Source organism: Beta vulgaris, chromosome 7 (genome assembly GCF_026745355.1).
Source record: "Beta vulgaris subsp. vulgaris cultivar EL10 chromosome 7, EL10.2, whole genome shotgun sequence".
NCBI lineage: Eukaryota > Viridiplantae > Streptophyta > Magnoliopsida > Caryophyllales > Amaranthaceae > Beta > Beta vulgaris.
The window spans coordinates 25,971,432-26,035,122 of NC_079208.1; the positions used below are offsets into that span (position 1 = coordinate 25,971,432).

General features: G+C 37.7%; 4 protein-coding genes, 1 long non-coding RNA gene and 1 other non-coding gene across 11 annotated transcripts; 3 read left to right on the plus strand and 3 right to left on the minus strand.

Moving 5' to 3' along the window:
* The first annotated feature begins 1,121 nt into the window (after positions 1 to 1,121).
* On the plus strand, positions 1,122 to 3,626 carry LOC125499465 (uncharacterized). The gene is made up of 2 exons (XR_007276330.2): positions 1,122 to 1,630; positions 3,355 to 3,626. It is a non-coding gene; the product is annotated as an uncharacterized LOC125499465 (long non-coding RNA).
* Positions 3,627 to 6,292: 2,666 nt separating this feature from the next.
* Positions 6,293 to 7,189, minus strand: LOC104899111 (uncharacterized). Its single transcript, XM_010686245.1, has 2 exons — positions 6,998 to 7,189; positions 6,293 to 6,946 (listed from the first exon to the last, which is right to left on the minus strand). The coding sequence occupies exons 1-2, from the start codon at positions 7,187 to 7,189 to the stop codon at positions 6,293 to 6,295; spliced, it is 846 nt and encodes a 281-aa protein (XP_010684547.1).
* A 656-nt stretch (positions 7,190 to 7,845) lies between these two features.
* On the plus strand, positions 7,846 to 7,951 carry LOC125492088 (small nucleolar RNA R71). Its single transcript, XR_007268535.1, has one exon. It is a non-coding gene; the product is annotated as a small nucleolar RNA R71 (small nucleolar RNA).
* A 5,301-nt stretch (positions 7,952 to 13,252) lies between these two features.
* LOC104899113 (uncharacterized) lies at positions 13,253 to 16,245 on the plus strand. Its single transcript, XM_010686246.2, has 5 exons — positions 13,253 to 13,344; positions 14,812 to 15,466; positions 15,512 to 15,575; positions 15,618 to 15,841; positions 15,940 to 16,245. The coding sequence occupies exons 1-5, from the start codon at positions 13,253 to 13,255 to the stop codon at positions 16,243 to 16,245; spliced, it is 1,341 nt and encodes a 446-aa protein (XP_010684548.2).
* Positions 16,246 to 29,489: 13,244 nt separating this feature from the next.
* Positions 29,490 to 46,623, minus strand: LOC104899064 (UDP-N-acetylglucosamine transferase subunit ALG14). 6 transcript variants are annotated; one of them, XM_048648039.2, is made up of 9 exons: positions 46,396 to 46,622; positions 45,745 to 45,802; positions 41,325 to 41,398; positions 40,756 to 40,814; positions 40,457 to 40,645; positions 39,761 to 39,900; positions 30,429 to 30,566; positions 30,283 to 30,342; positions 29,490 to 29,811 (listed from the first exon to the last, which is right to left on the minus strand). In XM_048648039.2, the coding sequence occupies exons 5-9, from the start codon at positions 40,611 to 40,613 to the stop codon at positions 29,635 to 29,637; spliced, it is 672 nt and encodes a 223-aa protein (XP_048503996.1). In that variant the 5' UTR covers positions 40,614 to 40,645; positions 40,756 to 40,814; positions 41,325 to 41,398; positions 45,745 to 45,802; positions 46,396 to 46,622; the 3' UTR covers positions 29,490 to 29,634. The 6 variants fall into 6 exon arrangements, with proteins under 6 accessions (XP_048503996.1, XP_048503995.1, XP_010684499.1 ...); XM_048648038.2 differs by having other exon boundaries at positions 41,325 to 41,408; XM_010686197.4 differs by lacking the exon at positions 40,756 to 40,814 and having other exon boundaries at positions 30,429 to 30,563; positions 41,325 to 41,408; positions 46,396 to 46,623.
* An 11,514-nt stretch (positions 46,624 to 58,137) lies between these two features.
* Positions 58,138 to 59,155, minus strand: LOC104899114 (uncharacterized). Its single transcript, XM_010686247.1, has 4 exons — positions 59,109 to 59,155; positions 58,693 to 58,997; positions 58,423 to 58,610; positions 58,138 to 58,362 (listed from the first exon to the last, which is right to left on the minus strand). The coding sequence occupies exons 1-4, from the start codon at positions 59,153 to 59,155 to the stop codon at positions 58,138 to 58,140; spliced, it is 765 nt and encodes a 254-aa protein (XP_010684549.1).
* Positions 59,156 to 63,691: the final 4,536 nt, after the last annotated feature.

Sequence of the window (63,691 nt, forward strand, 5' to 3'; positions counted from 1 at the left end):
AAAGCCTACTTTCCAATGCCTTTGGAATCAGCCCAATATCAACATCTAGTAAGAAGTTATGGATGAAAGAGTGAACATGACTTGATTTCCATAATTCTATCAATGAGTTCCAACTGCAATTTAGCTGCAATTTGCACTCAAATACATCCAAAATGATCCATATCAAGGTAGCTTGCTTCCAATTGTTCCCAAGTAGTCAAGCTTTTTCCAATGATACTCCAATTAGGTTCTCGACACCTAAAATTCATCAAAGAATACAAAAAACGCACAAGAGGAGTAATATTTTGCTAATTAAGTAATATCATGCAATTATGAACTGCAATGCATCTGAATGCCCCTAGAATGCAACATAAATGGAACTAAAAACCTATATAAAAATATGACACATCAAACTCTCCCAAGCTAAACCATTGCTTGTCCTTAAGCAATTAGACATAGACATCGGAAAAGGAATACAAGCTACAATATAGGACTACGATAGGGCCAAGCACACAACCAAGAACACAAGAGATACAATTACTACAAGGACCAAGCATCGAAACATTCTCAAGCAAAACCGCATAGCACGTCATGCAATGTAATCAACTCTCCTAGCATACCACATACCATCTCCCCCAAGCTAAACTTAACCAAACGTGAGTGACCTCACTTTAGTCATGTGCACTTGTACTCTCATGTGTTTATGGCATAATCAATATCACTCAACCTAAACCATGTTGACTCAAATGAAGCATTTTGTACACCACGTAATCTTCACTCATTATTTTTGGTGTTGTTTACATTAAAATGATATTTTCTATTAAAATAAAATAATTTATTACTAAAAACTATTTTTTTAAAGTGTATAATTATTTATATTGTGTTATGTTGTTGTGATTATTAATTTAAAGTGTATATAATGTGCGTATTTATTTTATCATATAGTTAGTAATTCGATAAATTTAAGTAGCGTGTGATTTAGTTTTTAAGTGTTGTATATAATATGGGTCGACCAACATAAAGAATTGTTTTGCAAACCATATCCTTCTTATGTTGTCCAAAATTTAGAGGAGAAGTATTAAGCATAGTATTAGCATCTTCTATCTATCCTCTTTGTAACCAACAAAAGGTGAAGAGCCATCCCCCATTAACCCATCTTAATGCAATTAAACCTTTGCTTTATGATATGAACCATCACATTATTTTTGCTGCACACTCCCTTCACGCCAGCCTTACAAAGAAAAAATAAAAAGTCCTTCTCCCTTCTCGCATTTTCGACCATTTCTGCACACTCATCTTGTTTGCCCCATATCTCCTTCGTCTCTTATCGGAATTGGACGTGTGAGTAGTCGAAATTCATCTACTCGGAGAGATCTTGCTCGTTGTGCCATTCGTTTTTGAAGATACTGGAAGAATTGGGCGCAGTTTTCTGTTTCAATCAGACGGGTCACCCAGTTTTGTTTTCCTGTCGCACCTTCACTCGCTGAAGATCTAACCGTTGGATCGCCCTGAAATTGGGACAGCATATTTAGGACATCTGGGCCTTCATTATGACCGGAGCGATTTTAAATCAGAGCTACATATTGACGGGAATCCAGATCAGAACAGAACAGTACATAATGAAAATGCAAGCAATTGGAGGTCTTCAAAGGTAACTAACGGCGAACCTAGTGCGATTAGAATTCGTTTAGGAATTATTTAGCTCTTAATATCTAAGTTGTGTTGATTTTTATGTTAAGATTTGTGGGTTGCTAAAGTTTCATATTATTGATGTTATACTTGTTATACTTAAATGTTTATTAGTGATAGTTATGTGGAAGGAAACTAATTCTACTATTTTGTTATCCTTGCTAGAGTTTAATGGTTAGAATTTTTGTTTTATTATATCTTTATGGTTTACATATTGGTTAGTAGACATTGTAAATCATGTTGTTATACGCCTATTATGTTGGTTTGCTTAAGTATGATCAAAATGATTATAATATGAGAGTATGAATATCTGTTGCCTGCCGGTGTAAGTCACTTGAGGAAGATTCATGTCCATGGCTTGTTATCTGTTGTTATTATCTGCCACAAACTTAAGAGTGATGCTTCTTCCGTATTAGCATGGTAGTGTGGCAAGCTTATGGTTTTTATTTACATCTTAGTAGTTATGGTGTTGTAAGATGTTGGGTTGTTTGAATGATTAGATATGATTCAAGTATACTGGTGTATCAGATGTATAAGATTTTGGTGTTATAGTTATGTATACTTATGTGTCAATGTATGCAGGTATGATGATTTACTCTTATTGCTATATGCATGCTTACATGAGCTTATTATTTTTTTATTATTATTATTGACATATATTTATATTATGAGTGTTTTAATTATTTTATGATGGTTTGGTTGTTTGTATGATTTTGGGATTATAATAATATTGTAGTTTTATAAATCAATATCTAAGTTGTCGACATTACAGTACTCGAGGGAGAATAATACTGTCTTTAGTACCGTTTCGCCAAGAGTTATGTATTAGGGGTATTATGACTAACATTGTAAATAACCTTGTACCCAAACTCATACAACGAGAGTGTAGTAGTTGGAGTATCTGTTTATACTGTGTTTTTGGTGTATATTTATGTTTGAAGAAAGATTTATTCTTTTCAGTTGGGTGAAATGATTTTTATTATTATTATATTACTATTACTTTGAGAAGAATAAATATTATTGAATTGAGACTCTTGGATTGCGATCCTAGTTTCTGCTGATTTTAGGTGTAAGGCCTGAAGGGCATCCTTATTATTTATATTTGATAAATAAATTATTGTATTTATTAAATGTGGAAATATTTTATTGAGATTAAGATATCCGGTGGGATAGATGTAGTCCCCGGTGAAGAACATGCCAACCACCTAGGTTGCGATTTAGGGGTATTACCTGGGTTAATTGTTATCGTCCGAGAGGTTGGGAAGTACTGAGCTGGGTACTATCCTGCATCGGGAGTTTGGCCATTCTTAGACACAGGCAGTAGGGAACGTAAGCCCATAGGCTGTCTGGAGATTTCGATCTGACAAACCTTAGGAAGTGGGTTGCGATCCACTGACGTTCTGCTCTTTCTCAAAAGTTATTTATATTATTTTATTATATTATTATGGAGGCTCATATTATTGATCTTGTATGCTTATATTACGTTTACTATTCATGATTTACCTTATTATAGCATGTTAAACTGTCAGCTGTCATTTTGTTGTTATTTGTTTCAGTTGATATTATTTTATGTTGATTGAAACTTATTTATTAATGCTTGATAATTCCTATATGGATCCTAATTGAGCTGGGAGAGCTGTTAGTTACTCCCCATTGATTGTGGATGTTTGTTGTATATTTTTGCAGGATTTGCTAATGAGAATCTTATTTGGTTTTGGGCTCGGGTTGAGTTGTGAGCATTAAAATATTAGATGTTTTAGGCCTAGACTTTTATATTAATTTAAGAGTTAGTTTTTCTTTTGGTTATCAATTTAATTTTTTTGTACTATTTATTTATGTTGGTTTTATCACTTAGATAATTAAACACATTCTTGTAGTACTGACATTCCCAGAAGACGGTGTTTCCGTCATCGTCCTATACTACTATTATTATAATTTCTTTCTTTTTCGCTTTGAAATTCTGGGGTGTTACACATTTACTCTTTACTTTGACTATCAACTCACTTTTCACTCGAAATTACAACGCAAAAATATCATGACTTTCAAGGGTTGTAATGGGGCTGAGGTTATGGGTAGGAAATATATTTGGAAACGTGGTGTTAAAAGCCAACTAGTGGAGAAAACAACATTTTAACATCTATGGCCATTAGATGCAAACGTCACAAAAACTTCTACTAGATGTTCAACATCACATTCCATTAAATAAACATAGTACCCATCTTTATCAACCCCAACCAATTTCATTGACCTCTTATTCGATCCTTTCATTTTTTCATATTTTCAGAATCATTTTTCACAACTTCTTCATCATTCTTTTCATTTTGCACTTTCATAATATTTCAAGCAACTTTCTTTCAACATATTTCCTTCCAATAATTACCAAAAAACACACAAACTCAAGCTCAAAACATAATCTTTGATGCTACTCCACTTAGCAAGGCTTAGGTAGATAAATCATAAAAGGCTTAAGGCTTGTAATGTAGGTATTAGTTCCTAACAAAGTCAGGAAAGGCTCAGCAGGGCTAGAGAAAGGATAATATATATGAAAGGAAAATATCTCTGGAAGTTCAGAACACTGAAAAGAACACCTCAATCATATCCTAATACTTATAAAGTCAAGTGTCAAAGAGTATCAAGTCAAAGTCAAGATTCATGCAACAAATGAGGAACTAATCACACATGAAAGAACATAACTGACACAGATACGTCAGTTTATAAGCACAAAATCTCACATCGGTTAAGGTGTCTAAACAATAAGGTTAAATCAAGCCAGAGAGAGATCAACCAATCTTACCACAAGCAATCAATTGCGATACAATCATGCTATGAAGAATCATGAATGAGATAGATTACGCTTAAGACTGTAGTAAGGATATCATCAAGGTTCTCAAATAGTGCTAGCGATAGTCCTATAAATGCAACTAAGATGAGATGAAATCTAATATGTTGATGCAACTAAGAAAGCAGTACAATTTGTTTTGGTTACACGTAAAGTCCCACTCCTAATGAGCAGTACAAACCGTGTAACAATCCTAAGAAAGCAATCAAACCTACACTAAAAAGCAGTAGATGATAGAATATTCCTCCCCCAAGCTAAAATTTGCAGTGTCCTCACTGCAAGAAATAGATTAGAAAAGGAACATAATTAAACCACATCGATCACCGAATCAACGAACAATCCCACAGACACACCAAACCACTGCTATTGCCGCACACAAATCAAACAACCAAAAAAAAAATTAAATCAATGGTGTCATGAAAACGTAACAAGTATAACGATACAAATAGGATCCAAGCAGAAACTGAACGAAAAATTCAGAATATCAACAAGATAGAATAAAGAAGCTTATTACCCAGTTTAATGGGAAAAGGGTCGTATAAGCTCAAAAGTGATGTCGCAATGCTTCTTGAAAACTAACTTGAACCAAGTTGTAGCCGACTTGCACGAATCCTCAAACAACCATCAATTTTTTTTAAAAAAAGGAAAAATAAATTAGGTGGAAGAAAAAAGTTAAGAATAAAAAAAACTAACTACAAATTAAGGAAAAGAAAAAGAAAAAGAAAGAAGAGAAAAAATCAGAAAATAGAAGGAAAACGGAGAGGGAAGAACAAGGGAGGGGGTGGCGTTGCTATTGTGTGCGGAGTGGTGGACTCGGAGCGAATCAATGCAGGGGAGGCGGAATTCGGTGGTGGTCCGCCGGTGTTGGATGTTTTGGTGACCAGCGGGGTTGAAACACGTCGTGCAGGTGGGGTGAAAAGGTAGGAAGAGGCGGCTAGGTTGCTGTGGGCAACGGCGGTCGGCAAGACAGGGGGTGGACGAAAGGGATGCGGTGGCGGAGGTACGAAACTGATGGTGGAGAGAAAAAATGTGGAAACAGGGGAGGGAGACAGATGGTGGCAGAGGTGCTGTGGTGCGCTGGCGCGGTCGTCCTCGTCGTGGTGAGGACGGAATCCGGCGCTGGTGTAGCAGGCAGTAGAAGTTGATGGTGTAGATTAGCACGCGACGAAGGTCGTTTGCAGGTGGGGCTTTAATGGCGATAGGCGTGGTGGTGGCGCTGGGTTGGTCGAATAATGAATGGACGGAGCAGGTGGCGGTAATTGGCAAGAGTGGAGCTGCGTCGCAAAATATGAGGATGATGATGCACAGATTTAGCAGTGACGACTAACGATGAAAAGTGTACTTCTTTGAATCTGCAAAAACGCGGGTCGTGTTCCATGCTGCGATTCGCGGTATATACCGTGTGTCACGTTTTTGCCGGGAGTCGCGGTAAGCTCTCGGCGTTTCTAACGCGAGATGAGCCATTTTACCGCGACTCGTGTTTTTGGAGATCTTCTTCCAACTTCATTTTCTACGAACATTTTTTTTTCTTTTTGTAAACCTATAAACACACACAAAAACACACAAAAATATCAATATCACCCAAAAAGGAAAAATCAAATAAAATGAAAAGAAAAATATGTGTAAACTCGAGTTGCTTCTCGCAAAGCGCTCTTTTAAAGTCAATGAGCTTGACTCCCTTAAGATCATGTGGCATTTGGTTGAAGAGATACCGCATCACCTCTGAAAATCCAGTGGGGTGAGTCAACATCTCTACCCTTCATAGGTGACGCATTTGCCCACCTGTCAACAACATGGATGCGGCGAACAAGTATCTCCCAAAGAAGGAACATGCATAGCTTTATGGAGTTCAAATTCCGCCTTGTTTTTACCCACGTTGAGAGATAACTTACCATGCTTCACATCAATCAAAGCTCCATCAGTAGAAAGACATGGTCTACCTAGTATAATTGGGGTGTGCACATCTTCTGGCATCTCCATAACAAAGAAATCGCATGGAATAGTTAACTTGCCAACTTGGAGGGGTACATCCTCTAAAACACCCAAAGGATATCGTATAGATCGGTCTGCTAATTTCAGGGAGACACGAGTAGGGCGAAGATCACCAAAATTGAGCTTTTTGAAGATAGCATTAGGCATGAGACTTACGCTGGCTCCAAGATCACAAAGTGCCCTTTGAATAGTTACATCTCCAATGGAACATGGAATGGTGAAGCTTCCAGGATCATTAAGCTTTTGAGGGAGTGTATTAAGAAGGATGGCACTACACTCGGAGAGCTTCACTGTAGTAGCTTCACAAATCTTCTTCTTCTTATCCAAAAGTTGCTTCAAGGACTTAGCGTAGGTAGGGATTTCCCAAATGGCCTCAAGGAACGGGATTTTAAGATGAACATCTTTCAATAACTCAAGAAACTTCCTGTACTTCTTCGCTATTCTAGCCTTTGCCAATCAATGGGGGAAAGGAGGAGGCTTTGATGGAGCTTTCTCAACCTCTTTAGTAATGTTGTCTTTATCAACCTTGGGTGATGTCACAATAGGCTTCATTGGTTCCTCTAACGTCTTTCCACACCGCAAAGTGATTGCACTTACATTGTGATGATTCTTAGGATTAGGTTCCCGCTGCCCTGGAAATTGGGGAGGTGCCTTCTGAAGTTGGGCTACCTGTTGAGTCACATGTGACATTTGTTGGGCTAGCTGTGCAATCTGGGTGTCAACTATCTTGTTGTGAGCATCAATACTATCAAACTTCTTATTCGTTTCCTTAGAGATTTCTAAGAGTTTCTAACAAGGAATCGGTATATGACTTTTAAGGAGGTTGTTGAGAGGGTGGACCTTGTTGTCTCTGCTGAAACCCAGAGGGATTGGAATTATGTGGTGCTTGAGGTTGATTGTTGCTCCAAGAGAAGTTCTCATGATTCCTCCAACCAGGATTGGAAGTATTCGAGTAAGGATCATTTCTAGGTCTAACATCACCCTACACAGCTTTGGCTTGCTCTTGTTCCACAATACTCATATCGAGAGATATGGAATTTACATTGTTCGCTTGTAAAGCATTCATCTCGGCATTAGCACCAACTGATATATTCTTGATTTGTTGAGACAAAGCATCAACCTTACTAGAGAGTGAAGTTATTGCATCGACCTCATACTTGTCGCCCTTCTTAGATGTAGATCGTTCACTAGACCAATGGTAGCTATTGGCGGCCATTTCCTCGAGCAATGCCTTGGCTTGAGCAGCTGTCTTACCCATGAGAGCACCCCCTGCTGCAGCATCAATAGAAATTCGAACCTCATGAGCCAACCCATTATAGAATGTCTGGATAAGGAGCCATATTGGAATCTCATGATGAGGACACTGTCTTTGTAAATCCTTGTACCTTTCTCAAGCTTCATAGAGTGATTCACCATCCAATTGAGTAAAGGATGTGATGGCATTACGCAGCTTGGTAGTCTTTCCTGGAGGAAAGTACTTCTGACAGAAAGCAGTGGCTAATTCATTCCAATTTGTGAACTTGTTCGCTTCATGACTCTTCAACCATTCTTTTGCTCCGTCCCGCAAGGAGTAGGGGAATAGGCGGATGCGAAGAGCTTCATCGGAAGCCCCATTTTTTTTCACAGTGTCACATTTCTCAAGAAAAGAATTGATATGTTCATTGGGATTCTCCATAAGGCTGCCACTAAACTGATCTTGGTGAATGAAGTGGATCGGTTGGATTTTGATCTCAAAGTTGTTGGCCTCTACAGCATGCCTGGCAATGCTAGATGTGGATGTGAGATCTGGCATATTATACTCTCGAAGAGAACGAGCCATTGGTTCTCTCTGAATATTTTCCTGGTCCCTTCTTCTTCTCTCAGCGTTAAGTCTCCTAGCTGTGGCTTCTATCTCTGGATCAAAGACCACGTGATCTACAGATCGCGATCCCCTGCGCATTTGGATACAAAAACTAGTGAAGAAATGAACAAGAACAAAGTAACAGGTGTAATATATTAAAACTAATCAAAATAATTCTAATCCGTAGCCTCCCCGGAACGGCGCCAAAAACTTGTTAGTGCTTTATTTTAATACCACAAGTGTACGGTATCGTAGCACATAAGGTTCGAACTCAGGGAGGTGCAAGATTAACTACTACTTGATTTTAGATTATAAAATAGTTGCACAATCCATAAATGATCACGAATAATCTATAAACTAAAGGCTAAACTAATGACAAAATATGACAAACTATGTGAATATGATAATTAAAGCATTAAGATTAAGCATCACCACTAATATGAATTGTTTAAACCATAACTCACATCCTAGTTATTCGACTATAGCTTAGGCGAGATTGACATTCCCTTATGACTCAGTAATAAAGCACAGTTGCGAACCAAAACTAAATACTCGGTCATTCCTCAATACCTAGAGCTCACTTTCGTGATAGCAAAAGGCCTAACTAACATACATGTCTCCTATTTTCATGGATTACACACATAATTAGAAGCATTAAGAACCAATATCAAATAATTCCCAATTCTAGTTCTCACCTATTTTTATGGGAGAATTCAAATCAATAACAAGATTATCTAAATTAAGACCCAACTTTCCTTGATGAACTCAATTAATAAAATAGCAATTTAGCATCGAACAAATATTCCTAATTTTAACTTCAACTTTCGTTGATAATATAAAACTAGGGCTAAATCAAGATGCACAATTGACAATAACAACAATCTTGTCAAACCCTAAACATATAATCTAACATGGGAATTAGAGAAGAATTTACATAATCAATCCATACTAGGGCCCAACTCAATCTTAGATAAAAAAAACTACTCAATAATCATGGCAAAAAGAACAATAAACATAATAGAAAACATAATTAAAATAGTAATAATAAAGAGAAGATGAGAGAATAAAACTTGATTGAATTGAAGATGAATATGAAAGCTTGAATTTTGAATCTCCAAAGTAGCAGTAGAAAATAAACTAGGGCATAAAACTAGAGAGAAAACTAGACAGGAAAAATAACGTGATATTGAAAAGTGAGTAATAGATGTCCTATTCTAATTAGAAAACCTCTAATATAGAGTTCTAACTCCTAAAACTAGTAGGGAACCAAATTACAAGATAAAGAAGCCAAATAAATCATTAAATGGTCGAAATCATTAAAATCGCGTGCCCGTAAGAAGTTTCTGGCGGACTGGGCCAACTTCTGAAGCCCATATCTCTCAAAATACAACTCGCCTTGGGCCATATGACCTATCATTGGAAAGCTCTTCAAGCCTACTTTCCAATTCCATTAGAATCAGCCCAATATCAGAATCTAGTCAGAAGTTATGAATGAAAGAGTGAACATGACTCGATTTGCATAATTCTATCAATGAATTCCAACTCCAATTTAGCTCCATTTTGCACTCAAATACATCCAAAATGATCCTTATAAAGGTAGCTTGCTTCCAATTGTTCCTAAGTACTCAAGTTTTTCCAATGATACTCCAATTATGTTCTCGATACCTAAAATTCATCAAAGAATACCAAAAACGTACAAGAGGAGTAATATTTCGCTAATTAAGTAATATCATGCAATTATGAACTATAATGCACCTAAATGCTCCTATAATGCAACCTAAATTCAACTAAAACCTATATAAAAATATGACACATCAATGGGAGGATATACTTGGCTGGATTTGTAAATGTTCAATTTGGCTGGATTTGTGCCTCTAGCCTCTAGAGAGTACACAAAAAAGTACTTTATACAAAGCACAGTTCTGTGCTTTTATAAGTGCTCTTTTTTTACCCTCACAATTACCTATCTGATGCGGTCATTGTACAGAAACGCATAGTTTTTGGACTTACTGATGCGGTTCTTACGGAAAACTGCACCAGTTAACATAAGTAACTGATGCGGTTTTTCTTAAGAACCGCATCAGTAAATCATTTACTGATCTGGTTTTGGATTTACTGATCCGATTAAAAACCGGATAAGTAAATAATTTGGATCTGCTGCGATCCCATCTGATGCGAACCAAAACGGCATCAGTAAGCTCGGTTTTGACTGCATCAGATGGGCTTTTTTCCACTAGTGATCATTACTTACAATCTGAAAGTCACAACAATTAAATCATACTATCATGTCCCCCTGTGGCAACTTTAGGACAAAGCAGAGGTTTTCACATCGATCGTAGTTTTGGACTTAAGCTAGCCACAAAATTAGATAACGCTTGTGACTTTAAGATAAGCCTTTGGTAATAACTGGTAGTTAGAAGTTAGATGATATAATTTGTTCTTCGTTCGTCTGGACAAATTTTCGTTAACTCAAGACGCACTAATTATAGCAGGTAGTCATAATCGAATCCATATCAAAGCTAATATAAGTAGTCTTAAGAGAAATATCTGGTCATCGCGCCAAGTAGAAAACTTACTTATGCATCACATGGCTGACGACCATTACTAAGAAGATGTCTTTGGTGCAAGATTGGCATTAAGATGACGTCATGAAATGATGAACGACAGTAAGGCGACATTGATGTTCGCATACGCCATGATCATGTTAGTTAATCGTGGCACCAATTAACCTGCTGTCATCACTCTAAACAATAATTTTGTACTTAGGCATGACATCTTTAGTAAATCAAAAATACTAATGACCTGTAAAAAGATTTGAATAACGCAAGCAATGTTAGTCCATAATAAAGATGCAAATTAAAGTGTTTCGACTAGTGTGTGCACAAGCATCACGGTTAGTCGATAAATGATAGTAAACAAGATAAGTGATGCGAATCATAAGCTTTTACGTTAAAAAAATGGCGATGAAAAGATAAGACTATCGAGGTGACAAAGATAATGAATTAATAATGAAACTAAAAGGTAAAACTTTAAGGCAACAAGATATTGATGGAAATAAAATGTAAAGCGTTAAGGTAAGATACATATCGATAAGGATCATATTAATAACAACGAATAGAGACTAGCTAGAAGAGACAATAAATTAAAACTTTAATCTAAATAACAAGGATCATCATCATACTAATATAAATTAAAAATAAGAGTAATATGGCATACCTCAATGGTTTTGATGACTGTTGTTGTTTATGACATGCTTAATATAAACGTCATTTACAATAAAAAAAATTACCTTGGGAAGACGTCGAAATTTAAACTAATCCCTTAATGTCGTATTGCTTAATATTAGAAAAAGCATTAGTAATCAAAGTATTAACTATCGAAAACTGATATGATTATCAAAACATTAAATATCAAAGCATGCATTGAAGATTAATAATAATAATGATGAACAAAGTATTAAATTTATAACAAGCAAATTATAATTTATTGTCCCCCTGTGGCAACTTCACGAAAAAAATATGAATATTATGAAATGAAGTTAGCCACAAAATATAATGTTACCTTTAATTTGTTGTTTTTCATAACATCACAATCACTTAACATTACGATCTTCGCCTATAACTTTACTTTCTCTAAAAATGCACTTGGTACATAATAGGTTAGTCATCACAATATATAGATTTCAATATATCTAAGTACTTCATATGCATATGATAACACACGTAAAATCAGCTTTTTTTACTCCTAGAAAAGAATGAACTGTAACTAAATTACAAGAATACTTAGTGGAAACCAATTTGTCAAAATTAAAGTCAAAGGTTCTTATCCTTCATTTGTTATAGCTTGAATCAATAATTATGGAAAGTTTCATCCACGTTGAAAAATGAATATAATAAGTAATACTTACTTTCACTTAAAAAGATTTTGAATATTATGTTGCAACAGGGGCGGACCCACGTGGGGTCCTGGGTGGCACGTGCCCCACCATTAATTTTAAAAAAAAAGTAAAAAAAAAAAGATTCAGTCAGTCTTCAGGACTACCGTACCCGTGTACTACAACTACTCGGTTTCACAAATCCCGCTCCTCCTCAAAATAATATTTTAACCTGCCATCCTGCAAAATATTAGACTGAAAAAGTAAACCTAAAAAAAATATGACGCATAGGCATAGTCTGTTAGTCCATTTATATTCTTTCTATCAGAACCTGTGTAAGATCAATATCACAACCAATGAAGTCTGCGAGTTTCATGAAGTCAGTGTTGCTACCACTTTCTTTCCAATATGTTCGGGAGCCCTCGAAAGGCGCCCGAACGTTTCTGAATCAGCTAGTAAGAATGAACTTCCTTTTAAGGGTAAAAGTGAGTAGTTCGTATGTGATTATGAATTTAGCGTATGAATCTTTTCCCAAGCGAGCCCTCAAAAGGGAAAGCTGCGGAGACGACAGACTCACCAGTCAAGCAAATCGTTAAGGCTGACTACAGCAGACCGGGGGTTCAAATTCCTCTTTTCTTGTTTCAATTTTCGGGAGTGGTTTTTTTTTAAATCCAAGTTTGACTCTTCTTAGATCCTTAGTGCCCCTATGCCAGAGACCAATTGCCAGAGATTGGCTAGCATGAGGGCCCTTACTTTTTCCAGAATTAGAGTTCGACCACAGCTGCGCTCGTCTCAGCTGCTCGTGAATTAAGGAATGCGCCAATTCAGGAATTTCTGGAACAAAAACGAGCGTTGGCGGCCCCTCTAGTGCTAATATACGACCCACCCCGTCTAAAGAGCACCCTCTTCATTAAGTCTTTCATCAAATTCGGATTATGATATAGCAGAATCTTCATAAGCGGAAACTTAAAGATATAAACTGAGTGCCATTTGATAAGTAACTGAGAACAAGGGGGGAGGATATGGAAAGGATGAAGTAATGAAAGTCCCAAGTTCTTTTACTCATTTCAGAAAGTCTGTTCTGCGCGGTTGGTTCTTAACCAATGATCCGGAAAGCATGGGAGTTTTATCGTAAGACCGAAACTCAAAGGAATTGACGGGGGCCTGCACAAGCGGTGGAGCATGTGGTTTAATTCGATACAACGCGCAAAACCTTACCAGCCCTTCGGGATTTCCGCATCCGGAAGTCTCGCACGCATGTTGTTCCCAAGAACTAGCAAAATCGAAATAGCAAAATTCTTGGGTCATCTTAATGGGCTCAGAAACCACACGTTTCTCTGGATCATCATAGCGTACTTCTACATATCCACTCAGAGGAAAGTCTTTTCGTAATGGATGACCCTCGAAACCATAATCTGTTAATATACGACGCTCCTCCTCTCTGACTAGTAATACACTCGAAGAAATTGGGCCATGTTTCCCGAGGGAGGCCGCCTTAGAAAGCAAACTATATAGGCAAGAACTCACTTCAAAAATGGATGCGAGCGACACAAAACTTACCTTGCTATCCACGAGACGACATTGAGGCTAACAACAGCACGATCTCCGAGCCCTACTAAGCCTACTACACTCTTCTCTTCACCCTAGCAGCAAGATTGGTGCCAGCAAGAATATTGCACGGTTCGAACCACCAGTGAGAGTGACATTCAATATCAAGCATATAGCAGAGCACTCTTTCCGCCGGCCTTTTAAAGAGTAGGAGAGCGTGGTATGATTTTGATACTTCCTTGTCAACTTCTTTAGGTTTGGATATTCATAGTTTTCTAGCACAGCTCTTTTCTTGGCCCTTTGGCTCTTGTTTATCCCCTTCATTTCTAAATTTCCATGGTGAGGCCTTCAACCATTCACCGAAAATCATCTCAGGCTTAGAAAGAGTTTATCTTCTTCTAAATTCTAAGAAAATGGATTTCTTTTTTACCCCCACGGTAATCCCATTTCAGCAGCGAAGTCCGAGCATAAGTAAGCGACTCTGAGAGTCTGAGAAAGCACTGATTGTTGTCTGCCTATCTTGCTGACGACGACGATGTGACGTGACTTGACTCAGCTTGCCGTTGACGGCTGCCACAGTCCAGTGGCCCACAGTACAAGTGTACAACAAGACAATTAAATTAACCTTTGCAAATTGCAATTCGTGCCACACTGCCACAAATCCACAGTATACAATTTCCTTAATTTCTTTTACCCAATTTCACAAGTATGTCTTACTCTTTTCCAAGTATTACTTACTTTGTTTTTTTGTTTTAAATTCTATTACTTGCTTTCTTGATTGAATTACAACGAAATTGTTTAATTTTTTTATTTGAATATCAATGTGTGATTGCTTTTTTTGCAAAATATATATAAAACATTCAATGTTACAAAATTAATTAACTAAACACGTAGGAATTTCAAATTATAATTATTGATAATTGATAAATAGTAAATACATATGAACTATATTGATTTAATTGTATGATTTTAATTTTATATTATTGTCTCGTTGTTACTAAAAGTTGTTGATAAATTATAATCTTATTTGAGTTATAAAATAAATTTCAGAAGGAAGAGAAAAGATCAAAGAGATATTACTAGTTTCTTTTCAAAAAGAAATAACACATACTCTGGAAATCCCTCTACGCCAAATTCCAATCGATCTCAAGCAATTCTTTCTCCATCAATTAATGATCCATCAACTCAAGAAACTATTAATGATCCACAAAATCATGAGACTCAAGCCCCGAACAAACAACAAAGATTGACTAAAGTAGATGCTACTAATCTTCCTCAAGATCTAGGGAAAAGAAAAAGAATTGTTGATTTCCATCTAGATGACCAAGATAACGTTCGGAGGGTTTATGTCGCAAGAAAACTTTGTCAGCCCGAAAATCATGAGTTCCCTTTCAGACCTTTTGGGCAAAAAAATCGTCGATTTAACAAAAAATGGTTTGAGACGTATAAATCATGGCTTGAGTATACTGTTGAAAAGGATGCAGCTTTTTGTTCTCATTGCTATTTGTTCAAGGAAGCAAACGCACCTGGAGGGGATGCATTTATTATTGAGGGATTTAGAGCTTGGAACAAAACAGATGCATACGAAAAACATATTGGATGGCATATGAGTTCTCATAATAAGGCTGTGAGATCTCTAGAAGATTTTGAAAATCAAAAGGCTAACCTTCCATCTCTCTTTGCTGACCAATCGGAGGAGAACAAGGTTAAATATTGAGAGCGATTACAAGCTTCTATTAAATGTTTGAAGTGGCTTTTACTTCATGGTTTGCCTACTCGTGGACATAAGGAAAATGAAACTTCTTCTAATAGAGGTAACTTTGTTGAACTTCTGAAATTTCTTGCCTCATAAAAAGAAGATGTTGCTAAAGTTGTTTTAGATAATGCACCCGGTAACTGCCAAATGACAACTCCTTCAATTCAGAAGGATATTATTAATGCTTGTGCAACCGAGATAAATAAAGCAATTATGAATGAACTTGATGGTGATTTTTTTACTATTCTTGCTGATGAGTCTACGGATATATCTGATAAAGAACAATTGGCTCTATGTCTGCGATATATTAATAAAAGAGGTGAGGTTATGGAGCGGTTTCTCAGTGTCGTACTTGTTGCCAATACCACATCTTTAATTCTGAAAGAGGCAATTGAGTCTTTTCTAATGGAGCATTCTCTCAGTTTTCTAGACTTCGAGGCCAAGGTTACGACGGTGCTAGCAATATGCAAGGTGCAATTAATGGCCTTAAAAGTTTAATTCTAAATGAATGTCCATCTGCACATTGTGTTCATTGTTTTGCTCACCAACTTCAATTGACACGTGTTGCTGTCGCAAAGAAAAATGCCGATTGTGGGTGGCTATCCGTTGATGTGCTTGCACTAATACTAAATTTTGTGGGTGGTTCACCTAAACGGAAAGAATTTCTTCGAAAAAAACAAGCTGAACGTGTGGTAGCAGCATTATCGTTAGGTGAACTTGATTCTTGAACTGGCTTAAATCAAGAGCTTAGTCTGAGTAGACCAGGTGATACTCGTTGGGGTTCTCATTTTAAAACAATTTTGAATGTGCTTAATTTATACCTAACAATTCTTGAGTCACTTGATGCCATTGGAGATGTTTCTGATAGTGTTGACCGAAATCGAGCTGAGTCACTTACACACTTCATGATGTCATTTGATTTTATTTTTGTGGCACATTTGATGAAGAGTATATTTGCGCTTACAAATGAGTTGAACCTAGCTTTACAAAGAAGTGACCAAGATATAGTGAACACAATGAAAATGGTTGACGTGACTAAGATAAATTTGTAGAATTTGAGAAATGATGGATGGGATATTCACATGAGCAAAGTTAATTTTTTTGCGATTAAATATGGCACTGAGACTCCTGATATGGAGGAAAAATATTTTCTCCCTGGCAGAAACAAGTTTCGTGGAAATAGATCACAAGTGACAAATCTTCATCATTTTCGAGTTGAAGTGTTTCTAAGTGTCATTGATCTATAGTTACAAGAATATGAAAATAGGTTCAATGAGGTAAGCAAAGAATTACTTGTCTTTATGTCTTCTTTCAATCTCACGAACCAGTTTTCCTCATTTGACATAGCAAAGTTGACACGACTAGCATAATTTATCCTTCTGAATTTTCAACTGTTGAACTTTCTTTTATGGAAGATTCACTTTAAAATTTCATTGTTGATATTCGAACTGATGGGAGATTTTCAATGTTGAAGAACCTTATCGAGCTTTCAATGAAACTTGTTGAGACAGGAAAACATGAAACACATTCAAGAGTATATCTGCTTCTAAAGTTAGTGTTGCTTCTTCCCGTGGCGACAGCAAGTGTCGAAAGTGGATTTTTAGGAATGAACACAGTAAAAAGTAAATTGTGTTGTACTATGGGAGATCAATTACTCAATGATTGTTTGGTTACTTATTTAGAGAAAAGATTTATTTTTAAAAGTAAGACACGATGATATTGTAGCTCAATTCCAAAATATGAAGACTCGACGAGAACAATTGTAATAGTTTATATTGAAAAATAATTACATTGTGATTTAAACAAAAATAATTTTTATGGGGAATTTATGTATTTGTGGATATTTTTGAAATTTTTGCACAATATTAGGTTGATTATTTTGGTGCCCCACCATTATTGAAATACTGGATCCGCCCCACTTGCAACAACACGAATTTGGCATCAATTGCCAATGTATGGGTTTCGACATAGTCCTTCCATTTGGTGTCGCACATTGACGGTTGTTGTCAGCGTCTCGGTATCTGTCATACTAATAAAATGCCCAAAAACATTGTTAATTAATGGAAGATGTTAAAATAATTTAACATTGCTATCTTCTGTCCACCTCGTCGCTGTTCATTGGCGCTAATTGCTTCATTTCATTCACGGCTATCACCTGCACCACTTAATGGCACCATGAGAAATAGTTAGTTTAAATTACTCATGAATAAAATTATTACTCTATTTACATCGTCATTAAGGATCAATGTCCTTGTGATCATAATGGTTTGTGTGTGCAACATCACTCTTGTCTGGTTTATCTAACATTTCTCAACATTCTAATGCAGTCCAAAACTTGACATCATGACATACACTAGCTGCAACTGATATGAATATTTTGAAATGATACTACAAAAATGGGTTTGGATGATATCAAAATGATAGGAGCAGGACTTTGTGTTTTGACGATATTTTTGTGAAAATGTGTTTAGAGGAAAAAAAATCTAGCCATCGGTCCCGCAGTGGGCACTAAATTGTTTATGCCAAAAATCGCCCAAGGGACAATCTGTGGTTGGGACATTGATAACTAGACTAAGACAAGAAAAATAAAAGGATGAAAATAAAAAGAGAGGGGATGCAAAAGATGGTGACACGAAAAACCCCGATGAAGGTGGGTAAAAATCGCGGGTGGACATGAGACCACCAATCCATTATGGTTCAGGCGTTGAAGCCATTGTAATTACAAGTACATCTAGTGATCATGTAATATCTATTACGAATATAAAAGCATCGACATAAGCAAATATAAATAAAAATTACACAGAGGGACAGTTGTAGTTTGGCTATATAGTGTGAAATTGGACGAGCGAATCTCTCTTTGTGGGACTGTCTTTGTATGACCCTAACGGCATATTACTAACAGTAGTGTGTAGGGGTTTTGAGCTTGGTACAGGGAGATAGGTGTAGTGTATAGGGATAGTTTTTATTGTGTAGAGGTGATATAAAATATAGTAATTTCTAAGTAGTAGTTGAATGTATTTGTGGAATGGTGTTGATAGGAGTTTGGCAATGATATTCGTATAACAATAGTGATAGCATGTTGGAACATTTATAGGGTAATGGGTTGTATGCTCATATGGTCATATACTAGAAGAGAAGGAGGTCTAGTATGCAAAAGATTAGAGTACACAAAATTGCAAAGGCACGTGGAAAAACCAAGGAAAACAGAAGTTGGTCGCGGGTCGCGACACCCGTCGCGAGTCGCGACCTGGGGGCCATCACGGGTCGCGACGTGTCTTCAGTCTTGGGACGTGAAAAGATGCTTTAATTTGACGATTTTCAACCGTTGTGATGTGTATGTTATCCGTTTAATGACTATTAGGATCCTTAAATCAGTGGATTAAAGGGGGGGTTATGAAAGTAACAACTCTAATTTATGAAGGATATATTTTCTATATAACCTTTGTGATTCCTATGAGGAGAGGATTAGAAGAAAAAATTAGATTTTCAACACTCTAACTTCTTGCTTTGCTTGAGAGAAACTTTACTAGTTTCTCTTGAGTGTTATTCACAAACTCTAAACACAAGTTCTTGTTGATTCACTTAGAAGATCATCTAAGTGGATTGTTCTCTCCATTGTATCTCATTAGTTACTTCGTGGTAACCCGATTGTCCTAAAGGGGTGAAATTAAACTAATAGGAAAGCATAGATGCCTTATGTGCCTTGGAGTGGTATATCTGATTCTCTCGTTGATCACACCTAACAATCTATTAGTTTATATTTCTTCTTTCTTATCAGATATGGCTCAATCACTTAGGGACATGACTATGAACTTCCAAAAATTGGATAAGTTCGAGGGGGTGGGATATCGTAGATGGCAAAAAAAGATGCACTTCTTGTTAACTAGCTTGAATGTGGTGTAAGTCCTAGTGTGACTAGACAAACGGTTTTGCTAGAATTGGTGCATAATGACCTTTGTGACTTTCATAGTTCACCTTCTTTGGGAAATAAAAAATATATTGTAACTTTTATTGATGATTTTTCAAGGTTTTGTTACATATATTTATTATTCACTAAAGATGAAGCACTAGAAAAGTTTAAGACTTTTAAGACCGAAGTGGAACTTCAACTTAATAAAAAGGTTAAAAAGACTTCGGACGGATAGGGGTGGTGAATACTATAATCCTAGTTATTTTAGTTTCACTGGTGTAATTCATGAAACAAATGCCCCATACTCACCTCAAAGTAATGGTATAGCGGAAAGGAAAAATAGGGTCCTAAAAGAAATAGTTAATACCATGCTTTCTAATTCGGGTCTTAATGACGATTTTTGGGGTGATGCAATTTTAACTTCATGTTATATATTAAATCGAGTTCCTAATAAAAGGAATAAGACTACCCCTTATGAACTTTGGTGTAACAAAAAGCCTAATCTCAATTACATTAAGGTATGGGGTTGTAGGGCAATTGTCAAATTGAAGGAACCTAAAAGGAAAACTTTAGGTGAAAAAGGAATTGATTGCATTTTTATAGGCTATGCAGTACATAGCAAAGCCTATAGATTTTATGTCATTGAGCCTAATGACTTTGTCTCTATCCATTCTGTGATAGAGTCAAGGGATGCAATATTTGATGAGACTCGATTCTCATCAATTCCAAGACCAAAAGAAAAGATACCTAGTACTAGTTTCAATGTTGTGGATGACATTTCTAATGATCATGATACTACAACACCGGAAATTAGGAAAAGTAAAAGAATTAGAAAAGAGAAATCTTTTGGACCGGATTTTCAACTATATTTAATTGAAGGGTCAAGGGAGTCAATTTCGACTCAAATTTCTTATTGTTACAATATGGAGGAGGACCCTAGGACCTTTGATGAGGCTATGAAGTCTCATGATTCTACTTTCTGGAAAGAGGCAGTGAATGATGAAATGGATTCAATAATGGGTAATCATACTTGGGATTTAGCTAATTTACCTCCAAGTTGCAAACCCCTAGGTTGTAAATGGATCTTTGTAAGAAAAAAAAAATCAATGGAACCATACTAAAACATAAAGCCCGGTTAGTGGTCTAAGGGTTTAGGCAAAGATATGGTATCGATTATTTTGACACTTATGCTCCGGTAGCTAAAATAGCTACTATTAGACTTTTGATAGCATTAGTTGCGATTCATGGTCTAGTAATTCACCAAATGGATGTAAAAACTGCTTTCCTTAATGGTGAATTGGAGGAGAAGTGTACATGAATCAACCTGAAGGGTTTGTGGTCAAAGGCCAAGAAACTAAAGTTTGCAAATTATTTGATCTTTGTATGGTCTTAAACAAGCACCTAAGCAATGACATCAAAAATTTGATGAGGTTGTTTTGTCTAGTGGGTTCAAAATAAATCAGTCCGATAAGTGTGTATATAGCAAATTGGATAATAACGGTAAAGGAGTTATAATTTGCTTATATGTTGATGATATGCTTATTTTTGGGACTGATTTGGAACAAGTGGAGAAAACCAAAGTCTTTCTCTCTTCTAGCTTCTCCATGAAAGATTTAGGTGAAGCGGATGTTATTCTAGGTATTAGAATAATCAAAGGGAAAGGGTTATTTCTTTATCACAATCTCATTATATTGAGAAGGTGGTCAAGAGGTTTAATGAGTCAAATTCGACTCGTTTTGCTACTCCCATGGATCCTATTATTCACTTGGTTTCGAGTAGTGGTACTCCTATTTCACAATTGGAGTATGCAAGCTTAATTGGAAGCTTGATGTATGATATGACTAGCACTCGGCCGGATATAGCTTTTGCTATTGGCAAGCTCAGTAGGTATACTAGTAATCCTAGTATGTTGCGTTGGCAAGCATTGAGAAGAGTGTTGAGATATTTGAATAAAACCTTGGATTATGTCATAACTTACAAAAGAGAACCTTCTATCTTAGAAGGTTACTCGGATGCCAGTTGGATTTCCAATACGAAAGATTATTTATCCACTAGTGGTTGGGTGTTTCTTCTTGGAGGAGGTGCTATTTCATGGGCATCCAAGAAGCAAACATGTATAACAGATTCCATTATGGCATCGGAATTCATTGCTTTGGCATCTTGTTGCCAAGAAGGGGAATGGCTAAGGAATGTGTTGAGTGAGGTTGACTTATGGGTCAAACCTGTGTCACCTCTTGCTATTCATTGTGATAGTGCATCAACCATAGCTAAAGCTTATAGTGAAGTCTACAATGGCAAGTCAAGGCACATTGGAGTTAGACATAGCTATGTGTGGGAAATGATAAGGAATAGTTGTATAACTATTAATTTTGTTCGGTCTAGTTTGAACTTGGCGGATACATTTACTAAACCGTTGTCAAGGGAACTAGTGAACAAAATGAACAAAGGGATGGGTCTTAAGCCTATTGAACAACCTATGGTGAAGGAAAACTCTATTTCATGTCTAATACAACGTTAGATCTCAAATTCAAAGAGGATAGTACTTCTCTAGAAGGTTGGGAGCACTTGTTTAATACATCCCAAGGTTAGTGCTTGTTGCTACAATATTAAAGAGGTTGAATTTATTCTTAATAAATCTTTGATAAAGTGCTCAATTGTAGGAGCATGTTCGTAAAGATTTTCCTATATAAGCTAGAGGTTTGGCCACTTCACCAAGTCTAAGGCTTGACTTGGAATGCTTATGAATGGGTATGCACACCTAGGCTTCATAGGTGTCGGAGGTTAAAGAACCTAGTTTATGTTTATGTGTATTAGTATCTTCAATAATTTGTAGTGGTTATATGATCCAAAGCTTTGTCTATCATTGTGATCGAAATTATTGTAAAGTTACTTTTACTCATTGGAAATTCAATCGTAAGATATTTCCATGATGCATGAACATGGTTGTTTGTGATTTATAGCAAGTTGAAAACTTTTCAACATTCCCCTATAAATGGGAGGAGGATTCTTGGAACATTTATAGGGTAATGGGTTTTATGCTCATATGGTCATATATTAGAAGAGGAGAAGGTCTAGTATGCAAAAGATTATAGTACACAAAATTGCAAAGGCACGTGGAAAAACCAAGGAAAAAGCAAGTTGGTCGCCGGTCGCGACACCTGTCGCGGGTCGTGACCCGGGGGCCGTCGCGGGTTGCAACCTGGGCCTTGTCGCGGCTCGCGAGCTATTTCGCAAGTCACGACGTGTCTTCTGTCTTGGGACGTGAAAAGATGCTTTGACGATTTTCAACCGTTGTGATGTGTATGTTATCCGTTTAATGACTATTAGGATCCTTAAATCAGTGGATTAAAGGTCTTTAATCAGTGATTAAAGGGGGGTTATGAAAGTAAGAACTCTAATATATTTTCTATATAACCTTTGTGATTCCTATGAGGAGAGGGTTACAAGAAAAAAAAAATTAGATTTTCAACACTCTAAACTTCTTGCTTTGCTTGAGAGAAACTTTGCTAATTTCTCTTGAGTGTTATTCAGAAACTCTAAAGACAAGTTCCTGTTGATTCATTTAGAAGATCATCTAAGTGAATTGTTCTCTCCATTGTATCTCATTAATTATTTTGTGGTAACCCGGTGATCCTAGAGGGGAGAAATTAAACTAATAGGAAAGCGTAGTTTCCGTACCTTGGAGTGGTATATCCGGTTCTCTCGTTGATCACACCTAACATAGCAGACAATAGCTTTTTGGTGGAATCATTACATGGAAGCAATGAATCATAGGCCACCTCCCCTCTCTCCTTTTCTTCGTTGTATTGCATTCCTTTTATAAAGCTTCAAGTAACTCTTGCACTAGAGTCTCCCCTAAAAAATGGGAAGTGGTTGTAACTCCCACGACTTGGTCTTCCAATGAATGTGGACCGATGTAATATGTATAATATTTAAACTACTTCTCTATGCTGTTAGATACGCTCTGCCCTATTTTAGGAAGCATTATATCTTGCTTGATTATAAAGGTTGTTACAACAACCTTGACTTGGCTTGCTGTCCTTGGCGTTATCAGACCAGTTTAGTGGCGTCGAGTATCGCTTGTCAACATTGGACGTCGGATGTCAGCGTCATATAAAATATGGCCATAACAAGTACCACGATATAATTAGTATTAAAATTGGTTAAGGAAATGTCATTGCTTTAGAGATAAAAATAAATTTTGAAAGATGTTTTTTTAACCAATACCTCAACACGTGCATAGAGGACTAGAATTATATAAGTCCATCCTTAAATTATTGTCCTTAAAACCTATGTTAGACCATTAAAATATGTATTAATTAAACTACAAAAAAAATTGATATTTAGACACAAAACAACAAAAGGCTCTAACACAATTCTACACGATAGCCATTTTTTCTCAAAAATCAATTTGAATTTTGGTCCATCAAAGTTACCAAAAAGCCAATGGATCGGAACAAACAGTAAGTTGGGAGTTTGTTACAAAATTACTTATTGTGGGATTCTTTCTCTGCACCACTCTCATCTTCATATGGGCCCTCTTTTTGTCCTTCTATCTCTTTTCTCACCATAAATAATGTGTCTCTCCTCTCATTTTTTTCTTTTTTTTTGTAAAATGTAAGAATATATTCCGAAAGCAATGAAAGAGTCATCCAATTACAACCTAAATTGAAGAGAAACAAACCTTCTCAACCAGCTCACGTAAAAATGTAAGAATATATTACGAAAGCAATGAAAGAGTCATCTAATTACAACCTAAATTGAAGAGAAACATACCTTCTCAACCAGCTCACGTAAAAAAAAATATTCACATCTATCTATAAGTATGTTTAACCAATTTCTTTCATCGTCTGTCCAGTGTAACTCAACAAAGCTTTTAGTTCTATGACACACATTTCTAACAACTGAATATTCTTTACAATCCAATAAGGATTTTTCACAGCAGCATTCCACATAGAGTTGCAAAAAATCTGAAGTTCAGAAATTGCTTGTATTGAATAACACTTTAAATAAATAAAAATTAATTTTTATTCCTAATCTAGAATGTTAAAACTCTTAATAGTCAATATTCAATGAACAAAAAATGGTTTTTTCACCAAGTACCTCCGAGTTTTCAAAAAATTCACCTGGTACCCTCCAAGTTTTCAAATACATGGGGTACCCCTAATTTCAAATTAATACACCAAGATACCCTTAATGATTAACGGCGTTAACTGTCGTTAGTCATTAACCCTAAATTTTTAGATTTCAACCTAATTAACCACTAACCCTAACCCCAACCTTAACCCTAACTTAAACCTAACCCTAACCCTAACCCTAACCACTTCTCCCTCCACCCTCCCACCACCCCTGCCCCAATCCCCCACCCTGGCCCCACCTACTGTAGCCCCCCTCTCCACCCCCGCGACGCCTCCTCCTCTACCCCCACCCTCGCGACGCCCCCTTCCGCCACCCTCGCGCCGCCCAGCAAGCCTCTACCCATTCAATTTTAGGGAAGAAAACCTAACAATAACCCATTCGACAGCGGCGACGGACTATAGGCCGGTAGCACCACGACGCGGGTAGCAAACAGGGGAGGGGAGAAGCAGAGCAGTTCGAAGCCGAGAAGAGAGCGAAGAAAAGAGGTATGCGGGTTTTTGGTGTGGGTTCCTAGTGTTCGAAGGGCGGCGGTGCACCAGAGGTGGTGCGCATAGTGGTGGAGGTCTGAGGGCACGGTGGTGTGGGGAGAAATCGAATGGGTGGGGGAAGAGGGGGTTAGCGAGGTTGCGGAGGTGGGGAGGGAGGGTGGTGGTTGGGTGGTGGTGGTGGTTGCGGTGGGGGTTGGGGCTGCAGGGGGTAGGGTGGGGTGGGTGGAGGGTAGGGGCGGTGGTTTGGTGGTAGTGGGGTTAGGGTTTGGGTTTGAAATTAGAGATTAGGGTTAAGGTTTGAAATTAGGAGTTAGGGTTAGAATTAGTTCGGTTAATTAGGGTTAATTAGGTTTAATGAGGTTTAAGATTAACGATTGTTAACGCCATTAGTCATAAGGGTGTCTGAGTGTATTAGTTTGAAACTTAGGGGTACCCCGTGTATTTTGAAAACTTAGAGGGTACCAAGTAGATTTTTTGAAAACTCGGAGATACTTGGTGAAAAAACCGAAACAAAAAAAAATACAATCTCAAGAAATAAGGATACTTGTGTGGAGTTTTTAAATCTTCAAGAATTTGTTTAGCTGAATTTCATATACGCTTTATGAATAATGTATTTTTTGAGATATCATATGCTAGGTGGTTTAAAATATTTTAGGAATCTAATTGCCTTTTGTTTTAGAATATATTAGGAATACAAGTGTTCTGTATATATTTAAAAAAAAAATATGTTGTATGATTAATATGATTTAAAATACGGTTTTTTCACCAAGTACCCCGAGCTTTCAAAAAATTCATCTGGTATCCTTCAAGTTTTCATAATACACGGAGTAACCCTAAGTTTCAAATTAATACACCTAGATACCCTTAATGACTAACGACATTAACCGATGTTAGTCATTAACCCTAATTTTCTAGATTTCAACCTAATTAACCACTAATCCTAACCCTAACCCTAAACCTAACCCTAACTCTAACCCTAACCCTAACCAGCTCTCCTTCAACCCTCCAACCACCCATGCCCCAATCCCCCACCCTGCCCCCACCTCCCGTAGCCCCCCTCTCCACCCCCGCGACGCCCCTCTCCCCCACCCCTGCGCCGCCCAGAAGGCCCCCGCCCATTCGATTTTAGGAAAGAAACCCTAACAATAACCCATTCGACAACAGCGACGGACTGTAGACCGGCAGCACCATGACGGCACAACGCGAGCAGAAAACAGGGGAGGGGAGAAGCAGAGCAGAGCAGTTCGAAGCCGAGAAGAGAGCGAAAGGTAAGAAGCATGCAAGTTGTTGGTGTGGGTTCCTAGTGTTCGAAGGGCGGCGGTGCACCAGAGGTGGTGCGCATAGTGTTTGCGGTGTGGGGCGCGATGGTGTGGCGAGAAATCGAATAGGTAGGGAAAGAGGGGTTGGTGAGGTTGTGGGGGTGGGGGGAGGGTGGGGGCTGCGGTGGTGGTGGTGGTTGCGGTAGGGGTTGGGGCTGCAGGAGGTAGGGTGGGGTGGGTGCAGGGTGGGGGCGGTGGTTGGGTGGTAGTGGGGTTAGGGTTTGGGTTTGAAATTAGAGATTTGGGTTAAGGTTTGAAATTAGGGGTTAGTGTTAGATTTAGTTAGGTTAATTAGGGCTAATTAGGTTTAATACTAACGGTTGTTAATGTCGTTAGTCATTAAGGGTATATGAGTGTATTAGTTTAAAACTTAGGGGTACCCCGTATATTTTGAAATTTTGGAGGGTACCAGGTGAAGTTTTTGAAAACTCAGGGGTACTTAGTGAAAAAACCGTCTAAAATAAGCTTCATAATAGTTGTAAAAACTTCGTTTTCAGTACCATAAATTGAACGTAAAAAATCAAAGGAGAAGTTTACTAAATAGCACAATCCTAATTTACAATATATTATACACCAATTGTTATACGCCAATCATAAAATATAAATGTGCACATAAATAAAGGATCGAATAATTTACTAAGTAACACAATCATACAGTTTAGGTTCACAATCAGTCCTTTTTTATAGTCAATTTTTCTATTTCTTCCGTTCTGAAATAAATAAAACATTTGTATTTTATGTAAGAGTTTTTTAGAAGTACTGTTTCACTTATTTTAAAACGAAAAAGATATAATATAACTTTTTTCTTTGATATAGTAAGTTTTTTTGTGTGATATAGTATATTCATATCCACAATAAATCATGTGATCCCGCTCCACCCATGACTTGCTGACAAAATAAATGGAAGATCCAATTCCAATAAAAGCGCTCTAGACTAAGGGGGCGTTTGGTTCGTTGAGAGGAAAGGGAAAGGGTATAAGAAAGGGTTACAAGAGGAATGGAAAGGGTTTCCCTTTGATTAAAAATGTTGTTTGGTTAGGAACATCAAAGAAATTGAAAAATTATTATTATTATTAAAATAATAATAATAATAACAAATAATAATAATAGATAATAATAAATAATATTAATTAATATTAATAAAAATAATAATATTTATAATAATAGTTTTTAAATAATAATAAATAATAATAATAATAAATAATTATTTAAAATAATTTTTTTTATAATAATAATTAAAATAAATAAATAATAATAATAAATAATAAATAGTAATATTTAAGATAATAAATAATAATAATTATTATTATTAAATAATAATAAATAATAATAAATAATAATAATAATTATTAAATAATAATAAATAATAATAAATAATAAATAATAATAATAATAATAATAATAATAAATAATAAATAATAATAAAAATAAAAATGTCAAAAGATTTTGTTAAAAAGTATTGGTACAACACACCGGGACACATGTATGTTTATAAAATGGGACACATGTATGGTTAAAAAATGGGCTCATATACTATAAAATACAGTACAGTTCAAGCATAATCAATGTCAAAAGATTTTGTTTTTCAAGGTAAGATGAATGGAACTTCACTTGAGAGGAATAAGGAGATATCCTCAAATGAATCCCATAAGGTTTGATTGATCCCTAGATTTCAGAGATATGAGGTGGAAAACAATGCCACTTAGGGATGGGCATGGGTCCAGGTTCCTACCCGGACCCTGTTGGACTCAACCCTAATTTAAGGGTTTGGGTCCAACTTTTTCATACCCTAAGGGTCCGGGTCCGGATCCAAGTGAATTTTTTAGGGTCCGGGTCTTAAAATTTTGGACCCAAACCCGACCGTTAGACCCTAAACTTATTTAATATATACATTTTAACTTTTAAAAAAAAAAAATTGATTTTCTAAGAGACTAAAACCTAAACTAAAACACCAAAACACCCATTCTGAACTATTATGTTAGTTGTGTTTGTTTCGTTTTGTTTTCAGTTTGTATGTTTGCGTTTGTTTCGTTTTTTTTTTTTCCGTTTATATGTTTGTGAATTTGTGTTTGTTTTGTTTTTTTTTTCAGTTTATAAGTTTGTGCTTGTTTCGTTTTTTTTCAATTTATATGTTTGTGTTTGTTTCATGCGAATTCTTGTGTTTGTTTCATGCGATTTTTTGTGTTTGTTTCATGCGAATTTCAGATGATTATTGATATTAATAATGCTAAAAATTTAGCAAAATAAAGAATTTAGGCCTGGACCCTTCAGACCCTTTAGACCCCTCCATACCCTAAGGGTTAGGGTCTGGATTTGGGTCTGGGTCCAATTTTTTCAGACCCTTATGGTCTGGGTCCAAGTATGGGTCTGCAAAAAATTTTAGGGTCCGGGTCTAAGGTCTAGCTGGACCCGACCCTTGCCAATTCCATCCCATTGCCACTACTCCACCACCTCAACCTCAAGCATAATCAGTGTCAAAAGATTATCGAGTACATGTACAAACTTCAAGACAGTTAAGTATTGTACGTATTGAGGGATGATAAACCTCTTTTTGCTAGATGTATGTGGCAACATACATGTATTGTTTGTCCACAACGGTTAAGTGTTGTATGTGGCAGCATACAAATAACACACATGTCACAATATTGTTTGTCCAAAATAAATTACTTTTTGCAATTTTTAAACTTGTATATCTCAAAAATATATTTTTAAAAAAAATATAAATATACCAATATTCATATATCTTTATTCTCCACAAATAGACATCCATTTTGGTATAATTTCATCATATTTTTATTTTACTCTTCTCTATCTCTTATTTAGATATGTAAAAAAAATACGGACACTATCTCTTTATACACAAACACTATTGTTAGTTACATAAATACTAGTTATAGTTACACGAACACTAGTTGTAGTAGCATGAACACTATATATTAACATCGAAATTTTCGAGATCTGTTTAACTGACAGTGTACAATTTTCGAGAATACTTTTTTTGTTTGAGTGACAACTTTTTTTTTCATATATATTGACAATTTTACCCCTGTTAGATGTTTGTAAACATCTAGCAAAAAGTGGTTTATCATTTATCTGTACATACCCCCGCGCCAAAAACAACCAAAAAGTGTAAATTCCATTACTCTGTAAGCAAACATTGATCAAAACTCAAATCTCAAAAAAAAATTACAAGAATGAAGATTACACCTAAGTACGGAGCACATATAGCAGAATCCACACAAGTGACCCTGCAATAAACAGCTACATGAGACAACCAACGTAAATAGATCGAGGATATTTCCTTTGCAGTTGAGGCCATTGCACGTAAAGTTGATCAGCCATTCTAAGTTTGTACAGCAGCAAGCCACTCAAAGAGAGCCTTTGAACTCTTGCAATACTCTCCACGTAGAATATCGACGACCATCTGATCCCCAATACCTAGAAGAATTGGATTTGAGTGCGAACCAATTAACACTAATGGTTCGTTAGGTACTAAATACTAGTAATGGTAATTTTGCTTAGGAAGTTGCATGTCAATGCATGTCAATTTTCAAGTATCAGATGTAGTGGCATGTATCAGTATGAATTGGTTCACTTTATTCCAAATCCATCTGAAACTTGGAATAAGAAAATTTTCAAGTATCAGATGTAACTTTGCTTAGGAAGTTGCATGTCAATGCATGTGGTGATGGGAATTCATGCCTGAATGCGTTTTTCTTCACGCGTCTACAATATAATTCAATACCAACTAGAAAAAAAGGGCTACTTGAGATTGACAAGCACGGCCATGGTTTTTGGGAAGAGACTTTTTTATTACAAGTATACATATAAATAATCCTGCGCCTACTAAACCGGCAAAAGATTGTATTATTAGAGACAATATTCATACAAATCCGGTCAAGAGCTTACCTTAAACAAAAGGGCAATTCCACATAAAGGAATGCAAGTACCAGGGCCATTGCAGAGGATCTGGCAGTAAACAACAAGAAAACTCATCATTCACAACGCAAGCTATGAATGAAAGCAAAGATGGGAGTAGGTATATATATACATACCACTTGAGGTCTGATTTTAATCATCAGCCACAATGCATGAGCAATTGCAATCAGTGTCGTCCAAACAGAAGTTATATATGACTGACCAACTTCCCGACTGCGATATATCTGCAAGTACTGCGCAGTTTCCATCCCCTTCTGTACCAAAAAAAGAGAAGGCAAATGTCTCCTTAATATACAAAGGGCAATGGCAAAGATCCAACACATGCACCTACGTCCTCTACAGGAATATTAATTTGTCCAAACAGTATGCGTAAAGCAAAAGCAATTTCAGCGATACAGTTGATGCACCTCAAAGCATTTAAAAGTGAACCTTCGGGTCTCTCATTAACATACCGGCTATTTATGCTTCTTTTATAGAGAAGGATTTTATTTGTTTTTTACCAACTTCTTTTACTCATTTTCTGCATTACCGCCAATTGTATTTGATTTTACCACCAATTGTATTTGATTTTACCACCTTAAGTAACCTAATTTCATGAAAATTACCACTTTAACTCGACCTGCTTCCAAGGGGAATATTTTCAGGCCAAGTAGGGTAGGGCCCACTTGTAGGATTTTTTGTCCCCCCCTCTTCCACATTCTCTCTCCTTGGTCTTTCACTTCAGCTCACTTTATTCCAAATCCATCTGATACTTGAAAATTTTCTTATCCAAACTCAAACTAAGTTAGGGTAAAAACTTCTTAACCCACCTTAATCCTGTCCGAACAACCAATAAGTATGTATTTAAGCTCAACGTGAAGTTACAACACATCAAATAGTTAGAATTTTGTGTGGGAAAAATTGATAGGAACAGTTCCAATTATGGAAGTTCCGCCATTTTTAGTCCCAGCTAAGGATTATTTTTGAGCGGTCCCAACTATGCATCATTTGTACTGAAATTGATCCCAGCAGGTTAATGACCTGCTACAACAAATAAAACGCATTTTTTTGTTTTTTATTTTTTGCCACAACCTTTTTCTCACTTCTCCCTCCACCATGTCCTCTCTCTTACACCCTCAACGTGAAGTTACAACACATCAAATAGTTAGAATTTTGTGTGGGAAAAATTGATAGGAACAGTTCCAATTATGGAAGTTCCGCCATTTTTAGTCCCAGCTAAGGATTATTTTTGAGCGGTCCCAACTATGCATCATTTTTACTGAAATTGATCCCAGCAGGTTAATGACCTGCTACAACAAATAAAACGCATTTTTTTGTTTTTTATTTTTTGCCACAACCTTTTTCTCACTTCTCCCTCCACCTTTTTCTCACTTCTCCCTCCACCATGTCCTTCTCTCTCTTACACCCTCCCTCCTAGCTGGTTTTAGGTTTCTTTCCTCTTCTTCCTCCTCTTTCTCTCTCCTCCCTGCCACTCCCTCATATTCCCCTCGTCATTCCCTCCTCCTCCCTTGCCATCGAGCACACCCCCGAAGCCCCATCCCCTACTGTTGCCCCCAATTTTCTTTGCTATGATTCGATTTCTTTGCGTTTTTGCATTGAAGGGGAGGGAATTTCGTGGGTGGCATGGGAAAGGGAAGAGGAGGAGATTTCGAGGGTGGCTCAGGAGAGGGGAGTTGAGGGTGAGTGGATTTAGAGGGTGGCTGGGGAGGGGGTGGGAAGGGGAGAGGAGAGGGGATAGGATTTTGGGGGTAGCTGGGGAGGGGGTGGGATTTCGAGGGTGGGGGTGTGAGAGAGGGATGGGACTTTGGGGGTGGCTGGGAAGGGGGGTGGGAGGGGGAGGTGTAGCAAGGGAGGGAGGAAATAGGAGAGAGAAAAAAGAAGAGGGAAACTACCTTAAGAAATTTAAAAAATTTTAACTGGTTAAACAAGTAAAAAGTCATTTGGCAGTGATACATAGTTAGGACCGCTCAGAACTAATCTTTAGTTGAGACTCAAAATGGCGGAACGCCCATAGTTGAGACTATTACTGTCATTTTTTCCAAAGTGGAAAGGAGTGTCAACTATAGCAATTAAGGAGTTAAGTAACATAGAATTTGCTGCAATGTATCCCTAAAATAACAAATTAAACCAGTAAAAATAAACCGTAAATTAATCCAATAAACTTTTGTTCACAATGCATAAGTAAAACACTTTCATGAATCCACAATTTTCCTCAATTTAAGGTCGATTATGGCTGAGAAGTCAAAACCTAAATTAATTGGACTTTGTATGAAAGAATTTTCATCAGTTTTGAGGTGAGTTTAGTGGAAGAAGAGATGAATTTATACTTTATAAACTCTAATCAGGGAGAAAGAGGGATGAAAAGGGAGAGAAATTCCATCACGTAGCCCCACTTGGCCGAACATTAAACCTAATAAGACCGAGTCAAGGTTGCGTTTTTAGTGAATAAGGTCAAGTAAGGTGGTAAAATTCAAAGAACAAAACAAAAGGTAGTAAGGCACAAATCGAGTAAAAGAAAAGGTGGTAAAAAACAAAAATAACCTTAAAATAAGGAGAAAATCCTTACAAATCTAACTGTTCTATTTTGTAATATTTTTCTTATATTTGAAAGTTATTTAATTATAAAAGATAATCTTCACATGAGTGATCATAGTACTTTATCTAATTAGAGTCTTTGTGTCTAACTGTAACTCATGCCTTCTATTTAAAACAACAATGCATAATCATGTAGAAGGGTAAGAAAGCATTCATAATTTGATAAAAGTGTCTGGTCAGTAAAATACAAAGACTCTCGAAAAAGGCGCCATTGGGGTTTATGATTTTTGACTCCATGGTTAACCCGAAGCTAAGTAAGGTATAATTTACTAGATTTCAGGCATAATAATGGGTAGAAAGAAGAAAACACAGATTTTGTAGTGAATGAAGTAATGGTGACTCTGGTGTCCACTCCGGGACCGGTTTCGATGACTACACAAAGTGCAGTTTCAGCTTTATGGCAAGCTTTTGAACATAATAGAGTTAGCCAACGTCAACATACTATGGTGATGAAGGTACATAGTATAGTTGATGATGCTGACAAGGTTACTGAGCAAATGAATGAAGGAGAAGAGGTTGTAGCAATGCCTAAGGGGGTAGGGGATTCATCTGTACCTCAAAGCAGAGAAGTAAGTGCTGAGAAGGCTAAGCAGGTTGAAAAGTCCATTCCTAAAACCTGGGCAGCTCTCAGGGTAAGAAACTTACTTCTAAGGGTATGTCGTTGAAATTTGTTGCTCCTAATATAAAAAATGGGAAAAGTGTAGCTCAAATAGATAAAGAGGAAGTGGGGAAGCTGGCTGAGGTATGGGCTAATGCTCTGGTGGTTTATGTGTTGGGGTAAACACCTACTATTGGCACTATTATTAGGTTTATTGCTATGGAGTGGAATATTATTGCCAAACCTCAAGTGTTCATGAAGATGGATACTTTTTAGTGAAATTTGCGAATATGGAGGATAGAAATGAAATTCTATTTTCAGGACCTTTTACGTTGAATAATCGACCCTTGATAGTGAAAGCTTGGACTTCAAGTTTCAATTTCCATGAAGAAATCATGGGAGTGGTCCCTTTATGGGTTAGATTTCCTAACCTCCCACTCAACTGTTGGGGTCTTGAGACACTTAGTAGGATAGGAAGTATGGTGGGGGTTCCTTTATTTGCTGATGAGTGTACAACAAGGCAAATGAGGGTTTCATTTGCTAGATTACTCATTGAAGTGGATGTCACTAAGCCTGTACCTAAGGTGGTATATATAGAAGATGTTCATGGAGAGATTGTTGAACAAAAAGTGCACTATGATTGGATTCCTCCCTTCTGCCATAGATGTTAAACAGCAGGCCATGATTGTGGAAAAAAGAAGGTTGCTATGGGCCCCAGACCAGAAGCACCTAAGCAACAATGGGTGCCCAAGGTTCATGTAGAGATCCCTAAGCCTGTTGAACAACAGCCTGAAGTGGTTGTACAAGTTGAAGGAAAGCAAGGGAAACTGAGGGGGAGACAACACTGGCTATGTGGAGGCACCTACTACTGGAGCTGATAAAGGTAAAGCTATTGCAATGCTTGCTGCTGATACAACATCAGAGGTTAGAACACTGATGGAGTATCATTCCATCTTCTGGAAACAAAAAGAAAACTAGCTTTGAGGGAGGTCCTGGGACTGTGGTGCAAAGAATTGATGAAGGGGGGAGTAGTTCCTATCACTTAGACCCTACATGATCATTAGCACATGGAGTGTCACGGGTTTAAACAACCCTGCATCAGTAGTGGAAGTGAAGAAATATCTGAAGAATAATAAGTCAATGTCATTGGCCTTTTAGAAACTAAAGTTAGAAGTAATAATAGTGGCAAAATTAGGACAAAAATGGGTAGTTGTTGGAAATGGGAGGATAATTATGATTTCTCTCACAGAGGAAGAATTTGGGTTGGGTGGAATACTGATGTGGTAGGCTTTGAAGTAGTTGAGAAGCATGAGCAATGGTTTCATGGGGTTGCTACTGATAAACAGAATGGGGACCAAATGATAATTACCACTATTTATGGTTTACACACAATGGAAACTAGAATAGATCTCTGGACAAGTCTTGTTAGACTTAATAGCAACATTCAAGATCTTTGGTGTGTTTTAGGTGATTTTAATGCTGTGCTTACACCTGATGATAGATTCCAAGGTAGGCCTATCACTAACTATGAGACCCAAGACTTTAGTGCTTACAGATCACTGATTTATTGGAGTTAAGAAGTTATGGGCACTTCTTCTCTTGGAACAATAAGAGTCAGGGTGATTCTAGGGTGCTTGGTAGAATTGATAGGTGTCTGGTTAATACCCTACCCCCCGGCTGGTGAAATATGAGGGGTTGTGGTGGAATTTCTGAACCGTGGATTATCAGACCATAGTCCTTTGTTGCTCAAGTGTGCTCCTACTCAGAATCATGGGGGCATGCCTTTCAAAATTTTCAATTATATGGCATATCATGAAGAGTTTGCTAATATAGTTCGTGATACTTGGAAGGATTTTGAGGATCATAACTCGATGCAGCAAGTGGGACAAGCTGAAGATATTGAAGGGCAACTTGAAAGTCATGCATAAGAGAGACTTTGCAAACCTGGAGGCTAGGATTGCTCATATCAAGGAGCAATTGAATATAACTCAAACTGCACTATTGAGTAATCTTGGGAATGAGAATTTTCATATTCAAGAGGCTATGCAAATTGCAGCTCTTAGGAAACTCATGGCAGTGGAAGAAAGTGCTTATAGGCATAAATCAAGGATCCAATGGCTTAAACTAGGGGACAGTAATAGTCATTTTTTCTTCCACTCAATGAAGGAAAGATTTGTAAGAAATAGTATTGATATACTATGATGATAGTGGTGTTAAACTCATTAGAAATGTTGATATACCGACTGAAGTGCTGCATTTCTACAAGAAGTTACTTGGTACTGCTGCCACCTCCCATACTGGGGTGGATATTCCAATTATTAGGAATGGAAGACAAGTTATTTCAGGTGCGAGGAACCTCATTGCTCCAGTCACTACAGAAGAAATTGATAGTGCTCTTAAAAGCATTGATGATAACAAGGCCCCTTGAATTGATGGCTACAATAGCTTTTTCTTTAAGAAGGTTTGGCACATTATTAAAAATCAAGTTTTTAAGGCCATTTGGGCTTTCTTTGAAACTAGAGAACTGCCTGCTGCTATCAATTATACTTTGATTACTCTTGGACCTAAAGTTGCTCACCCTTCATCTGTGAAAGAGTACAGGCGTATAGCCTGTTGTACTGTAATTTACAAAATCATTGCTAAAATTCTTACTTTGAGATTACACAAAGTTGTGGGTGATGTTATTGATTTAGCCCAAGCAGGATTCATGCCTAATAGGTCCATATCTGACAATATTCTTTTAGCTACAGAGCTTATTAAGGGCTATGCTACTAAGAATATTAGTCCAAGGTGTATGGTGAAGATTGACCTTAGGAAGGCCTATGATTCAGTAGAATATCTATTCACTATGCTAGCCGAGCTGCCTGCTAAATTTGTGAGCTGGATAAAGGAGTGTGTTACTTCAGTGTCCTACACTACACTTGTTAATGGTCTCCCTAGTAGACGTTTTACTGCAAAGAAAGGGCTCAGATAAGGTGACCCCTTGTCTCCTTTCCTCTTTAAGGAGAATCCAAATTTCAATTACCATCCAAGATGTGAGAAGCTCAGCATCACACACTTGATGTTTGCTGATGATTTGCTACTATTTGCTACAGCTGATATGAGCTCAATTACTTTGACGCTTACTGCTTTCCAGGAGTTTTGGTCTAGCTGTAGCTGCTAACCTAGACAAGAGTAATGTGTATTTTGCTGGCATCTCTGCTGATGGAAGAGCTAGACTGCAGAACATCTTACAAATCCCTGTGGTTAGCTTTCCATTTAGATACCTGGGGTACCTTTGCAGGCTAGAAAGCTATTTTACTCTGAATGCAAACCTCTCATTACAAAGGTGGCTGCTAGAATTCAGTTATGGACTGCCAAAAAGCTTTCATATGCTGGGAGATGTCAATTGATTTCATCAGTTCTTAAGGGGATTCAACTATATTGGAGTCAAATCTTCCTACTACCAAAGAAAGTGCTCAGGGAGATTCAAGCTATTCTTAGAAGTTTCCTATGGACTGGTTCAGCTGATTCTAAGAAGGCACCAGTAACATGGGATGATTTATGTCATAAAAAGACAAATAGGGGCCTCAATTTCAAGGAGAGCATCATTTGGAACAAAGCTGCCATTGGAAAACATTTTTGGGCTTTAGCTCAAGGACAAGATAGACTGTGGATGAAGTGGCTTCATACATACTACATCAAACGCAGAGATGTGTGGAGTATGGTGATCCCTAATAGATTGTCTTGGGCAATGAAGAAAATTCTGGAGGCTAGAGAGCATCTTGAGAATCCATCAAATTGTAGGCAGTTTGAACATAATGAGAAATTCTCTATCAAAAAGTTCTACTGGAGGGGATAAACCTCATGTTCCATGGAAGAGAATTATTTGTAACAGTAGAGCTAGTCCAAGAGCCTTGTTCATTACTTGGCTTCTACTCTTGGGAAGATTAACTACTAAAGATAGAATGCTTCAATGGGGGATCCTGACTGATGATACATGTGTATTATGCAATGCTGCACCAGAGACACAAGCACACCTATTCTTCCAATGCAGTTGTAGTAGAAGCATCTGAAATTTATGTATGAAGGTGTTTCACTTCCCCATTATGCATTATCATCTTCCAGAGATTATTGAAGTTGCCACCCAGAGTAGAGGCAATAGAAGGAAGCATCAACTTTACAACATGCTATTTGTGGAAAGCATCTACCACATCTGGATTCAAAGGAACAAAAAAATCTTTGATAATAAGCTCATGCCTACCCAACAAGTGTTTAGGGTAATAGTATTCCACATTGCTTGTAGGAATGATTCCCAGATTAATCAGCTGCTATTGATGTAATAGAGCTAGGGTTTGGTTCATGATGCTAGTTGTTTGTTTGTAATCCTCTAGAAGAGTCTGTTTGTATGAGGTCTAAGCTATGTGTAAGCTTAGGCTCTTGCTGTAGTTCAGTTGTATAAGGTAGCTGTCCTTAGGTCTTCTTTTTGGGGATATTGTTTGTACCTCTTTTTTTGGTTATCAATAATAACTTTTAATTGCCAAAAAAAAAAGTGTCTAGTCAGTTGAACTACATCTCAAGTAGGCTCTAAAAGCCACACCCAATCATCTAGTCTACCAAGAAAGATAAGATGATAATTTGTTGCAATATATGCACACAATTCAGATGACAAAGCTATACTCGTAAAGAGAAAAGCCCATTCACATAGTCCACAGCACATAACTTTTTCCACCAGATCCAAATAACAAACATATCTTCCAACAGAGCACCTCAGAGCAAAGCAATCAGATTGATAGATACATTCGTCGCCAAAAGATCTACATGGTAACCCAAGAACTCATGAATCTCCAATACATAAGTCGTACACAATATGATACTCAAGAAACATGAAAGAAATCAAAATCCCTATGGACTAAAAATTCAATAAATCTCGACTTCTATAAACCAAAACTTCCAGAATGATATCAATATGGCTTTTCAAAGAAAGTTCACATCAAATACTGCTATTGGCCACATCATTACGAGCATGCTCTCCATGTCAACTAGATAGTGAAAAACAACAAGATTTATATGTTACTCACTACAGATACAGAGAGGTTACTTCTGAAACATTCATACTTCAGACTCGCTATGCAGCAGCCTAAGCGGATAGCCTGATAAGCAGACTACTATAAAATAGAACCTCACTCTTAATGCACTCAGCCGGAGAAAATTTTCATTGGCTAGCTTCAGCATCCTAAATTACATTACTTTGTAATCCTAATGCCTTCTTTTGACAATGCAAATCCTAAAGTTTCCTTCTATGGCTTCGGGCTTTCAGTAAGCAACTTTATCCTCTTCACACTTTTAGAACTAACTCAAAAACATTGAGCAACTGAAATGATTTCTTCACATCAATTACATTAATTATGCTATCACAATTGTAACAGGCTTATGCCCTACTCCTCAAAGTAGAAATCACTTCTAAGGCAAAAGAATAGCACAGAGTGCTTATCAACAAATATTGAAGAGGAAGCAGCCCGCAGTGTTCCATATTTGAGTGAAAAGTATCTGTAAGCATCACTGTATGACTAACTTATTCTTCTATAACCTAATGTCAACAAGATATACGCATGCTTGAAAATTTTGCCAGCTCTTGCCAGCCAGATAGTCTAAACTTTGCATTTCTAACTTTCTCCATTTGACCATCATACAATCATATTACCTCCAGCAGATAATACACTTATAGCTCCCTAATCACCAAGCCATGTGACAGTGACACAGAGCGAGACAGACCCTTTTAAGTCCCATTTAGAAACTATAACCCAAAAAACAAGGAGAAATGGAGGGGGAAAAAAGATATGTCAAGAACATTTAACTTTATGAGTTATGACACAATCTGAACATCAGATTAAACAGAACAAACAGCAAGTAGCTATTGACTGATTGACATGAAGAGTGATCAAAAACATAGAAAGACATAGGAGAGAAGTACTATATTTAATCAGAGAGCCCAAAACTTTTAGTTATGTCCATGTTCAATAAATCCAAAACAAAAGCACACCCCCAATTAATATATGTATATCCTTATAATCTAAGTCTTATGTTATACAAAAATGAATCCAGCAACATAAAAACATAGCAATGAGCACAAGTCTTTGACATAAATGAAAAAATATAAAGTGTGCTATTCTCAAAATCAAGTCCACTACAATGGAAAACATTCATAACACAGATCTTTGAATGCACCTCCAACACAAAAGTTAGATGTTAAAACAGGAAGGAGGGGCCAATTACCTCATTACTCGAAGAGCACTCAAATGTTTGAGCTTTCTGCAAACTCATATTATCAGTGGCAGCAGCTACATAAAATCTAGGTATAAACCTGTCCTTCTTGAGCACCAACAAGAGATTAATCATCTCAGCTGTGTGACCACCTACCAGCATGATAACAGATACAAAGAATTATAGTTCTATTTGGAAAAAAAAATATACGGATTAATCACTAAAAACTCCAACAAGATAACGGTTATTAGCCTAGGTTCGAAGAACATAACTCTTGCCACTTCGACATATCAACAGATCAAGCCAATCAACCCCCTTTTTCCATGATCTCCTATCTTTTGCCCGAATTCAGCTAGGCTGGGTCATAGATTCCTATAGAGCTTCAAATTAATTCTACTTAATAATGAAAAAGCAAAACGGCATTCTCCAAACTCTCCCAAAACCCAAACATATTACTTAACATGAAATCTATCCAACAAATAAAGGGGCTCGCTTTGACAATTACGAGTAAATAAGTGGGTGACCCCTTCCCTGTCTATTTTTTCCTATCTTGTCGTATCACATTCTCATGTTGTTCTATGCTATTTCAAAATCTCCATCAGTGTAGGTTCGAAATAATCTTTTGTTTGGGGTTATTTACAACTAGCCAATTAAGAATCCTCGGATTTAATGCAGTTGAATCACGCAAAGATAGATGAATGAGCTAACCTGAACCAAGAACAATGAGGGTAATGAGAGGTTTTGCAGCAGTATTTTGGAAGGGTTTACCACATCGATGTAGAACATAAACTAATCGAAGTAGAATCAATGTTAAAACAACTATTATGATTCCAGATAATTCCGCCACTGAAATTAACTCTCTCATGATCGCCAAAAATTTCCGAAACGAAATGAACCCTAGAAAAAAAGAGAAGACAACCAAAACCAGACAATTAAGCTGAGTTATCAACGATTTTTCTATCAAATTTCGTAAGAAAAATCCAAACTTGAAACGAAAAGTAATAAACCAAAATAAGATGGGGAAGAAGATATCTTGGATTTAAGGTCACTGTGCCGATGAAGTCTTCTGCATTTCAATTGGAGACTAATTAATGAAAAACTTGATAGTTGAAGTTAGTTTTGTTGCGTTTTTCAGAATGGTAAATAATGAAACTCAACATTTGGTTCTTTATTTTCACAAAGAAAATGAAAAGAGAAAAGTTTGGGATTACAGATTTGCAGGTTGGGAAATAAAGAGAAATTAATTAGCACATGATGACATGAACTTATACAATATACTTCCTCCGTTTAGAAATAGTTGCACCGTTTCTACTTTTCACGCATGCCGATGTATGATTTCAACCATTAATATCTTTAATTATCAATAAGTAAAAATTATAAAAAGTTGATATTAAAAAAATTTACATCGAGACAAATCTAACAAGATCCCACATGACTATGTTTTTCCTAAAATATAAATCACCAAAGACAATCTAAGTGTAAGATGTGAATAGTGCACAAAATAGAAATGGTGCAACTATTTCTAAACGGAGGAAGTATCACTTTAGCACTGTCCTCGTAAAAAATTGAAGAATACCTCGCAACTTTCTCAAGAATCCCAATCAATGACTTTGAATTGAATTAGGGTCGGTTCTCTTCGACACAAAACAGCTGAATTAAACTGAATTGAATTAAATTAAATGTAATAAATATATAAATAATATTTAAACAATAATAATATGAATATTAATTAATAATCATAATGATAAGGAATAATAATGAATACTAATAATAGTATTTTGGATATTTTAAAATAATATTTATGAATAAATACATTAATAATCATTATTTTATATGATATATAAGCCAAGGGGGGAGCAATGGTGTCCCCCTTTGAATTTACATATTCACCCCTCCACAATGTAAAACCATTGCACACATAAACTTACCAAAAAGAATTTCATTCAAATCTCTATAAAATCCAATCAACTCATATAATTGTTAATCACATAAACTTGCCAATAAAAAAATTCAATCAAATTAAATTTAGATCCAATCAATTAAAAGAAATCGTAATCGAAACTTACCAAAAATTAATATCGCAGACAATAAAAACATATGACATTCTCATTACAAAGACAGCTCATTGAATTTTTAGTCCACAGGGATTTTGATTTCTTTCATCTTTCTTCAGTATCATATTGTGTAAGACTTATGTATTGGAGATTCATGAGTTCTTGGGTTACTATGTAGATCTTTTGGTGACGAATGTATCTATCAATCTGATTGCTTTGCTATGTTCTGAGGTGCTCTGTTGGAAGATATATTTGTTATTTGGATCTGGTGGAAGAAGTTATGTGATGTGGACAATGTGAATGGGCTTTTCTCTTTACGAGTATAGCTTTGTCATCTGAACTGTGTGCATATATTGCAACACATTATCATCTTATCTTTCTTGGTAGACTAGATGATTGGGTGTGGCTTTTAGAGCCTACTTGAGATGTAGTCCAACTGACCAGACACTTTTATCAAATTATGAATGCTTTCTTACCCTTCTACATGATTATGGATTGTTGTTTTAAATAGAAGGCATGAGATACAGTTAGACACAAAGACTCTAATTCGATAAAGTACTATGATCACTCATATGAAGATTATCTTTTTATAATGAAACAACTTTCAAATATAAGCAAAATATTACAAAATACAACACTTAGATTTGTAAGGATTTTCTCCTTATTTTAAGGTTATTTTTGTTTTTACCACCTTTTCTTTTACTCAATTTGTGCCTTACCACCTTTTGTTTTGTTCTTTGAATTTTACCACCTTACATAACCTTATTCACTAAAAACGCAACCTTGACTCGGTCTTAGGTTTAATGTTCGGCCAAGTGCGGCTACATGATGGAATTTCTCCCCCTTTTCAACCCTCTTTCTCCCTGATTAGAGTTTATAAAGTATAAATTCATCTCTTCTTCCACTAAACTCACCTCAAAACTGATTAAAATTCTTTCATACAAAGTCCAATTAATTTAAATTGAGGAAAATTGTGGATTCATGAAAGTGTTTTACTTATGCATTGTGAACAAAAGTTTATTGGTTTAATTTACGATTTATTTTTACTGGTTTAATTTGTTATTTTAGGGATATATTGCAGCAAATTCTATGTTACTTAACTCCTTAATTGCTATAGTTGACACTCCTTTCCACTTTGGAAAAAATGACAGTAATAGTCTCAACTATGGGCATTCCGCCATTTGGAGTCTCAACTAAAGATTAGTTGTGAGCGGTCCCAACTATGTCTATGTATCACTGTTGCCAAAAATGGTCCCAAATGACTTTTTACCTGTTTAACCAGTTAAATTTTTTAAAATTTCTTAAGTTAGTTTCCCTCTTCCTTTTTCTCTCTCCTATTTCCTCCCTCCCTTGCTACACCTCCCCCTCCCACCCCCCTCCCCACCCAACCCCAAAATCCCATCCCTCTCTCACACCCCCACCCTCGAAATCCCACCCCCTCCCCAGCTACCCCCAAAATCCTATCCTCTCTCCTCTCCCCTTCCCACCCCTCCCCAGCCACCCTCGAAATCCCCTCACCCTCAACTCCCCTCTCCTGAGCCACCCTCGAAATCCCCTCACCCTCCCTTTCCCATGCCACCCACGAAATTCCCTCATTTGGTAGACACCATTGCTCCCCCCTTCCCTTATATAATAGAGATTATAGTTGTTAGCTATTGTTATTATTGTGATAGTTGTTGTCGGTTTGTGGTGCTTCTTGTATTGAGCTGTTTAATAAGTCATTATTAGAGGTGAGTTGGAGGCTTGTTCCAACCCCAATTAGGACTTTAATTTGCATATAGGATTACATCTACTAGTAAGAATATAGGGCTGTATTATGAGATCAATCATCAAAATAAAATCTTCACATAATTCAGCCAAAGTTACGTACGTTATTCTTGGTTTGTCTAGAAATCATGCACCTGGTTTGTCCGACTATTGTGAAAGCATTAGCTTGCTTTGTGGTTTGTCTGATCTCAAACAAGTCAAGATCCTCTATATCTTGGTTTGTCGAGTATAGAGTTAAATTAAGGTAAAATTGGTAATAAACACATATTATCTACCCTTTTTGAAAATATATAACCACCTAATATGTTTTTTTTTAATGTAACCACTTTATAAGTGCAAAATTTTTATAAATAACCACATACTAGTAGTATCACCCTTTGACCACCTTGTTCGACCACCCACCACCACCACCAGCACCCTTCGAAAACCTACCCTGACCGCAACCCACCACCACCTCCCTTCCAAAACCCACCCCATTGCTTGATTTGATGGCTCGATTTCGAAGGTTGTGGTCGAAGGTGGTGTGGTCAATGGGGGTGCATTCTGAAGGTGGGTGGTTGAAGGGGCGGTCAGAGGGTGTATGATCGTTAATAGGTGATGATTTAAAAATTTTGCACTTATAAAATGGTTAAATTTTTTTAAAAAAAATAATTAGGGGATTATTTCCAAAAAGTGGTATATAATAGGTGGTTATTACTAATTTTGCCTTAAATTATACGTTCTTATTACTACAAAACCACTCAATACAAGCATTAAACTCACACACAAACATACAAACCTCCTTCGAGTGTCGATGGAGTACGTGTTTGAGGGATTTCGATCATCAAGAAGCATGCTGTTTTGTGGGTACGTTAATCAAGCAATGAAGTCACGCATCAAAGTGTTCTTAATTAGTCCGTTCAAGATTTCATTATTGTAAACCTTTTCAAACTACTATTAGAGCAATGCCAATCGTGATCAAACCCATCACCAAGATCTGAAATTTTGGATTGAACAAAAAAAACTTGGATCCCATTGGTGACATAAATGTCTTCACCAAATGACAAAATATGTCATTGTTCACATGGTGAACAAACTCATCACGGTGCATTGAAGAAAAAGAGGTTAGAATGACACACAGCCAGTGGCAAGCTGCCACATGGCTGCTGCAGTGTATTTTTGGGAAATTTCGGAATTTTTCAGAAAATCCCTATTTCAAAAAAAAATGTCAAAATTCATATTTTTTCCCCTCTATAAAATAATACCCATATTGATATATTTCCCAACAAAAAAAAACACTTCTCCTCCTCACCTTTCTCTCTCTAGAAATATTTATACATCATTTTTCTCTATAATGTTTTACCTTCTCCTCCTCACCTAAAAAGAGGAAAAAATTGTGTAAATTAATTATTATAATTTTAAGTAATCATAAGATGATTCATTTTTATTTTTAATATGTAAATTATATTATTAATTGAAGTAGGAAAGAGAAATAGGAGAGAGAAAGTTGAGGTGGGTTAGTAAAAAGTATGAGAGATAAAGTGGAGTTTGATGGTTTTTTTGTTCATGAATGGAGTGGATGTGATACATTTGTTCATGAAATGAACAAAACATGAATAAGTAGGGAAATTTGGTGATCAAACTCATCACCATTGGCATTGCTCTTAGGATGCGTTAGTTAGTTAGTTCAAACTATCGGTGGAGGCCTATGCCATGGTCCCCATTGAAACTAGTGCTGCAACTGCAAGTGCTGCAGCAACTAACATAAACACAAAGTGCCAGCAAGCAACTACAACTTAGATTGCTACAGGTAGTGTATTTCTTATACAAACTAAGGAACCTCAATCAAATAAATGCACTTGCCTGGTAAAAAAGTATCATCTACATATCATAATTGACTCTAGTATTATATATATATTAAATAAGTATATATATCCTTAGGGTTGGTCCGAATAATATAAAGGCCCGTGCTCAAAGTTGAAAATGAGGCCCTTATAAAATAATTCAAAAGAATACAATGGTCTCAAAAATATTTATAATATAATTACCAACACCAGGATTATCATTTCCATTTTTCAAAAGCACGTACAATGGCCGAATCAAATTTTCTAGCTAGAGAAGGCATAATTGACATAAAATTTCACGCAATCATTAAACAACACAATAAATATTAATTGCAAAGAAAGAAACCTGCACCTCAATTATTCTTTGTAATTGTTTTAAATTGTCAAAATCAGTCCTCCAACACCAAAATCTGCATAAACCAAATAAAAATCAGTAAATTAAACTAAGTAATAAAATCAGAAAAATAATCTCAGAAATTAAAATCATTAAATTAAACTAAAAATCGGCATAAAATAATTTAAATTGGTACTGGAAAATCCACCAAAACAAAAATTAAAACAAGCCTTAAAAAAGCGTAATATCGCCCATGGAGGAGACAGAAAATAGACGAGAGTAACAGCGGCAATGTCACCGGGCGTCGAGGTAGGAGAAAGAAAATTAGTGCGTCAGCGTGAAAGAACAGACAACAGAGAATCAGTTAATTCCGAAAGATTATGTAATCTTCTTTTCTCACAAATCAATCTGATTGAGGGAAAAACTTATGAATCAAATAAGCCGAATCAAACCATGATTTAGTGAGGGACAATAATTCAATTTTAAAGATTATGTGTATTCCCAAATATCAAAATGTAATCTTTTCAGGAATTAAAATACAAATTGACTGGGAAATTAAAATTCATCCAATACCGTGTGGTTATGTGAACTTTACAAAAAGAAACTTTAATAAAAATTCGCTTAAGCAAAAGCCCTATAATTCCAAAAAAGAAAATTTATAGACCTTACCTATCTACTACTGAACATCAAAAATCCAACTTTTGAAGATCTTTCTTCCTTTCCCTTCAACTGTTGTCGTCGAAATTTTGCTAAAAAAATGGGATTTTAAATTCTTTCGTTTGACTCAAAAAATGTGGTGGCGGTGTTGTTTGTGGTGTGGGAGAGAATGGTGTGGGGGTTAACACCGGTGGGCATGAGGTTTGATCTTGAAGGGTTTATGACGAGCTTAATTATGTTTCATCATTTCCAATTGCCTTTTCTTTTAGTTATCAATTACTACATCCGGTCTTTATTACTTTACCCGTATTTCTATTTTGGATGTCCCTTATTAGTTTACCCATTTCTTTTATTTCTATTTTTGAAATGGGACCACTAAATTTCCATGACATAAACATTCAACTTTAATATAAATTAATCTTCTCTCTTTCTTTCTATGTCCAACAATATTATTTTCCTAAAACTTTGTGCAAAAGTAACGGGTAAACTAATAATGACCGGAGGGAGTAGTAAGGAACTTTCACAAAAGCCAAGAAATCACCTTGAATGAATATTTAAAAAACAATATCATTAATCTTTACTAAAAGATGAAGAAATAAGGACTTTCATCTTCAACAATTTTAATGTATTCCCAACCAATGAAAATTCAATAATAAGAGGGTTGGCAACTCTTAGGGTCACTCAATCAATCCCCTCTGTTATATATTCTTAGCTAGCTAATCTTCAGCTTAAGCTCACCCACTTCGATTAATTATTTAATAAATCATCAAAAATCAAACAGAACGTAAATTGGGATAGATGAAAGTAGGGGAGAAAGTAAATGTAATTATGCAATCAATTTAATTTTGATGATTATTTCGCACGCATAGCGTGCATATAAAGCTAGTTAGGCTTGAGCCTTGATTGAAATGTACTTGAACTGTCTTGAGCGTTGAAAGTTTTCATTGGAGATTTTTTATTGGGAAGTTGATATAGGCAAAGTCAAATATCGCCAGAAACCATGTAATTTTCAAAGAGTACTTCAAGAAAAGGAGAGCTTGGATTACAAAATTTAAAAAATTAATTTTATGACTCAAATGAATGTGTAGGTGGGAAAAGGTTTTGACGAGGCTAGGTTCAAACTCGAGTCTAAGTCGGGATCTAGTAATAGATTATGCTCCTAAATTCTTAAAAATCAAATCTTTAGACCACGACTAATTTGTTTTATTGAAGCGATCGGACCTAGAGATGATGTTTCCTATGTATCCTTTTGGAATCAAGCCATTTGTAGTTCCCGATCTGATTTTTTTTGTACCCTAATTTTTTCCTAGGCCTTCCTTTCAAGGTTTCAACTTAGTGGGCTTGGAGATACTTTGAAAAAGGAGTTAGGATTGATGAAAAGGTTTAAGGCTTAAGGCTTAAGGCTTAGATGAAGATTTAGTTGGTCTGGATAAGGTTCTTGTAATAACTCGAAAGTTTAAACTTGCTTAAATTAAATAATAATAATTAGTGGCTAAATTTTTCCTTTACCCATAAGTAATGATAATTAGTTCGTTATATATATATATATATATATGGCAAGAGTTGTAAATAATAACAAATTATGTTAGCTTAAAGAATAACATCAGTTAAAGTAAGAAAACAAAATAAATAACAAATTAATTACTACACAAAATAGTTGGTAGTTAAAATAAAAAGGAAAAGAAAAAGAGAAAAGAAAAGAAAAAAAAGAAAAAGGAAAACTTAAACTCAGAAATACGGCTTCAAGAATTTCAACCCATCTCCATTTTTTTTCTCTTCACAAACGACCCAACAATGGAATTTTAATTCAACCCATGATTATTTTACATAAACAAACTCTACTTGAATTAAAAATCCATACCCAAAACAAACTCTCACAAAATTCATATTTTTTCATCAAATCAACCCACCTAATTGACAAGAATTAAACCTCAACAATGGCTATAAATAGTCATAGTTGCTCCACCATTCATCACACACTCACCACTCTGCTTTCCACCATCTTCATCTTACTAGAATTCCCTAACCCTCGCCGGAAACCTCCACTCAAGAACCACCCTCAAACTCTCTGTTTTTCGCACTCTCTCCCATCCCTATGTTTTCGTTTAGCCATCGCAGCACCACCGGAGCACCACCGTCGGTAGCTGCCACCTCCCCAAGCAGTGGACCTCCTGTGCGCCACCCACAGCACAACCAACCCTTCTCCGTCGCCCGCATTCCTCTCTCCTCTGGCCCAACTCTTTCTTCCCTCTTTCGTTGTTCTCTCTTTGCCTGACTGCCACTGTTCGCACCGCCAACCCTTCTCCGTCGCCCGCATTCCTCTCTCCTCTGGCCCAACTCTTTCTTCCCTCTTTCGTTGTTCTATCTTGCCTGACTGCCACTGTTCGCACCGCCCCAGCACCACCGCACCCCGCGCCTCCCGATGCCGCCACATTCTGCCTTGCCTCGCTGTCATTTGCCGGAGTTTCGACCTCCTTCGTGGCAGCCCTCTCTGCCGTGCTTCACTAGTTGAAGCAGAGGTATGTTAAAACATATCTCTCCCCTTTATATGCCTAGATAAATTTTGTTGGGCTTTAGAGTTTAATGGCCGAATGTTGAAATGGGCCGTTGAACTCAATATGTTTGACTTAACATTCGAGCCTCGAAAGGCAATCAAGGGGCAAGCTCTAGCAGATTTTATTGTAGAGCTTACCCGGCCTACGGTAGAAAGCGTCCAAGACCCAGTAGAGGGAAGGAGGCATTGGACCCTAATAGTGGACTGATCATCCACTGCGAATGGATGTGGGGCCGGAATCATTTTCCAATCACCTGAAGGGGATAAATTTGAATATGCAATGAAGTTCCAATTCCAGGCCTCAAACAACGAGGCAGAGTATGAAGCTCTCTTAGCCGGCATAAAAATGTGCAAAGCGGCTGGGGCCTTGGAGATTGAGGCTAAAACTGACTCTCTGTTGGTGGTCAGTCAAGTGAACGGGGATTTTGAGTGTAAGGAGGCGTCCATGGGTAAATATATGAACTTGATCAAAGAGGAGATCAAGTCTTTGAAACGATTCGTCCTAGATCAAGTGCCTAGATCAGATTACCATCAGGCTGATGCTCTCTCTAAGCTAGCCAGTTCAGTTGAAGGAGATGTCCCTAGAACAGTCTTTTGGGAGGTCAAGGCGGCCAAGAGCATTGATGCTGAGGAGGTTCTGATTCTCAGCCGGGAAGATGAGTGGATGAGCCCCATTATTGAGTTCAAGAAGACTGGCTGGTTGCCTCTTGATCCTTTAGAAGCTAAGTACGTGAAGGCTAGGGACAAGTGGTTCGAGTTGTGGAATGAGACTCTATACAAAAAATCCTTCAACCGGCCTCTTCTTAAGTGCATCAGCAGAAAGGAGGGATTAAACGTTTCAAAAGAGTTGCATGAAGGAGCTTGTGCTTCCCACATTGGAGGAAGAACGTTAGGAGAAAAGGCTCTGAGGACCGGCTATTTTTGGCCGACCTTGAAAGAGGACGCCTTGCTCTATGCCAAAAAATGTGATAGTTGCCAAAAGCATGGCAACATCTATCAGAAGCCGTCCAATTACTTAACTCCAATCTTCTTCCCTCTTCCTTTGCTAAATGGGGGATGGACATTCTTGGCCCCTTTCCTATTGCTGCCAGCCAGAAAAAGTTTGTAATAGTAGCTGTTGACTACTTTACAAAATGGGTTGAAGCCGAAGCATTAAGAGGCATTACCACCAATGACGTCAAAAGGTTCATCTGGAAAAACCTCATCATAAGGTTTGGTATGCCCTAGTCGATCGTCTTCGACAATGGACCGCAGTTTGAAACACCCAAGCTTCATCAATGGTTGGCCGATCAAGAAATCAAAGCTCACTTTGCTGCAGTGGCTCATCCACAGGCCAATGGGCAGGTTAAGGCTTTTAATAATATCTTGTCGGCCGGGATCAAAAAGAAGTTAGATAATGCGAGAGGACTTTGGGTGGAAGAATTGCAGCTGGTCTTATGGTCAATAAGGACAACGACCAAGAACTCCACAGGAGAGACTCCATTCATGCTGATATATAGCTCTAAGGCCGTCCTTCCTATAGAGATTGAAGAACCAACCCTAAGGGTGATGATGTATTCAGAAGATGCTAACTGGGCAGCTCTTCGGACGACTTTGGAGTTAGTTCCCGAAGTCAGGGGCAATGCATTGCTGAGAATGCAACTTTACAAGTTAAGAATGGCGAGGGAGTTTAACAAAAGAGTTGCAAGGCGTCCATCGAAACTTGGAGACCTCGTCTTGAGGAAGATGGAAGCAGTCGGCCGAGCCAAGGAGCTAGGAAAGCTCACCCCTAATTGGGAAGGACCCTACAGAATAATCGAAGTAGTTCAGAATGACACCTTTCGTCTGGAAGGCATGGACGGGCGTTCTATTCCTAGGACGTGGAATTCTGATACTTTTAAGAAATACTTTGTTTAGGGCATCTTGACAAATTGTAATCTACTCTTAGGGCATTACAATGAAAAAAGTAAAATGTATACATGTACCTTGACTATCCGTCAAGCAAAATTCATATAATACAGCTCTACTTCTGTATGACTCTGTTTCATTTATTTGCTTAAGTTATATACTATCGTCCAAAGCTAACTAACACAACATAGCAGCAAATAAATACACCTTCCATTAGGAGATCGGCTGAACATGTTATCATCCTAAAATGGATAATTACATAAAATTGGCCGCTGGTTTACTTAAAGAGTTAAACATCTCCTAAACAAGGTCGGCTGGAATTAGGACGCCTTAGTAAAGGTATCCTACTTTCCGTCCAAAAGCCAAAAACTTAGAAATAACAACCTTAGTAAAGGAACAAGTTATTTCATAATTTAACAAAGATGGACGGGTTGCAATCACCCTCATAAAAACGTCCAAGTTATTTAGAAATTATGACCTTTTCTCCTTCTTGAACAAAGGAAGGTTATCAAAACCTCCTCGTCCAAGAAGGGGGGCATATAGGGGCATAATTTAAAGATGACTAAGTCTTTGTCCAATGACGAATGATTATCCAGATTCAGGCCGAACTAGTTATTAACTTAACAGTTTTTAAACTCATAAGTTTTTGCACGTCCTGACTCCTACTCGTCCAGAAAAGAGCTATTGGTTCAGACAAAGTAGGTTATGACGGAGCTAATGGTTCGGATTATGATAAGACGAATTGCTTTCATACTAAAACATTAAAGTTTAGGCAATTGATAAATGTCTTGACTTGCTCGGGCAAAAGGAGCTGTTGGATCATCTAAAGTATTATAAGACAAATTGCTTTTGTATGATAAGACGATTGAAAAAGATAATTTTTATAGATGACAAAAGGATTACAAGCTAATCTAAAAACTAGATTACAAGCTAATCTAAAGCAAAATTACAAAAAAATTACAAGTGGCTTGCGGCCAAAATTGAAAGCGGAGAAGCTAAGCGTCAGGAGGGGTGTCATTCTCTTCGTCCTGGGCCTCAACATCATCTTCTTCTTCTTCTTCGTCTTCGGAAGACTCTTGGAAGACGGGGGGTTCTTCCCCTTTGATGTTGGCTCTGTGTAGGCTTTCTTGAAATTCCTGCCGGCGAGCATACCTGGGGATATCCTCCTCCTCGGCCATCATTCCAAAGGCCTGCACGGCCCAGTCCTTCGAGGTATCAATGATGGTATTCATGGCCTCCTTGGCCGCATCCATCGTGGCCGTGACTTCGGCTCTTAAGGCTTGGTTTTTCACCCTAAGGACGAGATTCTCTCTGAAAAACTCGGCAGCCATTGTCACGACTGAGTTTCTCTCGTCCTTAAGAGAACGTTCCAGAGCCGCCTTCTCGTCCAGCATTTCGGTCAGCCGAAGGAGATAAGTTTTATTTTGAGACTCAAGCTCGGCCGACCATTTTTCCAAGCTATCTTGGACTGCTGGTGCAGCACCTCCTGCCGGCCATGGCATACTGAGCATGGCCAGCTGCGTCCGTCACGTCATGGACGAGCTTCTTATTGTCCTTCCTGAGCAGTCTTGCCCAGTCTTCAGTTATCATGCTGCGAGCAAAGAGCTGAAAATGAAAAAAAAACGAAGATATGTCAGGACGGTTGTATAAGCAGATAAAGAATTCTAAGTATAAAAGACAAGCGTCGAAAGAAGAAGGATGTACCTCGGCAGCAAGTTGGGACATGTAGCCTACATGTCCTGATGATGCTCCCCTCAACCCCTTGATGTAAGGTTCATGGAAGCATTTGAAAAGCTCCAGCTTGAGCTTCTTGCGGTCAGCCGATGACATCTTCCCAAAAGCAGCGGAAGATTCATCGTCTGAAAGGATGGGAGAGCCGTCAGGGGCTGGTCCCTTCCCTTTATCTGAAAGATTAGACTCGGCAATATTTCTAATTGGAATAACCACGGCTTATTTGTTGGACGGACTCATCGGACGCCCGCCAACCCGCAGTGTTCTAACTATATTTGAGTAATAAGACTCACCAGAAGAACGGGAGGCCGTCCTAAAAGCCTCCGGCATCTGCCCTACCAGAAGGCAGACCCGTCCAAAGCCGGGTCCGGATGAGAAGGTTTAACCTCGGATCCGTCCACTGGAGCAACCGTCTTAGGTTGCTCAGATTGATCGATAGAACCGGTGTGGGTAACCAAAGCCCTCTCCTCAACGACTGGAGGATCATCTTCGGCCGGGATGACAATCTCGACTTTGGGAATCGGCCGAGAAGGCTTCTTCTTCTTGGCCGTGAAGCCTTTGGACTTTTTGGGTGGAGGAGCGTCGCCAGTTGCCGCTGGCCTCTTCTTAGATGCCGCTTTATCCGCTAACGCTTTGGACGTTGGGGCATTTTTCTGAAACACAAAGCAAAGTTAATAAGGAAACCGTCCAGAGATAGTCTAGGGCTCTCTACTCCTTGAAGCAGGAGCTCGTCCTAAGGCATCTAGGACGGTCTGCCTCTGGCAGAAGGAAACCGTCCTAAAATGATCTAGGACGCTCTGCTCCTTGAAGTAGGAGCTCCTCCTAAGGCATCTAGGACGGCCTGCCTCTGGCAGAAGGAAACCGTCCAAGGATAGTCTAGGACGTTCTGCTCCTTGAAGCAGGAGCTCGTCCTAAGGCATCTAGGACGGTCTGCCTTTGGCAGAATGAAACCGTCCAAGGATAGTCTAGGACGCTCTTCTCCTTGAAGCAGGAGCTCGTCCTAAGGCATCTAGGACGTTCTGTTTCTTCGAAAAGGTAATTCGTCCAAAAAAAAAAAACAAAAAGAGAGAAGAAGAGATTGTACCAGCGTATCTGTTCTTTTTTCAGCATCAGTCTTACTAAACTTTTTCCAGAGGGAGTCGGTGAACTTGGACGCACTCATATCTCCCTTCCAAGACTTTTTTAGTTTCGCCTTGGCCGAATCTGCATAAGAAAAAAAACCATGGTGAAATTCTCAAACTTAGGACGAAGGGGTTTACTTAGAGTTTATCGAAGGGTATACCTCTATCCGCGGCCGGCCCCAAACCGGCCGCGACCAAGAAATCGTCGCTGTAAAACATCTCCTTGAAAGGGATCCAGTTGGACGGACCCTTGAAGGAGATGTCATTGACGGAATATTATGAGACCTTAAAATATTCCATCAGCTCCTCAGCCGAGCTGTTCTATCCAGCTCCAGAAAGGACGCTGTTCGTCCGGTGTTGGTAGCGCTCCGGCTAGTAAAGCGATACCGTCTGGCTACCGCCTTGTTCGGAGCTTGGACGAACAAGAACTCGGCCTTCCAAGCATGCATCTTGGACATCTTGTCCCAAGACGTCATGTAACCTTGCCGATTGCAAACGTTAACCCAAGCCCCATTAACAGTTTTAGGAACCTTGGAGACATAGTGCATTTGTGAGAAAGCCGCCATGGACGGGTCGACGCCCTTAAAATCACAGACGGCTATGAAAGTTAGGATGTTTTGCCATGAATTTGGGGCAAGTTGATTACGTCATATGTTGTAGTAATAAAGAAGTCGAGTGATAAAGGGATGAAGAGGAAAACGCAGTCCGACATCTAACGCAGACGATTGACAGCGAAATGGCCAGCAGGAGCACTAAGTATAGTGTCCTCCCGGCCAGGAAGAACAAACTGATACCCCGGCATGGGTATGGCTGAAGAAAGGTGGTCAAGATGGCGACCTACTCGTCCTAGCCAGCCACTTTCAGCCAGGATGTATCTAGGTTCAGACAAGGGGCCAAGGCGCCGCCTTATCTCAGAAGAGGTGGTGGATGGCTCGTCTGAGTCGCTAGCGGCGCAGAAGAAGGTTTCGGCCTCATTCGACTCATCTGAGGCCGCCCTTGGATTTGACGGGTTAGGCTCTGGAGAGCCCTGAACTTCAGATTCCTCCTGGACGAGTTCAGGAGACGGGCTTGGGTTGGCAGGACGAGCGCTCTGGACTTCTCGCTCTCCATCAGCGGGAATCCGTCCAGTTGATGCCTCCTTTCTGAGTAGAGGCCGGCATTTTAACCCTCTTCTGATACGAGCCGTCTGCTTGACGCGCGCCAGAGTACCCTGCACAGGTAAAGACCGGGTCGTCTGACTATGCCGTCCATGGCTAAAGAAAAAGAATGCAGGTCCGGCCGAGATAGGTCCAACTCTAGAAGATGCCGAAGAAGTCAGGCCCTCTGGTATAGGGTTAGCACCAACCCTTGAGTGGCCGGGATTGTTCGATGAAGACGACGAATCCATTTTCTTAAAATATGCTTGAAAATATAAAGGAAATGAATGAAGAAATACTTGTAGATGAAAGCTCGGACGAATGTCAAAGACGAGTTGAAATCTCGGACGAGTGGAGTAGTAGTTTGTAAGAGCTTGGACGGAAGTAAATTCTCTCTCTAAAAAACTCAGTAAAAATTGCAGAGCCTCTCTCTATAGAAAATTTCTCAGCAATGTTAAAATGATTCCAGAAACGACAAGGTCACATATTTATAGAGGGGTGAAAATGACCCCCTCATCCGGTAAAATAACCGTTGCCCTTAGGGTTACCTGTGGAGACCGGCAAAATGGCGCTCTTTTTGAAAAAGAAGTGGCAGTTCAGGTCGGTTAAAAGAGGAAGATCAACAGTCTTGCCTAATAGGTAACTCCCTCTTTTAAGGGGCAAATGTTGTAGCCTAAAAATCACAAGCTACCCTCATGACACATGGCACTACTTCAGCCCTACATGTGGCATTCGTTTAGGCCAATAAAAGTACAAAGGCCTGCAGGTTCTTTGGGCTAAGTACACTTTTCTGAGGAAAAGGTGTACTGAAAAGCTCCTTGTGGCCCTAAAATTGTATTAGGCCCAATGAAGTAAAGCCTGATTCAGCTAAGGGTAAAATGTATTGACCAATCAGCACTTGCCACGTGTCCTGATATTATTGCTTAGCCAATCAGATGCTCCCAAATTAGGGTGACATCAAGTACAACTTTAACAGTATAAATATCCTTGAAATCAGGGAAAGGTACGTTTTTCAGAGCTAGTTGTTATTCTGCCATAAATTCTCTCTCTCTTACTTTCTCTCTCTAAAAGTTCCTTCATCCTGATATCTGACTTAGCATCGGAGGGGAATACCACCCAAACTCGGTGGGTCCTTTTTTGCAGGTTGCTGATCGGAGTTCAGAATCGGATTCGGGCCAGTTTGTTGCACAAGTCTCCAAATTAAGAACCTGAAGTTGGAGTTGTGTTTTTGCTTTGCTAGTTTCATACTACGTAACAATGGCCTTGATCAATCATTGACCACTACTCCTACCACCAACCCAGCCACACAACCACCACATCAACCACTAAACTCACCACCTTAACAACTAAACCACACCACAACCACCTATCGCGATCGAAACACCACGTGCCACTGAAATCACCCGATCGCACCGAAACCACCACCCAACCCCTAAATACCATAACCACGAAACCACCACCCATGCGCCAAAACACCACCCGTGGCCGAAACACTAACCGTGCACAGAAAACCGCTAACCATGGTTAAAACCACCACTCATGCGACTAACCACCACGTCTAAATCATCCACAAAAAAAACTCCAACCCAACTAAAAAACCCAACTCCAATGCTTTGATTTTGGCTTTAGATTGTCAAATTCGGCCATAAATCTTTAGATATGAAGTTTTATGGTCGAATTTGACCTTTAAAACCTCAATGTGGCTTTTAATGGTGGTAAAGAAGGAAAAGAAGGAAGGGAGGACCGGTGAGGTGGAGTGGTGACGTGGCATCGGTGAGATGCGGCAGTGAGGGGCGCCGGTGAAGGGCAGCAGTGACAGGCCGGTGTTAAGGTGGTAGTGAAGGGTGGTGGGAATGGTGGTACTTGAGACTTGAGAGAGAGGGGAAAAATAGTAAGAGGAGGAAGATGAGTTCTCAACCAAACAACATTTTTAATCAAAGGGTTTTCTTTTCCTTTCTCCTTGTTTCCCCTTCATGAACCAAACGCTCCCTAAATTTGCTTTGTTAGTCTCGTAATATTGGTTACAGGAAGTCCATACAAGTGCTAAGAAAATAAATACACCTATGTAATATCAGCAGTAGTTTAAAATAAATAAATAAAAGGCACTTCACTGATCCCGCTTGTGGCGGTGATTAAATGAAAATTTTTGAAGTTCAGTTTTCTAAAGAAAATTGGTATACGATTTTAGTACAAAAAAAGTCGGCTAATCTGTTATGGTCGTTGACAATCAAAAGAAAAAGGGTGCCCGATCATGCGGATTATCTCACCGAATTGTCAAAGTGCGTCAAGGATTTTGGTACTTGTTGAGGTTTAACGTCACATCATGTGTGACATATGTTTAAGAAATAATAATAATAATAATTAAATCAAGGGAAGGAATCAAAGCAAGTTTGCGCTTCTGTGATATGCAAGTCATGGTATCAATACAATCAAGGGAAATTCTCTTTCGTAGCCCCCTGGTCTTATATTTTCTCAGCGGAAGCACTTTTTAAATTTATTTCTCAATGGTAGCCCCATGTTATTGTACAACTTAATCTTGTAGCATTAGTATATTATTAGCTATTAAGTTGTTGTTATTAAATGTTAGACTTAACCTTATCTAACCTTAAGTAATCTTTTTACTAACCTATCCTTTTCCCTCCAAACTACTATTTTATTTTTCCCTCCTCCCATTTTCTCTCCTTCACTGGCTATAAAAACGAGGCAATCCCTCCTTTTTCCCAGTTTCACTCTTCACCCCTTAATCTCCAACTTTTCTCTCCTAACACCATGAATTCATCCTCATCAGTGAACCCCACTTCCATGGCTGCACCTGCTGTAACCATGGATGGAACGTTGAGACTTGTAAAAATCAAGCCTTGTAAGTGCGACCCCACGAACATGCTTGAGTTGAGGAAGATCAGCTTGTTGCACAATTGAGTATAAATTGCAGAAGTTATATAGAATCAATTGAAGTGTACTTCAATTCACTTCAATTCTATAAGCAATCACAACAAAAGTCTGCAACATCATGTGATTTAACATATAAAAAATACTTTAATTGTCAAACACAATATCAAACCAGGTGGTAACATCACAACAAAAAAAAAACCAAAAATCAAGCAATTGTTAACAACAGTACAAAAAGCTAGAGTATGAAGAACAATCATTACACCATTAACAAAAACAAAAGTTTCAGTAAAAACTAAGGTTGACTAGAACCCCCCTTCTTCTTCATCTTTTTTCCTTGTTCTTTGGAAGTGAGTCCTCCTTTGCAGGTTTGTGAATTTTGGCCAAACTCTTTGCAAATGCCACATTTTACTGTGTTAGATCTCTTACATTTTCTCTACTCTTCCTCTTCTCTCCTCCTGTTTCTAGGAGGCCTTCCAACTCCTCTCTTGAATGCTGGTGGTTCAATAGCAGGTAATGAACTCTCTGGCCACTGCTCCCTATCTGGAATGGCCTTAATATTTCCATCATATGTTCTCTTGTACATGTCAATAGAGTACCACTCACTTACAAACTTATGAGGATCAAGCCTAGCATGGTGAATGGCCCTCACTACATGTTTCTAAGGAAGACCACTCAATTGCCAAGCACCACAAACACAAGTCATGTTGTTCAAGCTCACGGGCAATGTTAACCTTCCATCCACAACCTCATACTCTCCATCACCACTTAGATATGCAATGCATGTCCTTGAGTCACTGCTCAACACTTGAAGTCTCTTGATGATATTAGGGCATATGTCATCCCTATCCCACTGTTCACAGACTTGCCTCCTGGTGGCCATTCTCACCATTGTCACTCTTCTCACACCTACAAAACAAAACAATAGTGTCATTAGACATCATAGGTAGGTTTTGAAAAAAGAGTGACAAAGACAATTCAAGAGTTCTACCTTCAATCAATGTGAGCATAGGCCTACATCTGTCAATGCCTAGAGTGGCATTGAAGCTCTCAACAAAATTGCTCTTATTCACGTCACTTTTCACTCTTGGTTGGAAAGCATGTTTGGACCATGTAGATTGCTCTTCAATTTTAGAAAGCCACACCAAGGACAAAGGATTTGCTTTGTGCAACTGCTTCATTGCCTTCTCAAAGGTAAAGAAAGAATATGCACCACTAGCTTTCCAGAATAAGCTCAGTATCAAAGGTCCAGGAAACTTCCGTTTGAAATTCTTGGTCAAATGTTTGCAGCAATACCTTAGGCCACAAATCAGCTATGGCATTTTGATTGCCCTGCACCAACAAATGGAATTCACATAAGCATACAAAAGAAGCAACAAACTGAAGGAAAATGCTCTAAAAAAATACCTTCTGCCTGTCTGAGATGATGCACCACTCATCTCCTCTTCCTCCATCCTTCAGTACATTTTTAAGATGCCATAAAAAAAATCCATGCTTCTTTATCTTCACCAGCTACAATACCCCATGCAAATGGGACAATTTCGTTGTTTGCATCTAATGCAACTACAGATAGAAGAACTCCCCCATAATTACCCTTCAAGTGAGCTCCATCCACACCCACTAAGCTCCTACAACCAGTAAACACCCCATCGTTAACTCCCTTGAAAGCTATGAAAATAGAAGAATATCCTAAGGGTCTCTCTGGATGTGATGGTGGGTTCCATGCACAATTGGCCACAGAACCTGGGTTTAAATTCTTTAGAACCACACAGTATGTAGGAAGATAGCTATAGGACACATCATAACCCCCATGTATCTCCAACAGAGCATGTTTCCTAACTCTGTACAAAGTACTCTGTGCCATTTGGACCCCAAATCTCTGGAAAAGAAGCTGATTCAATGCCTTAGCTGGAACATCATTGTTAGCTCTCATATCCTCCATGAGTACTCTTGCAGCCCATTTGACATTCACCATTGGATTGTTAGTTTTCAGTCTCACACAATTGTGTTCAGCATTTTGAATGGACTTGATGGCCTAAGTAATCCCATCTGGCAACCTTCCTGCATGCAATCTCCATCCACAATTCATATCACAGCATATAACAGTATATTTCAAGTTGTTTGCCCTAGCAACAATGATTGAGAATCCACTCTGTATGCAGTAGTCTCTGACTACATCTCTAAGGTGTTGTTTGTCCATAAAGATTTGCCAGGGTTTGAGACCGATTTTACCAAATTCCTCGTTAGGGTACATCTCACCATTTTCATACAACTTTGCAAAATAGTTGTCTTGTCCATCATCATAGTCATCCAAATGTGGACCCTCATATAGGTCAAAGTTATCATTGACAAGGAAACCAAGATCATCATCTGAACTTACTTCAGCCTCATTAACCAAGCTGTTGTCACTCTCATCACTGTCACTATCGCCTTCGTGATCAGAGGGAATGTATGCATCATCATCGCTTAGGGAATTGTTATCCAAGTTGTCCACATCCTCACTCAAACTTAAAGTCGTTGATCTTCTCCTTCTCACACTTTCTGTGGTTGACAAAGACTCAGGGGTAGTTGTCATTATGCCCTTTCTTATGGCAGTGGTCTTTGGTATCTTCTTGTTTGGTAGCTTTTGAAGAAGTGAGTTGTACTTTAGTGGTTTTGGAAGAGAAGGTGTCACCATATATGGATTGTTAATGACTAAATTTAGGGTAGGGTTCATGAATATTGCACTTTCAGTTCCAATGGTGGGGCTTTGACCTAAGCAAACAAACTCTTTGTCAACTTCATTCTTCTTTCCCTTACCCCTCTGACTCACCTTTCTATATCCCCTGCCCCTACCCTTAGGTGCCATCCTTTTGTCAGCCACTATGTCATTCCATGTCTCTTCAATATTAATGTGGTTGAAGTCTTCATTTTCAAATGAACCAAATTGGATCATAGGCACTTCAGTGTAATGGTGGTTCTTTGGTGGCTGGATAGGGGGTTGTAATGGTGGTTGAACAGGGGAAAATGAAGGTTGCTTATCCTTTCGTGTTGCTCTCAGGGCAAAGCACTTTTAAACACATCAGTAGATTTGTCCAACTTCTCCACCAAAATGTGAATTTCCTTGTTACCCTCTAAATTAGAAAACAATTTCATGAGGTCCTTATCATTGTTCAAGTCAACATGTGTCATCCTGTTAACATATGAAAAAGATGGCAACCTAGGGATCTCATGATTCTTTTTCTCTGCCTTATCCAAATATTCTATGACTAAGTCCATTAGCATTGCCTTATCAATATCCTCCACTAATACATCAACATCCTGACCCATGTGGCTAAACTTCAAGGTGACATTATCTCCCATTCTTCAAACCAAAAATAACCAACATGCATACAACAAACAAAAAAAAAATAACACAATCAGCACACCACACAAAAGTTTAACATAGCTAATGTACACAAAGCTAATTAATTTAACATGATCAACAAACTAAGGTTATAACACAGTGTGGTTTTACTCAATTTTCATATGAAACAGCATCATTCACATTATATTAGGCTCACATAAAGGTAGTGGGAGCAGATCAGTAAATTCAGAAATAATATTGCAATAATATCGACCTACTCTATACAACTATATACAAGCTAAATCAACACCATTACCTCAAAAAAAAAAAAAAAAAACGCTACATCAACACCATCACCTACTGTAAAAAAAAAAAACACCATGACCTTTTAAAAAAAAAGCTAAATCAACACCATCAATAAGATCAGAATTTAATGAACACAAAACTAGAAATAATCAAGTTCAAGAACGATTCTGTAGAATAACAGTAATCAATCGTAAAGCACTTTCCCAATTTCCCAATATATGGGAACAATTTTTCCATATACTAAACCTGACTATAGTAAGTGGATGTATAAATTTGCATCAAGGACATACAGTCAAACCTATGGAAATTTAGAAAAAAAATCAAAATCCTGTAGGTTTCAAGCAATAAACAAAACAGAGTATATATCCTTGTTTCAAACAATTTAGTTCATCAACAGCGAAATTTAGAAGATAATTCATACTTCAAAGACAAAGGAAGGAAGAAGATGAACTTTTCGCCACCAAAATTTCAAATTATTGACCCTTGAGTTTTGAAGATGACCTAATCACAAAAGACATAGTATATTTTATTTGTGTTGTTGCAAGGTAATTCATGCTCGAGCAAAGAGAATATTTTGATTGAAGATTAAAACGGAGAATTAATCAAGATCGAAGTAAGATGTTCGAGAGATGAAGAATCAAACATGGAATGAAGATTAGAATACATTAGGGTATTTGTTAATCTTCTTGTTAAAGTTGAGTAAAAGCTTAATTAAGTTCGTGGTGAATTCTCAAAGGAACTTGGTTCTGTTCCCATGAAAGGAACAGACCTGGCACTATAGGAACAAGGTTAAGGAACAAGACTTAAAACTAATTTAGGAACTCCTAAGTGACTCTAATATTGTGCGCCTAAGTGAAATCTGTGCCCAATATAGTTGTTAGAGTTTTTAGGGATATTTGACTAAGATCCACTATTTTAGGAATTTAGTTTAAGTTTGTTAGGAAAAGATTTTAAAAGATTTTCTGATTTTAATTTAACTGATTTTTAAATCTTATAGTTTATCTTTTATCTTTTATATTTTATTTAAAAGATTTGGTTTTCGAAAATTTAATATTTCCGATTTCTAAATGTTTCGGATTTTTTTAATATAAAACTGTTATTTCCGGTTTTATAAAATATATCTTGAAAAAGATATTTTTCCTAAAAACTAGCTAAAAGATTTAATTTATTTATTTCCTAAAAACTGGATTACACGCCTAAACCTACTGCTACACGATTTATGTAGTTAGTGGATTTAGTGGCTTGGTTAATTATCCTCCAAGTATTTATTTAATTAAATGAGTTTAATTATTCTTCAAGTTTTGTAAAAACCACGTAATGTGTTACTGCTTTTCTTGTGAAGTGAAGTAGTGGATTAGTGGATGCTTTACATGACATGGAATAATTAATTTAATTTAATTAATTAATTAACATCATGGAGATCATGTGATAATGGTGTAATTAGTGGAGAACATGTCTTGTCTTAATTGTCTATAAATAGGCACCTAATTCATTTGAGCAAAATGTGTCTGACTTAGTTAATTTGTCTTAAGTTATCTAAAGTGTCAGTGCCTTTTCCTTAAGAGAATTCAAACTTACATTAATCGAGTTTATTACTCTTCCATTATTTTTACAAAGTGTATTTTTGAGAAAAAGGGTTTGAGTGAACTCTTGTAAGTGTGAGAAGCTTTGAGTGAAGCAAGAGAAAAAGAAAGAGAAAGAGAAAGGAACTTCGAGTGAAGTTTGAGAGAAACGTCAGTTGTGGGAACTGTCGTTGGGAACTTGAGTTGAGTGACTTAAGTTGAGAATCGAGAGAAAAGTAATAGGTTGTAATCAGAGTTATTTTGGCCTATTATAGTGGAAAGTTGTTTAAATCCCTTGTGGTCGAGGTTGTTTCTTCCTACTAGGCCTAGGAAGTTTTTCCTCGCTAAATCTCTCGTGTTCCCATTGTTTGTTCTCAAGTTTACTTTTAATTCCACAAAAAGTATAGCGTATTCTCTCACTATAATTCACCCCCCTCTTATAGTGCTCATATTATACAACAATTGGTATCAGAGCGAGAACTCTAATAATCAGGAAACCCTGTTGAGTTCAAGATCTTGAAAAATATGAATACTAGAGAGAAACTGGAAGAAGGGTTCTCTACGCAGAGGCCACCAATGTTCAATGGTAAGTTTTACACTTACTGGAAGAACAGAATGGAGATCTTTATCAAAGCCGACAATTACTATGTATGGAGAGTCATAGAGGTAGGTGATTTTGATGTCACTACCACTAATGACAAGAATGAGGTAATTCCTAAATCTATATCTGATTTTGATAAAGCAGATTTCGAAAAGATGGAAATTAATGCTCTTGCTATAAAATTGCTTCATTGTGG

Excerpts from the sequence above, each read along its gene's own strand:
- LOC104899111 (XM_010686245.1), bottom strand. The coding sequence starts at position 7,189 with ATGTCACATGTGACTCAACAGGTAGCCCAACTTCAGAAGGCACCTCCC. Across the intron at positions 6,947-6,997 it reads AAGACAACATTACTAAAGAG|GCTAGAATAGCGAAGAAGTA; the intron begins GTTGAGAAAGCT and ends TGATTGGCAAAG.
- LOC104899113 (XM_010686246.2), top strand. The coding sequence starts at position 13,253 with ATGAAAGTCCCAAGTTCTTTTACTCATTTCAGAAAGTCTGTTCTGCGC. Across the intron at positions 15,467-15,511 it reads ACCAATCGGAGGAGAACAAG|TGGCTTTTACTTCATGGTTT; the intron begins GTTAAATATTGA and ends AAATGTTTGAAG. Across the intron at positions 15,842-15,939 it reads ATATTAATAAAAGAGGTGAG|TTTTCTAGACTTCGAGGCCA; the intron begins GTTATGGAGCGG and ends GCATTCTCTCAG.
- LOC104899064 (XM_010686196.4), bottom strand. The coding sequence starts at position 40,613 with ATGAGAGAGTTAATTTCAGTGGCGGAATTATCTGGAATCATAATAGTT. Across the intron at positions 30,343-30,428 it reads TTAAAATCAGACCTCAAGTG|ATCCTCTGCAATGGCCCTGG; the intron begins GTATGTATATAT and ends GTTTACTGCCAG. Across the intron at positions 29,812-30,282 it reads GAATTGCCCTTTTGTTTAAG|GTATTGGGGATCAGATGGTC; the intron begins GTAAGCTCTTGA and ends CAATTCTTCTAG.
- LOC104899114 (XM_010686247.1), bottom strand. The coding sequence starts at position 59,155 with ATGGAGGAAGAGGAGATGAGTGGTGCATCATCTCAGACAGGCAGAAG. Across the intron at positions 58,998-59,108 it reads TCATCTCAGACAGGCAGAAG|GTATTGCTGCAAACATTTGA; the intron begins GTATTTTTTTAG and ends TTGTGGCCTAAG. Across the intron at positions 58,363-58,422 it reads ATGGAAGGTTAACATTGCCC|AAACATGTAGTGAGGGCCAT; the intron begins GTGAGCTTGAAC and ends GGTCTTCCTTAG.